This window comes from Triplophysa rosa, linkage group LG6 (assembly GCF_024868665.1).
Source record: "Triplophysa rosa linkage group LG6, Trosa_1v2, whole genome shotgun sequence".
Taxonomy (NCBI): domain Eukaryota; kingdom Metazoa; phylum Chordata; class Actinopteri; order Cypriniformes; family Nemacheilidae; genus Triplophysa; species Triplophysa rosa.
Window position 1 is genome coordinate 5,021,048 of NC_079895.1, and position 72,089 is coordinate 5,093,136.

The following is a 72,089-nucleotide window of genomic DNA, read 5'->3' on the forward strand; positions in this document are numbered from 1 at the left end:
GTTTTTCTAGGTAAACGCAACAAGTTAAATGTAGAAAAACAATTATATACAGTAAATATTAAGAAATTATGAAAAAGCTGTTTTTTCTTAATGCTTCTTGTAAAATATTAGTTAGGTTAATTGTTTCTTTTTAAGCAATTTTGTATATATTGAAGTGTTTGGGGTCAAAATGACCCCACACATTAAAAGTGTTGCTAAAAATTGAACATAATAGGAGGGTTAATAAACTTTTCTGATATATTTACTGGAATGACTGACTATAAGCACAAATAAAGTGTTTGTGATAGTCAAATTTGCCAATTGCAAACTGTGAAGCATTTGAGATATGATAGCTCATACAATCATGCATCTCATGCGGGACAATGGTCTGAAACAAGATCACACTCTTCACATTCTGGCACATGGATTATTTTGATACGCATTTTTTAAAGATGACGAAAACAGGCAAGGTTTAAGATATCGTGGGAAGATAAGGATAAGGGAAATTTTACACGTACACTGTAAAAAGAGGATATGAGCAACTTCTACCTAAAATGACACATAATCACTTGCGCTGGTATAACAAACAATGATTCATGTTAAATTACACTTTGACTTATTTTATTAGATTACATTTTAACACAGGATACACAGGTTTAGGTTGTATTAACTTCTAAAGAGGATTATATGTCGGGGTTTTTTTTTTAAGTTATTTATGTGCTTTTCATTTGAATGCAATTCAACTCAAAATCTAAAAGGCTAAGCGTTTAGAATAATAGAAAAAGAGGAATGATATCAAGAGATGAAGAGATCAATGTTAAACTGAAGAAAGTGCTTAAAGCACAAGAATACAAAGAAGGCTAGAATACTGTATATATTCCAAGAGAAGAGAAAACGTTTTACAACCTCACACATTATAGCTGAATAAAATGCTGAATAAATCCTTCATGCTCCATTTCCAAAAGATTGTCTTTGGACCTTACTGTAAAATGATTAGGATTGTGCTCCTTGTGTCCTTGTGGATTTATTTGTCTAGGCTTCCATTTAATAGATGTTGTATTACTTCCTCTAAAAGTGATTCACCGTATCCAATAAGATAAAAACAGACCATCTATTCAAAGGGCCAAGCACAAGCAGTGAGTCACTAAAGAGCACAAGTCTAGTTCCTGTAAGTGTCATGGCAAAACCACAATACAAATTTAATAGGCTTTTACTCTGTATTGTAAGATCAAATTTACAAATACATTTCCATTGGCAAGCTTGGTATACAATTTTTTTGACCAAACTGCGATTAACTGAACAAGCATGCTCTGTGCTCTTTCAGTGTCAATTTGACTTAATATCATCCTAATTGTCATTCTTTGAAGCAATGCAAACTCATGCTTCTGTACCAATTGTGGTCGCTAAAGAATAAAGTAATTTCCCAGGCTGATGAAACACCAGCAAATGATTGCAGGACAGCAAAACGTATTGTAGTTATTGTTTGATGTTTTCTTTCAAGCCTCAGATGATATCCAAAAGATATCAAAGTGGAAATCAAGTAAGTAGCAAATATTAGATTTATCAAAATATATGGGAACAGGCATGAACCGGTTAGAAATAATAACTAATGAATCATCTGTAAACTACCACAAAAGGAATAATTTCAGCTTGAACTTGACCGAATCAAAGACTTTTTTGTTCGTGTAAAATGAAAAAAGAAACACCTGCTGAATTTACGCAGAATAAAAGTGTAACTATAGCCTTCTAATTTATAGAAATGTCTAGTCTAAAAAATCTAAACAACACAAAATATAAAATACACTTATAGCTATTTAATACATGTTTTATATTTATTTATGTTTTATATGAAATACACATAATTCATAAATTACACTAAACATACAATTACTTAAATTATGAGTTACAATAGGACAAATAATCTAAAGTTAAACAAAAACAATGCTTCCTGTACTAAAAATAAAAAATATGCACAATGAAAGCTTACCATGGTAAAACCATGGTTAATTCTCGTATGAAATGCAAGCAAACATTGAGCTTATAAAAGTGATTTATGCCCACCCCTCCCCTTTACGATGAAGGTGTTTGAGTGGTAAAGCCATTCATTACGTACTGAGTAAGAACCCTTCAGCATTACTACTAGCGGTCTCCCGGAAGTGCGTGACACTGTAGTCAATGAATAGTTGCTGAAGTCTGCACACTAAACTTAACTCGCTTCTCCAAGTGTGTGATTGGAATGGCTCCATTACTGGACTCGTCGTGTACCGCGCTGCTTCTCCTGCATCTTATCGGAGTGTGTTTCACAAATTTTGCAACCGGTGAGTTACAACATTTCTCCGTGTTTATTATTGTAAAGATATATTCTCAAAGGTGGGATAGGCTACGTATGCAGTACTTCTATATGATGTGCTAATGTCATTTAAAACGGTTTGAGAAGAGACAACTGACCTGCGCTGTTTCCACTGGGTGATTTATAATGGACAACGAAAGGAAAAGAGAGTTGCGCGTGTGAAAAAGTATTTGCGGTCATAAGTTGAAAACTAACCCCCCCCTAAACGACCACTATCTATTGTTGTCATGAGAGTTGCTTGAAGTCAAATGGCACAATATTAACTTTTTTAACAAGTGTTCAACAGTTCATACGAATCAACGGAATTCATACGATAACTACGACGGACTTTGAACTAGAGGACGCGTCATGAAATTATTTGCTCGAACCTGTGACAAACATTTTACATTTACAAATAATAATTTGTGTTTCTGAAGGCTTATAGCCTACTAGATATTTTGCTGGTTTTCACCACTTGGCATTCAAACGTAAGTTACGTAAGTTACAGTGTGAATAAATCCAAAACAAACGTACGATTTTACTCTTGTCAACAAGGCGGGGTGTTTTTACGATATCAAGGTTTCCTGATAGCTCGGGAGGTAAAACTTTTGGATTGATGTGATTTGGGAGCATAGAAAAACATTGCACATTGTCTGCTGTTATAAAATACACAGCCCACATCTCCTTTTAAATAGGCTAATGAAATAATAAGCACTCTAACTTATTGCTATTAGCTATATTGTCACTATCTATCGTGTCTACATTTAATCCATTATTAAATCATAATATTCATTGAATGGAACACAATAAGGGTCAAACAAACCGAGGCGACGATTAAGTAGCCTATGTCATTTTTTTAATGAAAGGCTAAAACATTTAGTTGGAGTTTAGCCTATGTATTTATCACACGCGTGCAAACAGCACAGTGCTACTGTCAAGTTAAAACAAATAGTGCATTCGTATTAGCATATCAATGTCTTTTGCGGTAAAGTGTGTATTCGTCATATGGTTAGTATTTACAAAAAAAATACGTGTTACATACCCTAACGCACCAGCAGTGGCGGAGATTTGTATATATGGGGTGGCCAGGGGGTGGCCAAGGCTACTTAAGGGGGTCCAAACAGACCATGACAGAAAATTAATGTGTAACCCTGACCTGATATCGAATTTTCATAAATAAATTTTAGGATTGCTGATTAGATAATTTACTTCTCAGAGTTCCTCAATCTGTGTCACAAATGTTGCCTATACAAAACAATTGCACAATGTAATGTAATTCTAAATGGATGATGAAATGGATTATAAAATATAAATGATGAAAATGTTGAAAGCATAGTTTAACCCTGATAACTCGTTAAATTTAAACAGAAACAAAGCAGCAGAAGTATCATTAAACTGAGGTGGATCAGAGCAGCATGTCAGATCAGATGTTATATATATAAAACATATACTCATTCCATTGGACTGCAAGATGAAAACAAAATCATTGATGCTGATTTTTGCCCTTGATGTTGTATTCTTGTTTTGATTATTACTTTCAGATATTAGAATACATGAAAACGTTTTACACTCTACAAAACAAGCTGAGAAGCGTTTATGAATGATTTTATTGCTGTTTTTGCGCTTTTATCATAGTGCACAATGATTCTCTAAGGAACATGAAAATCAAAAGGTTCAAACAGGAGACATAGGAACAACCAAAGAACGTTCAACATCCATAAAACACTCAATGGCTTCAGGTTATACATGAAAGAGTCCGAATGCTCTACATGATGAATCTCTTTTTTACAACGTATCTGTACGGGGTTGTATATGATAAACAATGTGAGCGTGGCGCATTTCAACACAACTCTTCTTCACCGGTGAATCATCTAAACGCCTCTGATTGGCCAGTATATTCATACGATGAACTGTGATTTGCTGTAATGCTCAAAGCTGTAGCGGAGCAAAATGTAACGCTGTCATGGACATACGTTCATTTTCACCTAATCTTAAAGGACTCATCGTATGAGCACTTTCAACAAGTTGGTATGATTTATTAGGGTCTTCATGAAATGTCTGGAACATATTTTGCTTAAAAACACTCAATGGCTGTGTAAACAAAATTCATCAAAACAAACTTACTGGGATCTTGTTTTTCACGTTTTCTGGGTTGCTAGATGGACCGGGGACCCGACTATAGCACTTAAACAGAGAATATTTTTGATTTTCATCCGATGACTCCTTTAAAAAAAAAAAAAACCTAATAAAAAGAAATCTCAGATATGCGCCGTACAATCATTCGCACAACAACTTTTCCCCATTCTAAACAGAGTAAAGATAGCGGTAAACGCTGCCTAGAAGTGACTCGCTTGACTTTCGTGTGGTGACGGCATGTGCAAGTGAACTGAACGTCAAAATAAAAGCTACGTTCAACAAGAGGTGAAATCAGATGTCAATCAACAGAAGTAGCGAATACAATATTGGAGTGGCACCCAATTGGATGTCAGGGGTGTTCAGTGCCACCCTGGATCCCCCTCTGGCTCCGCCGCTGCGCACCTGCCGACTTTTGAGGTGAGAGTTTTCACTGTAGTTGAAAGAAATCCATCCAACGCCATTCTCATTGCTAGAAACGCTGGAGCTTTACGCATGCGAGTTTCTTCGCGTCACTGTCCAACGAGTCACATCGAGAGTGTGACACATGACCTCAGAAAAGAATTTTGTTCTTTTATTTGTTTTGGCTGCAGTCCATATATTGTAAACTTTTAGTCTTGCTTAACTGCACCGATCAATATGCTGGCTCTCTATCCTCCATAAATCTCTGTAACGTTCGCTTCACTGAATGCTTGGAGGTCACAATCTTAAGCCAACATTCTGCTGTTATGATGAAAGGATTATTTTAATTAAATGATCTTTACAAATAGATCGGCGCATGTATGGGTACAATGAAATATTAATAGAGCAGCGTTCTTGATGTGGTAATGTTTTAAAATATGAAGCAAATAGTGTCAAGCTGGCAGACTGTTGCGTCTCATTTTAAAAGATTTGCATCTTTGCTTTGAAGACCACAGTAAAATTAAACACAGTATATAAATTGAACACCGTTAGATTTTTTAAATAAATTGTAATCACTGTATTGCTAATTCATCTAAACAATTATTAGTTCCGTAGTTTATAATTTCTTAAAAAAATAAATTATAATATTTCCCATCCAGTTCAGGGAAAAAATAAAAAGCTTCATCATCAGTCATCTCTATACTTTTGTCTTTGTTGTTGTCATCTGGCACAGGGTATATGTCTCACTTCGACCTCATGTGAAGGGTACTCTCAAATATGCTGTTTTTTGTTTCGTGACTGTCCTGTGAATGTGAGACGTCAGACTCATAGATGTCTTTTCTAAGATTAATGGGCCTGTGCTGTAGTACCAGCTTTGAAGCTCAACTCCGCTTTCACCAGATGCGACCTCCGTTTTCAAGATGTTGCAGTGCTGAGGTCAGGTTGTTGATATGGCTTGACGGGTTATGAACCAGTGATATTTTAGTAACCTTTTCCCTGAGGAAACTTGTAATGAATTCTTGTTATGCCAATTACATAACTGGCAGTATAAAAAATGTATATGAAAATGAATATAAAAATATATAACTAAAAATTAACAGGGTTTTAAAGGGATGGTTCACCCAAAAAAGACAATTCTGTCATCATTTACTCACCCTCAGATGTTTTTTTTTGGGGTGAACTATCCCTTAAAAGTGTAATGTATTTTAAAGAGACAAAGTTATTGTTCGGATTGACCTTTACTAGCTTTTGTTCATGTAGATTAAAATGTACTAAAACCATCAGACAACTATAGGCTAACAAATAATACACAATCCTGAGTTTTTTCTGGGTTAAACATACGACTGTTAGTCATGAGTCATTAGAGGAAAGCATGTCTCAGCCGATAGCTTTATCATTTTCCTGAGTTCTGACCCTTTTTCCAGACAAATGGCTTATTTGAACTTTCCCCGTTTATTGAAACACTTCACAGAATTGCAAAAGCTCCTCCCTTGGGGCTTTTTGAATGGTCTGTGAAAGTGAATGTGAAACGGGAGGTCAGGAAAAACCGTGTACTCATGATTGGATGGCAACAGAGACTGATATTGCTTTTGCCATTCCAAGCAAGACTGATGTCATATTATTAAATACAGTCTGATATGATTGAAAATGTAGAACATCCCTGTAGAGACTTTATATTAAATGTAACAGGCATGGACGGTCATATTAACTTATTTAGAAAATGGCACAGAAGGACTGTAACTAGCATATGTGTACCAGTGGGTGCTCGTCCTCCGTAGCCCCCCACACCTGCCTCACACAACACAACTTGCTGCCTCAATAAGAATTATAACAGGTTTAACATTAAAGGTCTCCAAATCCATAGTGACAGATTGCGATATGGCAAATTTGATCTTTTAAATGAGATCTGAGACCTTTTTTTAACATGCTCATTGCTCAAGCAATTGTGTTTCTCACAAAAATAGAATGCTGACATATCTTGTGCATATCTTGTTCATCCATATGACTCTGTATTTTAAGTCTTCTGAAGCCACTGCACTGTACAATAACTTTGTGTAAAGAAAATAAGTTGCTAAAATTGCCTCTTGTGCCAGAGGTCTCAGATCTCATTTAAAAGATCAAATTTGCCATATCGCAATCTGTCACTATGGATTTGGAGACCTTTAATGTTAAACCTGTTATAATTCTTATTGAGGCAGCAAGTTTTGAGCGTTTGAATGAGTATACATGAGATTTGGTGAAAAAAAATCAGACATTAAAAACAAAAACCTTTTTAGTGTTCCATGGTAGATAAAAAGTGATATGGGCGAAGAACAACATGCACACGAGTAAATAATGACCGATTTTAACCCTAAAGGTTTATCTTTGTTAGTTTATACAAAGTAAGGATTTAGTGATACAGACTTAAGTCACTCGAGTGATGTTTCCTCGTGAGATGGTGTTGCTCAAACACAGGCAGGTATATATGACTTTAGCGTAACTACTGAAGGTCAATATCTTTGTGTGGATTGTAGAAAGCAGGGTGAGATTAAACCCACAGATCAGCAAGACTCATCAAGTTATTGTGTATAAAAGTATCACGGTGACTCTTCGTGAGATGACATCATTAGTTTGCCTTCATTACAAACCAGCTAAGCAGCACGGTTGAGTCAAGGCAAGCTCTGACATTGTTTTTCGTCTCCTTGTCAGATCCTAGAGGAAATTTATTTTGAGCTAAGATCACATATCAAGACTAACTTATTGCAAATGCCCGCCGGACTGTTAACGTTACTCATGAGATACAGCACGGTTGAATGGTCTTAACATTGGATAGCATGCATGCACACAGCAGAATAAAGTCAAGATACTGTATAAATCATCTCATGTGGGTTGTCTTATTATCTTTTACAATTGGAGATTGGTCAGTCTTTATACAGTTGAATAAAAAACAATTCTGGGATAACAGTTTTTTGATGCCTTAATTTTTTCCATGCGTTATGTATGTAGTTTGCAGAATACTATTTTCTTCCTTGATGAAGTCAGCTAATCACTTCTGCAGGCTTTAAACAGATATGGAGGATAATGTGTAATTGCTAAAGTTTTCCTCTCATTTCCTTTTACTGTATTGACTGGTTTAGACTGTATAGGAAGCGTTCTCAAAATCTAGATTCATACAGTGTACATGAAAATATTAAGGCAAGTCAGTTTAGTTTAAGGCCATTGAGCAATGTCCCTAGGCAGCTATTTGTTATGTAGGTAAAGAGCATGCTAATACAGCTGCTATTTAGTTGAAAAGGTTTCTAAAAATCTTCAACATATTTGTGCATGCATCTTTCAGATCAATAAAACGAGGCACTACTTTTACCAATAAGCTTATTGACTGTTTTAAATGGAAGGTGGTCAATCTCCATAGGAAGAGTTCATTTGCAAAAACAGATGACTTAGTTTTTTAAGATTTTCAAAAATCATGTGTTTTTTATTGTGCGTTTCAATTAATATCAATCAAATTCTAGTAGGGTTGTTTTGATTAAGTAATAATGACAAAAGAAATAACAGAATAAAACACAATACAAAAAAATGATAACATACTATTTTGTATATTAATGTTATCTGTTTTGGCAAATAAACTCTTCATATAACATCGATATAAAAAAAATGTTTTTAAACCATATTGCATGTATTAAGAATCATATACTTCTACTATGCAATATTTTCACATCGTTTCACATACTCTTTGTCAAGAGTTTGATCTGATGCATGACATCCACATGCATTAATGCTGTGTTCACACCAAATTCTAAACATTGTGTTCCTTGCTCTTTATTACTCGCGGGAATAGTTCGTTAGTTTCGCGCAAGTGACGTGAAAAACATTGCGCGACGGGGAATGTCTTTACGTTTTCGGACATGTAAAACCGTAGGTTCAATGAGCTCTTCTCGCGAATTTCTCGCTTGAGTGGAAATTTTTCAACTTGCGCTGAAGATGCAGTTGACGCGAGTTCGCATCTTTGCACTGACTTTGTATGTAATTTACTCAGTTTTGCCGCTGGGTTTTTCTCAAATGTAATCTAATGTATGTCATTCAAGAGAAAGAGTGCATTGGATTATTTTCTTATTCATGTGAAGTTATTTGGCTGTGCATCAATTTTTTCAATGCATTATGCAGACATACGGTTGTTTCCTTAATGTACATGTGGGTCAGTTGAGGGTCAAGGTCCTGCATTCTGTTGCATTCTAATGTAATCTTTAGTCAAATATACCTTTTTACGTTAAGTTTTTATAAGTTATAAGGCCGCTAAACAAACTGATGTAATTGCCCTTCATTTCGTCTGTCTGAAACTGATGGTTTCTGTGAGATCAATAGTCTCAATTTCCCAATTTAAGTATACACACTTACTGCACGGAGAGATAGAAAGAAGCCTTCACCTTAGGCGATTAACCTGCTATTCCATAAATAGTTATCTCAAACTGAGAGTTTACAGCATCCCCTGTGATGCCTGAGGTTATTTTTCCCCTTCAGCCTAACGTCCACATCAGGAGCTCCATATGGTTGAGGAGACCGATGGCCCCACACTTATTTAAAGAGCCAGAAACCTCTCGTGCAGTCACCCGTGGCCTGAGGATGATTAATTGGGGTGTATGGGATTATCTTGTGCAGTGGGCTCTGATCTGCAGACCTCAGATAATTGCATGAGGTAACAGCGAGGCGGATTTTCTGTCCCACAAGAGATTCATGGCATCCGTCGTTACAGGGTTTTACTAGGTCACCCGTTGTTGTTATCGCTGAAGTGTGGTAGAATAAACAAGTTCTGATGTATCAGGGATTTTGGGGAGTTGTGAATAAACAGACCATTGCAGGAACAGGGGATTGTGCAGACAGAGATGATCTACAATCCCAGGCCTAGAGCTATGGAAGGAGTCTATAGACCTCACAACAACTTGAGACTTAACTAGGTAACAGGTCAGTGCACTTTACCGCAAGACCAACAAACAGACGTATAGTTTTCATAAAACAGCAATTAACAGATTTGATTGCTTGATTGTTGTGTAATGCAATGATGAAATGTTTATCATCAAGATCAACTGGACAACTCCCCTGCCTTGCCTTGCCTTGCCTTGCCTTGCCTTGCCTTGCCTTTTCCTTACAGTTTGACGTCAACAACCAAATCATTCAACCAAGTTCACATCATCTTCACAAACATGCTGACAAGCGAGCTATAAATGAGTTAATATAATAGAGTGATTTGAAATATACACACTGTCAACATCCTCTAAAAATGAGACACAATTGTAAAAAAAAGTCATGTCTATATACACACGTTTCGACACTGTAAAAAATGTCACATGTTTCAACTTAAAAACTTTAGTTCAAAATATACATTTAATTTGATAAATTATATTAAACTGATTTAAAAAGTCTAGTTATATTTAAAATAACTTCAGTTTATAAGACATGCAAGATACCACTAGACTTTTTAAAGGAATAGTTCCCATTTTTTGGGTAAACTTCTGGTAACTTCTGAACTTTTAAGTTGTATTTTACAGTGCATGTGCACTTTTTATTGACATAATGATTGTTATACTGTACAAACTGCAGTTTAGGCAGCAACAACATAAACAAATGTTATATGGCCCCCAAACTTAACTTCTGGTAGACCTCCGCAAAGAATCAATAACTGTTGAGTAGTTTTAATTTAATACAATTAAATATTAGCATAAATTAATATGAATGTAAATAAAATAAAAAATAAACAGTTCTATTATAACCAAACACAGACTGATAGTTAACTTAGGGACAGGCGCGTGCCTGCCATCATTTAGTTTGATTTGTAGGCTGGAGGTTAAAAGGCTTACTGAACACCATTAATCTTTCATGAGTGGTTGAGATGAACTATTTAAAGGGTAATCAACTAATTTCTGTAACCCAAGACAGATTTGCAGAATGGTTGCGGACATGAAAGGTGTTCAATATTCACTGCATAGTTTTCAAAGTCTATATTCTGAATTTTGTTGATTATTATCTTATCTTTCTTAGGGCTTTTGTACATCAGTGTACATATACACTATACAGTAGGCATGGCCAAAGGCCAAAGTGACTGTATGCCCATGGACTCTGGACCTGATCTGGTGCTCATTGAATCAGATAAATGCAAACATGATTCAGACTTGTAGAATCACAACCTGTGGCTCTGAGTCAAATCATTTTATTCACGCCATTGTTTTCTATGTCAACTGCCTAACGCACCCATCTGTAGCTTTATTATTAATATTACTTCTGACAAACAAAAGAAGAGGACAGTTTCTTATATGCCACGCGATGAACACTGACTCACCGGTTACTAATTTATAGATGTTAAATACTTCACTCATCGTTATGTTGTGCCATTGTGTAATAGTTCAGATCTGTTAGCGGTATTAATCCCTGCAATTTTACTCAGGTAACTAAAAAACAAACCTTAGGAAAACATGACATGCTGACAGCAGTGAAGATATTAAAATGCATCCCAACCGTTCTTCTCTTTTACGAGACTGAGTGTTCCTGAATGTTCTCTTCTTTTAAGATACTAGCTGAATTCCAGCTTGTGATAAAATCAACACCTACTGTTCTTGACAGGTATATAAACAAGCCAGGACTGAGCCTCGGCATGGGGCAACCTGCCCGAGTTCTGCATTAGCAATGACTTTGGCCCATCACCAGTTTTGGTTGTTCTGAACGGAATCCAAATTGAGGCTGAAGCCAAGCACGGCAAAACATTCCAGCTCGGCTACGAGAGGAGCTGGCCAATGAAATTTTAGCACACAGATGTGTTTTTTCAATCAGTCCTTTCCGTTTCAGACATTACCTTTTTGGAAGTCTCCAGGTCCAACTATTGGCTTGAATAAACGTTTATTTTTATACTCTAGAACTGTGCGTTTAATGAACGGTGTATTTGCATGGTTGGCTAGACAACCACATAATGTTTGGTGTTAAAAAGTAAATAAGCATTCTGCAATTACGGCTTATGCCATTAATGTAATTATCTTTTTTAGAATATTTTCATGTTTAGCTGGAGTAAAAATTTTTTTTTTTAAATACCTGATGGTTTTGGATGCCAGTATAGACGGTTTCATCTTAACAGCGTAAACAAACATTACTGCGCATGCGCACTTTTGTGACCCCCCCCAACTTAACTTCCAGTACGCATTCACAAACAATAGAGTGCCTGTAGATTATTTCTGATAACAATCAAAAGAAACCGAGAAGAACCGTTACTTGGCTAAACTTGTCTCTCCTGTATTTTGAATTTAGACTCCGATACCAAGCTCAACCGCTAGATGTCAATGTACCACAAGGTTTGTTTAAATGCGACCAAATACAGGACCCATTCAACAAATTGTTTACTTAATAAAGTGAACATACAGCAAAATTCAACAAATCGTTTATTTAATACAATTATTATACAGTAAAATAATAATACAAATTAATATTAACATAAATTATAAGTCAAATATAAATAGTTATATTATTACACACTAGCCAAACACAAACCGGATCAGTCGTGCGCGTTTGAAACAGTCTATAAAGCTGGACATCACCGCTGTCCTTCTGAAACCTTGTATGTCCAAATTCACAGTTTTTAAGAAATGGAACAAAAACATTGAACTTGTTCAATGATTGCATACTGTGTTGTCAAAGTTGACAAGCATTTTTTAATACTTTTTATTGATTAGATATTTGAAAAACCCAGTGACATACATAAATGGTACTAATAATAATAGAAAAAATTAAAAGCACAAAATATGGAGATACAAGGTTTCAGAAGGACAGCAGTGACGTATTCCGTTGATGGAAAAGTCCCAAATGGAATGGCTTTGGTTTCTAAATAGCGACGTCATTAAATGGTGAACAAACGGAGACTTCGCTTCTTCGGCTTCCAAATGATGTCTTAAACTCTGCGTAGATGTTTTCAAGACCAATGTATCTAAGGAGAGGGTACATTTTTTGGAAACATATTTGAGACAGAGCTGATATTTGAAACATAACTAAGAACTCCATCTCTCATCTCATCCATCTCCAAATATCATGAGCTAAAGCAATTGACAGGTACTCTCTGTTTGTTGTGATGTTTATAAAAAGACAAATGGTTGTTATTTGGTCAAAGAAACAGATCTTACTTTATAAAAGCAAAGACAAAGCTCGGGGTGTTACCTAGATAGTTTAGTTATGTTTCTTTAAAATATCAAACTTGCCTCTGATGTTTCTCCTAAAAGTGTACACAAAATAATTCAATTGCTAACATACAGTAAAATGGTAAACATATAAGGTCAATGTACATAGATAGCTCAGATCTTTTCTGTGTTGGGAAATGTGAGCACACTCTGAGACTCCAAGAAACTTTGCTGAAGATAGCGTGTTTCTCAGGAGAGAGATCTGAGAAACAGGACTCTGTTGTCTCCATTGCTCACCATTTAATTCCGACGAAGCAACGAAGATATTAATCTCCTGTGACTTTTCTTTCTAATGGGATGGCAAACAATAACATAGCAGTTAAATAAAGACGTACGTTATGGGGCACGGATTAATGTTTTCCGCTTCAGCACACGGTAAAATGTGTCCAGAGGAAGAAATGAGAATGTGGAAAAGTACATCAGAGCTCTCTCCAACCCAAGGGCGGTAGTGAGAGAGACGTGTGGAGAGCAGTGGTGAGATGAACATCAGGATGTGAAAGGATAAAGGATCCTGCCGCCAACAGGATGTTGTCACTCAAACCCAAGACCATCTGTTACTTCATTTTTGGCGCTGTAGATTCAATACTTGTGTGAACCACTGAGAGTTGACTTTACATGGTGTGTTTTTAAAGGAACAGTTCGCCTAGAAATATCGTTATAAAAACGTTACTCAGCCACTTGCCGGTCAAAGACATTTCCTCCATGCAAGTAAAAAAGTTTAACAGAAGTTTTCTATACAATGAAGTGAACGTTGACCAAGGGGAGTCAAGCTCTAGAAATAAAAAAAAAATGGTGCATATGACTCATGCTACATTCCAAGATAGCTTTGGGTTAAAAATAAACAAAATTCAGTTATTGAGCAAGTACATAAAAATACCTTACTCTGAGCTTGAAATAATGATTTAGGATTTGAGCTGTCAGGTACGATTTAGTGAGCAATTTCAGTTTGACATCATTTGACTTCAACTTGCATAAAGTGTCTACAGTAAACTGCAATTTTATGTTTCAACCAGAGATGGCGATAGAGAGGCAAAAGATAAGGATTACCTTTTGTCCAATCTCATGTCATAACATGTTTTGTCATGTGCACAATCAAGGTTATTTTAGTTTACTAAAATTAAAACTTTGAAAACGTCTCTGTTCATTGAAATCAAATCAAATATTGACCTACAAATTATGGGAAAAACTTAACTAAAGGAAAAATTGAAAGGTTGCATCAGAAATAAATTGAAATAAGTTTAAAGCACTAAAATGATAATAATAAACAAAAACTGAAATAATTAATATTATATAGCGACATAAAAAATAAACAAATAAATTATAAAAGGACAAAAGCATATACCAAAATTGCTAAAACTTAACATAAAAAAATTAACATAAAAACTAAAGATCTAAAAATAAAAGCTAATTTAAAAAAACTAAAATGAAAACTATAATAACTCTGTGCACAATTCACTATATTTGTATGGAAAAGAACAGTGTAAACATTCTGTTTACCGTCTTTTGTCCCCATGAAGAAAAAAAATGCTTTTATAACGTGAGGTTGAGTTAAGAATGATTTTTATTTCCCTATAAGGTTCACTCTTTGGGATTAAGTGCCTACTGGGGAGAAACATTTTTTGTTATTCAAACGGTCACAATTTATATTCAAGAGCATTTTTATCCTTCTTATTGGCTGGAGAGTTCAAGAATGTAGGTGGTTTAGTCTGATTTAACCAAGCGTTATAATACCAGGGGCAAAACTGTGATATCCGTAATATCAACCGACCTTCACTTTAACCATTTTGAAGTATATGCGAGGCAGGCCCGCAGTTCTAGTATTCAGATACAAGAAAGCTCTTTAACGTGAGAACTTGGTTGGTCTATGAATTGTGTGCAGAGCTCAATTATAACGTCTGGCTTCTCTCCATTCTCAGCAGATGGAGTGAGATCTGAACTCCACATTTTCCATCACTCATGTGCCCTGAAGGAAGATGAAGGGCCTTGCAAGGCGATAAAGGACAGATTCTACTTCAACATTGACAAAGGTCGCTGTGAGGGCTTTGAATATGGAGGCTGTCAAGGCAATGCTAACAATTTCGAGACTCTGGAGGAATGTGAGCAAATGTGTGTTGTGAAAGGTAAGGCCATTCATGTCATGTTTACCTTACTAGTGCCTTCAAAGCAAATAAGCAGATGGTCAACAAACGAAAAAAAAACATTTTCAAAAATAACCTGATTGGATGGTCATTGGTCTTAAAGGGCTTTCTTTTTTTCTGCAGAACACAAAAGAAGATATTTTCAAGAATGTTGGTAACATAAAACCTCAGGTCCCCATTGACTTGCATTGGTTTTGTGTTCATACAGTAGAAGTGTATGGGGACTAACAGTTTTTGTTTACCAATATTCTTCAAAATACATTCTTTGTGTTTTGAAGAAGAAAGAAAGTCATACAGGTTTAAAATGACCAAAGGGTGAGTAAATGATGACGGAAATTTCATTTTGGGGTGATACAATATTCCATCACAAAATTGAATTTTACCAGGTGGCTAATTCATATTCAGTACGATCTGCATTCTGCCCTGGTGACAGTATAGGAGTGAGCCTCATTCTTTGTTTTTTCTAGTAATTGTACATTTTCATACAATTCACACATGTGCGAACTCATACGTAATTCATATATGTTTTCTAGTGAGATCAGGTTGTCCACCCAGCTTACAAACAGCATTCCTGATAAGCGTATCTTGGGTTCAATAAAATAAAGATGACTAATATAGACTTAAGAAATAGGGTATGACGGGCTGTGCTCTTCCTCACAGCTAAAGCAATGAATAGTGGAGTATATATACAGTATTTACAGCCTTGCATCAGGTTACTACTACATTATCCGGTTATATTCTGATTAAAGTAGAAAACATAAAACGTAGCAGAAACATATTGTTTTTTGTCAAATGTTTACGTGTAGACAGTAATGCCATCCGCATTTCACCCAAGTGCACACTTGAGTGGGTGAGTAGGAAATAGTCATCACTATAAAATGGAATTTGCCCAACATCATCAATGCTTTAGTGACCAGTCAGAATCCTGGAAAGGAACTATGTGATAATTTTGTAATCATAGATATAATGTGCATTCTATTATAACATATAGTTTTATGAGCATGTAAACAGTTTACTATGAGGGAGTTCCCAGCTGCTTATAAACAGGTCATAAAAACAATCATGTAATACATGGGTTTGGTGTAGGGATGCAATTATTGTCTGTTTATGGCACAGTTTAGACTCAGAAAGTCTCATAATTGTAACTTAAACTACAACCCTGTAGTACAAAGAAAGAAAGAAAGAAAGAAAGAGGATGCATGTATGGATTGATGGATGGATGACATATGGAAACTGTTGCATGGAAAACACATGGAAAGTAAAAATGAATTGGAACAACTTGTCTGGAGAGATGAAAGACACCATTCGAACAACCTTATTTCAATGAAAACGAAGGACGCTTGTCTCTTCCCCATTAAAAAAAAAAAGAGGACAAATGTGCAGTTCACAGTAAAGTCAGGCCATGTTGGCTTATTTACAGCACTTTGGTTGGGTGAGGCATATCTCATTACGGTTTCCAGCAGGGGTCTTTGCGATTCGGACAGGCCCCTGCAACGCCTGAACTCTGCTGCCTCCTGTGAGAGGTCACCACCATAATCAACACAAAACACACTCCAGCATGTGACGGCTAAACAAGCTTCGCTCTCTTCACATCCACAGAGTGGCAAAAACAGACACTTTGCAGCTTTTTTTGGACAAACACCTCCAAGGACACGAGCACTCAAAAATGAACATGAAGCACTGCCAGAGATCCCCTGTGGAGAATGACTGCTGTGTTTGGATTTTCTTGGTCTGCTTTCTTCACCACATGCTATATTCAATATTGCCAAATGAATTACTAAATTCTGTGGTCATCAATTTCTCCTGATCCAGAACGCTTGTAACATAACAAATAAATGGGCCAAGACTTTTGAATTTTTACGGTGCTGAAAAAAGATGAGGTTCTGAGAGAGTCGTTGCACATAATAAAATCACTGCAAAAACAAAATGAAGGATATTTGTCTCCATCTAGTGATTCAAATGGTTAATGCACTTTAAATGTGCTTTGTCTTCATAAATGTGAGACAAGTAGGCAAATAGACAGAAAAGTGCAAGAGAAATTTTTATAATGATTTGCCCTATCGGACACTAAACCACATCTCAGCTCAACTGATAAAGCATTGCATTAAAAATGCAGTTCCCAGTGAACACGCATATCTTCATATTTCATCATTTTTATTTTTTGCGTTATATTATATTTATTTTTCGATTATAAATCGTTATTACTAGTTCCCTTTATGTTTGTCACTGGGTGTTGCACATATCTAACCAATAAAACATTACAAAGTGCTTGTCAACTTTGACAACACAGCATTTAATTATTTAAAAAGTACAGTGTTTTTTTTCCCATTCTGAAAAGCAGCGAATTTAAACATCCAAGTTTTCAGAAGGACAGCTCCGGTATAGTGATAAAATGTACAGTATACATTCGATTCACTGCAAGTCATTTTGTATTAAAGCGTCTGTCAAATGTGTCTTCCAAAAATGCGTAAATGTGACCTTTTTCCTTTTCGTAGATGCACTCTGTCTTCACTTCTTTATGTTAGACGTTGTTGTTTTTGATTAAATGTCTTTTAATAAAGCAATTAGCTCTTTTTGCTTTAAGGCGAGACTACTATTCACACAGCCGCCATATGTCATCATTCCCATTCTTTTCTCCTCCACACATTTCACATGCTCAGGTCAGATGTGAAAATCTCATCCTGCCTGATCTGTCTTCAACAAGATTTTTGGCTTGTTCACAGTGTTTACCCGTCCTTAATCGCATTTGAGTTGCTTTTGAGCAGTAGAATCAGCTGGCTTCATTCTGCGTGTGATCAGGTTAGCTCTGCTCATCAGCATCTCTAAACCTAATTTATGAGAAAGAAACAAAAATAAACACACTGATGATTTCTGACAACGGATTGGATGAGAGTTGCCTTTCTCCATGATGGATAGCCACTTCTGTGAACTATTTTAATTAGCAGGGCCCATAAATAAATTCTGCATTACCGAGCAAAATGTGGATACAAACTAATTGATTTTTGTAATTTGTGGAGCCTTGGAACCCAACCATTCATTTATCAACAGGATATGTTCTCTATAGGTGGAGTTGAACTATATCAATCACCTCAGCCTCTGTGTGGCGGATTTGTTAACTGGAGGGGTGATGTAAGCCATTGCTTTACTAATCAATTGCGATATTTGTCTAGTTTATTTATGTAATACTCAATACCTGTATTAATATTTCATAGTCTCTATGTTGTGCAAATGTGTCTTTATGTAATTCATCTTGCATCAAAAGTAATAGAGGCATTTATCGTGTGATAATTTATTATTTAAAATTTCATTGACCAGTTTCACACTTTATTATTTTAAAGGGATGTCAGCTGTTTTAATAATTTCACACACACATCCAACCTGCCAAGGGTATATGTCAATATAAACTCAATGTCAACCAACTCAGTTGTAGACAGACAGCATTTCAGGTTTTTTCTAAGTCTAAGGTTCCCCTCGTGATATCAGGATACCTATATTACTGAAATCACAGACACATTTCTGTCAGACATTTTATGCATGGCACTGCATAAACAAAGAACTTTCCCAGGCGTTACAGTCAATAAGGTCACATGCGATTCATGGTTTGTTCCATCTTCTCTCTTGTTTCTTAGAGAATAAGAGTCCATGCCACCTGGAGGATGAGCCGGGGCCGTGCCGGGGTCTGGTGCCACGCTATTATTTTGACAGCAAGAGTCAGGAATGCCGACTTTTCTTTTATGGTGGTTGCTTTGGGAATGCCAACAACTTCAAGACCATCAAAGAATGCCAGGCCAGATGTCATTGTATGTACCAGCACAAAAGCATCTCTCTCATCTAGTTTTTGTACAAGCTCAGTGATTAAACTCATTTGCATGACAAAGATATTAGCCCCTAGGTTTTCTGAGCTCTCGATAACCTTCATTACAAAGAATAATTAACAGAAAAAAATAAATTCAGCCTGGCCCAGTCCTTAGGGGAATAAAAATGAGATTGAGTAAATGATAACAGACGTTTTGATAAACTACAATACCTGTAGTTTATCTGTACAGTGAACACAGGCAAGCATATACTGGGATATAGATATCAATATCTTTAGGCAAGATATCTGTAGACAACAGGTATTATATTTTATTATGTTCTTACTTCTCTTTAGCTGACTCAAAACACGAGGACCTGAATGCTCCATCAAAGCCAGTGGAAGAAGCCAAACCTGATGTAGAAGTCATCGTTAAACATGGTGAGATAGAACACACAACCAACTTATTGACATCTAATAAAAACAAAAAGAATTACTGGCATGAATCTTTTTTCTTTGACCTTTCATTAATATCTAGTCATATTTTGTTAATATTGTTTATTTACGGTGTTGTTTTATTACCTGTATATATGCATGCTGCATCTCACCACTCAAGCAAATGTTATTGATGACACTGGTGCACCTTTGTTCTTGTGAAGACTTATTTTTGAAAGTCAGTCAGAAAACATGCCCTTAGTCATCTCCGTTGACTTTTTTGTTTGAAATATTGTTGTATTATTATTCACTCTGTTATGCATTTGGTTATTTTAGATGATGCGCCTTTGAATGTTTCACATTTGCCCCTGCAGAAAGAGTCACGAGTAGCCGCACTGGAAACAGGTAAGACCAGATTGGATATTCATATTTGATTTAATACTCGCATTTGCAAAATGAATTAATTTAAGTTTCTGTATTGGAATACAAAAACTCTTCTACTTTGCTGTATTTACATGGTTATCAAGTGTTAATTGGAACTGTTCATGTTAACCTTCATTTGCCTCTTTAACCACAGCGCTTAATAAAACGAGTATGGCGTTAAGCGATACATTGAGTGAATTGCTCCATGTTTAAAATAAATGATTGCATCCATTGTCAACATGATTTAATTTAACAGATTTATCATTTATAATTGACTTCTGGGGTTAAACATAATTGCAGATGAATTATAGTAATTGCTTTATGAATTAAAAGGAATTACACAGTTGGATAAGAAATGTTTGCAGATATCTAATGCAAAGACATTCGTTTTTAAGGGTGACTTAAGTGTCCAAAATACTTTTTGTCACTGCATGTCATTATCCCATAAACTTACTGTATGTCCTAGCAAAATAACTAGCTGTAAGTTCATTAATGTTACATCACATCTGACAAGCAGAATGTATCCAAACATCTTTTGTTTTAATGTTAAACAGCATACTTGTTGCCTTAAGATAAAACATAATAAAACAAAAAATAGAATAAAACAAAATCTATTAGTTCTGCAATAGCAGAAATCAATTGACAATATGATGTTTGCTTGGATACATATTTGTTATTTAATACAATGAGTTGTTTGATACTGCTGTAGGACATTACTGCCATCTAGTGGCTCAAATTCATCTTGTATTATTATATTTCAGAGTTTATTCCTCCTCCCATCTGCATGAGTCCTATTGACAGGGGGGATTGTGATGGATCAGAGCGGAGATTTGTCTACAATCCCAGGACTGGGAGATGCCAGATGTTTCGCTACAGTGGCTGTGGAGGCAACAAAAACAACTTTGTGCTTAAGAGACACTGCATAAAGATGTGCACGAAAGGTGAGTTACTTCTAACACTTGAACACTTCTTAAATTCTAAGTAATAATAATAAAGAATGTTTTAAACTTTTGTATTGTTTCAGTGTCAGTTTGCATTTACTGTCAATCTTTCTTTTAGATCGCAGACGGAGACAGCAGATACGAATAAAAACACGGAACTCCAACATCTTATACCATTCTGTCTAAGATGTACATTACTCATGATACTGCTATGACAGCATCTGCTATGAGGCAGATGTACATACATTACTCATGATACTGCTATGACAGCATCTGCTATGAGGCAGGACATAATTGAGAGCTCATCTGGGTATCATACCCTGAGAGGGGGTCATTGGATGTAACAGATATCAAATCACAAAACTTTCAACACTGCGCTTCAGAAACAGTTGTGTCAGCCATATTGTTGACTCATACATTTTGTAATGCATTTATGAATTTTAACCTGGGTTTTAAATATAGACATTGTATTTTATGTGCAAAACACAAGATTTTTTACCCTATCTATTTTATTGTTTCCTGGGGATAAAAAGACGAATTACCTGTCATTATAGATTACATATGTAGTTTGTTTTTGCCATCTGTTGGCCTATTTAACACTGTTGACTATTTATAGCTGTTATTAATATTCGCTAAGGATTCTAAACTCTTCTTTCTGTAATTATTTTTTATTGTTCTCAATGTTCAGAACTACTAATCCTTCGACTGTGTATTTACATTAGTACAAACATTTTCTTTATACTTGTATTGGTATTGTGCTATAAATTTGTACAGCAATAAACCACAGTGTATTGTGTTTTAAGATATCCCAACATAATCAAAAATAACAAAAGTCAACTTCAAAACGTACATGTTATGATATCATTGATGCAATATTACAACTTCTAGTTTCTTTAGGTTTCAAGTAATATAATTGTTAATCGGTCCAAAACAACTTTGCCTATTAAGGCACTGCATGGAAATGTACATAATATGTGAGTTACAGATTTGGCTGTTTGAGACATTAATACTGTACATTGTACATAAACCGTTTCACTTATTATTACATAAACACTAAAACAAAATACAACGTTTTTGTAGTACACGACAAGTATAAAAAACCACAAGGTGGAGCTGTTGTGCTTTAGATTCTTTGGGGACCCCTACCACTAACGTTAGCGCTTTTAAATACACTATGATTAATTAAGAGTTAAATAAGTAAACAATACTGCTATAAAAGTGTTTTACAAACGTAAAAACAAGTTACAAATAAAAAACACTACAAGGAAAAGCGCCAGTATGCCATTTGAGCGCATTTGAGGCGGGGATACCAGTGACGCAACAGGAAGCTACTACAGTAACAAAGTCCCTTCAAGAAAAGTCTCCGCACTCAGCGGCCATATTTGCAATACATTAGGGCAGTTATTTCAGTCAGACAAGACCCTATCTGCTTAAATGGGGAAAGCCCAAAATCGTTTGCAAAGGTCACAATAAAACAATATATTTCCAACCAACAATTAAATCGGACACAAAGCTCAAACTGCGCAAATCAAATACTTTCCAGGTTACTCCAGCTACTAAGCGTGCGCAAAGTTTGCTTACAACTCTGTACAGAGCCTCTCCTCAAATTAACATCTCTAGAGAATCGATGGTCTTTAATCACTGCCGATTGTTGTTTTTTTACTGAGAGGTGGGACTTCCTTCGCAACAAAAGCCGGGTGCATTGCCCTTTTTCACATTCGTAGTAATAGAACTGTGGCCTCTTGTAAATATCGATAGTCTTTACTACAGTAAAGATATGTGTAGAAGCTGACAGCCGTCGTCATTCACGCGCTTCTGCTGCACTCTGTCAACCAGCGCACTCGTATTTGTTACATTCTGATGGAAAGTAATGAGCGTTTGTTTTCTTGAATATTGAGGAGGAGCGCTCGTTTCTGCCTGAACATCTCCAGATCCCACCTTGGATTTAAAATACAGGTAAAATGATTGAAATTACTGTTACAGACTGCTGAATTGTATACAGGAATACGGTCGGAATATAGCCTATATGGCAAGTCATTGAGAATTCATGTCATGGATTAATAATTGAAATTTTGTTTAACGACGTTTCAGGCTTATTGTAAATGTGTGCATTAACCTAGATATGAACAGCTATTTATTTGTTTATTTCTCTACGGAGTTAATCGTGGAATGTCAAAACGGGCAGTCTGGCTCTTTTATTGTTGTAATTTTTGTTGTATTGTTGAAGTATTTGTATGCATGTTAAATATTTAAGTGGTCGTAATTAGACTGGACCTACAACACAGAAGCCTCTGAAAATATAGTACATTATTAAATAACTACAAGTTATTCATTTATATAGAAGTATGTTAATATGATCTATAGAGATCTTTTTTATTTTGCACATGAAAGGTTAAGACAAGAAAAAAGAGGCAAGTCATAACATATCACATAATTGTTTTGATGTTTGGATATCAAATAAGTCAAACTATAAACCTATTCTATATGTACTATTAACTCAAAATGATTTTTTTATTAACTCTAAAGATGGACACATTTTCAAGCCATTATTCCCCGTACTAATTTATTCAATACAGTAAAACCACCTGCGCCAGGAACCCAGCAGATAATATAAAATATCATGATGTAACTAGAAATACCAAGACTGTTGACACTTTCTTACTGACAGAAGGATCCTGACAACCTCTCTAAAGAGAAATAAACTGTGATGATGAATAGCCAACAGTCAGGCTTGAAATTAGTGTGAATTTTTGGCTTCCTGGTTACATAAGCAATGCTGTAGAGTTGTTGGGGGATGGATTACTAAAATGATATTTTTTTGATTCTGCTGACATGGCTATGAAACAAAAACTCATCCTCTCTATTTGACACCCATTGCTACCTTCATGAGATCTTTCTTTTATGGAGAATGCTGCCTTCTTCATCTCAAATCATTAGTGGAACTTGAGCATCACTATTGCTCATAGGGTTAAAGGGACAGTTCACCCAAAAATGAAAATTCTGTCATGTATTACCCACTCTCTAGTTGTTCCAGACCTGTATACAGTTCTTTGTTTGGTTAAACACACAGAAAGATATTTGGACGAATGCTTGTAACCAAACAGTTTTTGGACCCCATTAACTACCATAGTAGGAAAAATTACATTGGTAGTCAAAAGTGCCACAGAACTGCTGTCCTGCATTCCTTAAAATACCTTTTTTTGTGCAAAAGAACAAAAGTAATTTCTATGGTAGTCAATGGGTTCCAAGAACTGTTTGGTTACTTATAAGCATTCTTCCAAATATCTTTCTTGTGTTCATCAGAACAAAGAAATGTATACAGATTTGGAACAACTTGTAGGGTTGTTTTATTTTTGGGTGAACTATCGCTTTAAGGGGCGGTTTCACAGACAGGGATTAGTTTAAGTCTCAGGACTAAGTTAAATTAGGATATTTAAATGGTTTTTAAAAATGTACTTTACAAAAAACATTACTGATGTGCATCTTGAGACAGCACAGTCGCACTGATATATTTTGAGAAATGTCAATGCAAGTTGTTTTCGATCAAGACACCTCTAACATTTTAGTTAGTCTGGAACTTTAAGCCCTGTCTGGGAAACTGCCCCTAAGAGTTTGAACAAATCTCTATCCTGAAGTATTTAACTCTGTAACTCATTCTGCAACATTGGCGCTACGGAAATTAACGGCACCTCAAATCTGGTGGCTTGTTGAGGGGGCAGTGCTTCTTAGCTCATATTTTTCAAATAGGGACACACAAAATTTAAACCTACTGGATATTAAAACCACTGAAAAGTCTATTTTCTATAGACTTGGACATATTGCAGCCATCCAGCCATGCCCTTAAAACCGCCCAGAATATGCTTTGGTGGCCACCGTCGCTAGACCCCTTTTACTGGGGCACGTGCCCCAGTGTAAATCTGCTGTGCCCCAGTATAAATCTCAAGTTTAAGTTTTAATAATTTATTTGTCAGTGTAATCATTTACATTGATAACAGCGGCAAAAACGGGTCTATATGCAACGTAGTAACCTAATTCACTCTTGTAAAAGCAAAGCAGTTGCGCACTTTAACCGGTCCGAAAACACAAACTCGTGCTGTATTTTCTCGCGGAAATCTGTCATGTGTCTCCTTCTTTCCAACAACTGCAGAGCACGCGCAGTGCGCACACAGGCGCGTAAGGGTGTCGACACGCAACTGATGTAGGCCATGAAAAAATGACGAAACTAAAGTAAGTTTCTAAATAATATCGATCATCTTTTGGCCCCTGCAGATGGACATCAGAAATTGTTTGTTCAAAGCAGGGAAATTGAAGCAGGAGATGATGAGTTTGTGGGAGGTAAGACTTGATAAACAAACTACTGTACATCCCAGGCAGTCAGGTCTCAGACATTAACGTTAGAGGAAAATGTCTCAGGAAAACCTTTGTCAAGTCTGTAAAATTGCAATGTTGCTTAGAAAAACATTTGTGTTCTGTACTTGCAGAAATGAAATTAATATTTAATTTACTAGCTCTATTTTAGGACATTATATAAAAAGTTGGCAGTGAATATGACTGAGATAACTCTGTGCTATTATAGGCAGTTCAGTTGAATGCAGTACAGTTGGTTAAAAAATGAAACAACTTTGTTTGGACTTGGCTGTGAAACCAGAAAATATAAAAATAAAATATGCTCTTTAAGGTAGTTGGAGCCATAAAATGACTGGTTTCTTGAAATACTGTAATTGTAAATTTTTGAAAAGATGTAATTATTTATTGTTATCCTTGTGTAATGAATGCAGATGTGCAAGAAAAAAATCTCTCTGCTTTCATTATTTCCATACAGTGCATGCAACCATGTTAATAAAGTTTATGTTAAGTATTTTGAAGATACTTCAATATTTTTGAATACATAATGTTTACCTTCCCCAGCATTGTTGCACTGTAGGAATATTGGTTTAAGCAAGGGAAGTTGGCATAGTGCATTGTGTTGCATATACTTCTTGCAGCAGGTTTTTAAGAAAAAAAGTAATGGGGGGCCTGTGCCCAAGTAGACCTTTAGGTCTAGCAACTCCCCTGGTGGCCACCCTGGCACCCCAGTTTTGCGTGGGCAAGCACCAATACTACATTTTAATCATAAAATCTCTTTTACATCTTTTTTTGTTTTAAAATCTAAGCAGCATTTACATAAATTATCATACTTTATGAAGAATAGCGCTGGAGTGTGAAAGGTTTGTTGTACAGATTCAGCTGCATAAGCTTAAAAAATTTAAGTGTCTTACTAGTGACTGTTCATCTCTAGGGAGGCTAACATGCAAACAAACTTAATTAAAGAGAATTTGTTATTTGCATTCCGAAGATCCAAAAATTCACTACATAAAACAAGTTTGAAAGTGAATGGATTATTATGTTTATAAAGGGAGTAATGCATTTAGCCGTGAGAGCATTTCATATTGATCTCAGTGCAGAGCCCAAAGCATGTGTTTGTCAAGGTTGAGTGGTGCATTCATTGAAGGTTTAATGTCAGTGAAACAAAGCTGTGTTTCTGCCCTGGCGACATTGCATTGAGTTAGCGTGCCATCACCATGGCTTACCTCCGTCACGGAAATGCAGAAGTAAACAATGCCAGAATGCTTCAGTGTAAATATAGGTATCTGCATCCTGTCCTCGGTGGAAACGCAAAGCACTTTTATCTCTCTGAGCAATTTGCTTGTAGTCCCATTTGTTGGCTTGATAAAATATACACACGCTGCTTGAAGTGCATGCAAATGCAAAATAATCTGTGAGCGTTTGAGAAATGTTATCTACATATCCAGTGTACGATTGTAAGAGAGACCATAATATGTAATGCATTTTATATTACAAGCAATGTTATAGTTCATGATTAGATGCTTTGCATTAATGATAAAATATGATTATGTTGCTTCACTGCAGGGTTTCAGAATCTTGTTTCAGCCATTAAACTGGAGTCAGGCTAATGGGGCAATTACATTTCCTCACTTTTAGATTCATTACATTTCATAAGCGTTGATGTGTGGCAAGCCGATTTATTGTAACATGCTATATAAAGGTTTTCCTATTTGAAACCCTTCTAGAACTCGAGTGCTCAAAGTAAAACTTTATGGAAGAAGCGTGTAGTATACAGAGCAGGTGATATTAGATCAATCGTCTAGGAGGATATTTAGTCGTTTTGGAATGATCTGCATCAGCTGATAAGTATAATATTTACAGTAGTCATTAGGGCTGTCACGATTATGAAGTGTGGCTGATGATTATTTGTCAAATAATTGCGATATTGCGTTTGTCTTTTTTTAGGGCTTTGACATCATTACAATAAATTGTCATACAATTTGTCATAGATATGTTGTGCTTCATTCACTGTCACAAATAATAGTAATTATTTAATATGATCTTTTGTAAATTGTCACCTGCAAGATTAATACACTTAAAGGGATAGTTCACCCAAAAATCTTTTTCAATACCATTTATGTGGTTGAAAACCTGTATGACTCTTTCTTCAGTGGAGCACAAAAGAAGATCAAAGCCTATTTTGAGAAAGGTCTCAGTGGATTTGTGTTCACACAATGGAAGTCAATGGGGGCTAATGTTGTTTGGTTATCAACGTTCTTCAAAATATCTTCTTTTGTGTTCTGCAGAAAAAAAGTAAGTCATACAGGTTTGAAATGACATGATCGTGAGTAAACGATGACAGAATCCTCATTTTTGGGTGAACTATCCATTTAAGTTTTCAAAATAATCAATAAACCGTATTTGCAATTGCATGAAAAATAGCAAAGACTCAATATAAATATTACAGTAATTTATTCAATTAAGAAATATGTTTTAGAAATGAAAAAAGTCAAATAACCAAAGCATTCATTTTTCAAATGTGTGTACAGTAGAGGCCAAAAGTCTTTCCATTTTGATTTAGCTTTAATTTAGACCCGGAATTCCCTTGCTTTATACAAGAGCTCAGATTTTGTGGAGTCTATGCAATGATGTGCATTCTGTACATAAATTTCATGTGCATTTTCATTTCTGCCTTTTAATATTATATTCTGATAAAACTGCATTAAAATAGAAACATGCAAAAATACATTTCTCAGTTTTAACGTGACACCCTGCTCTCTAGACATCAACAGATATTAAAAACCCATATCAACAGGACCCTTTACACAGGCTTACCTACAGTACAACAGCCGTGTGTGAACATCCCTATAGATGTCGACTGCCATATTGTCCTGCCATGTGATTAATCAGGACTATAAATGTAGCTGACGACAGAGAGAATGGGACTGTATTTAGAAAAAGGGACCATGGAGTTGAAGGACTTGTTGGACAGTGGAAACACTGAGTTTTAGAAGGCATGTTCCATGCTGATATATACTGAACAAACTGCCGTGGCTTTAAGATTTATTGGCTTCTGCCACCATTCGAAGAGAGAGGGGGCTCCTGGGAATTTATGTGCATGATTCTATGCCCACCCACTTCCAAGTGGGTCATTCTTTGGTTATCATATGTCTGCCAAACGCTTCCTTTAAAGTGAGATTTGATATATCACAGAATGCTTTAGGAGCACAAAATGGAACTATATCTTCCTCTTCTAATTTTAATGCTTAGCCACCCCCCAACCCGCCCCCGTCATTTTCTGCTTGCTGAACGTTTGATCCGTGTTGCATAACTCATTGGACCGCAGCTCTGCACGATGTCTTTCTCCTATGAGAAGCCAGCAGTTCAAGTTCAGGACTCTTCACATGCTTTCTCTGGTCCTGAAGGGTAAAGGCTGGACGATTAAAAATAGGCTTGAATTTGATCAGGCTTCTAGTTTTATTTGGCTCCAAGGAATTCTAAGAGCGCAGACCGGTGGCCTGTGGAGTTGAGTTCTGTTGTGATCGTGGGTTTATGGTCTGCAGGGGAAGTGGTCTCAAGCACAGAACTTGCCGTCTGTACTCTGCAGGATGTTTTTGGAGAGGTTTTAAGACACAATGTTTCCCGAGTGTCCCCCTTCAGCTGTCTAGTTTTAAAGGAATAGCTCGTCCCAAAAAAAGTAATTATTTTCTCATCCTCATGCGGTTACAATGTGATTTACAATTCTTACCATACAATGGAAGTGGATGGTGACCAGGACAAAAAGCACCCTTTCATGTAATCCATATGACTTCTGATAGCAAACAGTAGTTTATGCTTTTATGGCTTGTACTTTTCAGAGCTTGGTCATCTTTTTCTTTAATTCTATGGAAAAACTGTAGATCAGGGTCTCACAGTAGGATAAAGTATGATGCACAATGTCCTTTGGCTGTTGCGGTAGGCTAAATCAGGGGTTCCCAAAGTAGGGGTCGCAAGATGATTTTCCAGAAATCATTTTTTTTTTTATTAGGAATAGCGTATTTAATCAATAAGTGTAACAAAATATATAAAAATATTAGTTTAGTTAAAAATAAAACCATGCAAATAAAAAGCCATCAGCCTTTCAGGAATTTCCTCCCCCTCGATCATGACCCCTGAGGTGATTACGTCACATTAACCAACCGCATTAGGTTAGGTGCAGCAATTCCCATATGTGCAGGCAGATTATGTTCCACGCTTTAAGTTTAGGATATTTTTGTTTGTCGAAATGAAACTTTGGTTAATATCGATCAAAGACAACACAGGCAGGCCAGCGGAGAAGAGCTGCAGTCAGAAAGGCCATCGTCCTCAGGTACGAAAAGAGCCAGGCATTTGCATAAAGAGGACATCCATCAGCACTCGAATCAGTTTGATGAAATTTGACCATCTGTAGTAATATTTTCATGGTCTATGTATAACAACAAGTAAAGAAATGAGTAAATAACTATAAAGTCATATTATGTTAGACTTTGTTCTTTTGTGTTGTCATAATGCGCGTGTTTGGATAGACCTAATAAGTGCATGTGCGTAGTCGCAATGTTTGTATACTTTAACCATCTCCGAGGATAGTGGGGGTCTCGAGTCCCTGGCACTGTTATTTTGTGGATCGCGGGCTGAAAAGTTTGAGATCGCCTGGGCTAAATGACAGTTTAGTCCAGTTAATGTCAATGGGTTATTTTGGTATTGCAACTAAACTTACATTTTATTAATACAAGGCAAGCAAAATAAAAACTGCTAAAAGATGTGTATTTTCCCAATATTTACATAAAAAAATAGAAAGATATAATCTACTTGAGATAGATCAACCCTGTCCAGATGGGTCCTGGGAACCTGCTACCATACTGTAAATATCTCTTTCCTTGTTTCATGAAAGAAGAAATCGTACATGTTTGCAAAGATCTTTAATACATTGCATATGTATTTACACATGTTTGGTAAAGTTTCCGAGCAGAGGTAGATAGCAGACAATGTTAATGTTTGTTGCTGGGTGCAGAATCACAAGAGGGTAGTGGTTATGTTTCTGTGGTTTGAGAAACTCCTAACTGACTCCCATGTTTGTAGATGTGCTTAAGAAAAGTCATGTGAAAGGACAGGAGATGTTATTAACAATCTGGATCATTTAAACAAGTTTGTTCCTGCAGATGATTTCAATTCAGAATATGTATTTTTTATTTAAATCTTCACAGCATTGCAAAAGTTTTATCTTGTTTCCAGGCATCTGTGGTGCATGCTTTGAGTAATACATTTCCTTTAAACAGTGAAAACTTTTTGTTCAGAAGATGTTCTTTGCAACATATTTTAAATGAACACTAACGCCCGTTTCACACCGCACACGTAAGCAGAGCGTATTTTTTCCGGCGCACATGTTAACAGATGAGAACATTAATACTGCACGTGTAAGCAGCGCATGCTCGCGGAGCAGAAGCGGCGCGTAAAGCCGCAAGTATGGTCCGGCCGCCCGCATGACGTAATTTTTGTCATCAGGAGGGTCTGTGAATGACGAGACTCAGCGCTGCCCTCTGACGGTCTGGTAGAGCACGCATACTCATTTGTATTGCGCATTTGTAGAACTCGGACGTTCGTGATGAGTACGCTCAAGAAGCTGTGACGCGTTTGTCGGACACGGACGTGGAAAGTCAAGTATACCCGCGGCTTAAGCAGCAGTGCAGCGATCATTTCGGCGCCGATTTTTGCTGTGCTGCTCACACTCAATTAAAGCGTCAGTGCATTCTTTATGGACAAAATCCACATGGATTGACAGGAAAAAGTAACAATTTTACCTTTAAAGCATGTAAGTGTTTTCAACAGTCGCCATGACTTTCAAAAACACTTTTGCCAGGAATTTTTTGGCCAAAACCACAAAAGCACATTTAAAGGATTTGTAATAGAAGTATATCTTAAATGTTATGCTTATATTGCATATGAATCAGTGGAAAACAATCGCATTACGCTGTCAGTGTAGCCTACTGTCTGAACCCCATTGTCATCATAACCTTCTGAAAAAAACAGATAAAACTACATAGACATCATGTAACATGCTTATATTGCGTATGTGTGAGAGAAAAGCGATCGCATCTCAGGTCAGTCCCTCTCTCTTTTGGTGAGTTCATCCTTAAGCGACTTCGCATCCTTCAAAGCACGATGGCTTTTTATTTATAACTTGTACTACGTGGATCTAAAAGAGCATGAAACAGGCAGATATAAATCATAGTTATGCAATCTACTTAAAAAGCGCTTTGACGAAGTTCTGGAAGATATTTTGCTCACTGATGTAATTAAAATAACGTAATGCGAAATAAAATTGCATTGTTGCACTGTGGTACCCAGGCAGCGCGGTGCACGGTGCATGCGCTGCCGGTGTGAAAGGACAATGGATACACGCTGTCAACTCTCTCCCTGCACGCTGCTCCCGCTCCACCTACAATGTGTGAAACGGCCGTAACACTTTTAAGCTAAAAAACAGCTAAATATCTACTCTGAATTTCCAAAATGTTCTTTTAATATAAAATGTAATAATCATCATCACGTGTGTCTATATTCAGATAATTTCATCTCAAGTGACTGCAAATCTAAAACATTTTATTCATTCCTGGGTAAATTTGAGCTTTTATAATAACAAAAACATTTATTTAGCCTGCAAGTGTTTATGTGGCTTTATTTTTAAATATGTATTTTGGTAACTGTATATGATTGGATCGGCCTCAATGTTTTATTTGTGTTCTCGGACAGAGCATGTGTATCTGTTTGTATCAGCAGCCATAGCGGAGGATCATAATGGTTACCCCCCGGGGTATTGCGTGTTCAGCTGTACTAGCTGGGGCAGGAGAGGGTACTTCAGATCAGATTGCTTAACATTAACACCAGCACATTTGTCCAGGTAGTTAGTTGCTAGGTTTCATAACAGCAATTTGGTGACCCGATTTACCATTTATGATGAAATGGCAAGCTACATTGTGCCTTCTTTCTCACCACAGTAGATTTCATTCTAAATAATAATAAAATAAAAAAAATAAAAAAAATGTATGGTACTACTTTATAGACTATTTAAATGTTTATCTAGGTTAAGTCTAAGAGTTTGTGTTTCAATGGATGCTTTTCACAACTTGTTTTGTAATATCTTGCAGTAGTCTAGACAAACCTGACGTTCAACTTTACACAATCCCTTTGTAACTGTTACTGCTGCAGCTGCTATTGTTCAAAGTATTATTGTCATAATGTGACATTGAAATGACCGTATACTGTATAGAAGTGCTCATGTGTCTGCCGTGCCTTTTATTACTGCTGGTGTTTTGCAGATTAAATATGGGTCACGGTCTGTTCAGAGTTGCAGACAACGGGGAAAAACCTTTGCAAAATGCAAGAATAAAATGCATTTAAAGCTGTCATCCAAAACTTTTGCCACATGTTTGAAACCTAAAATTGCAAGTTAATTTCTGTAATTACCTATATAAGTATGTGACATTTCACACAAAATCTGACCTGACAGCTTGGTTTATAAATAATTAGTATGAGCATTGTGAATCATTGTAATGTAAGGAGACAGTTTTGAACCAAGATTTGAATGTATTTGCTCCGATATTTGTTCATTTTTAACCAAAAAAAGTTACAGATTGCCGTAAAATAAGCGTAAAGCCATGCATGTATTGGGCTTTCCATCTTTTAAAAGAAAAGATAAAGTGCTTTCCTTATCTTTTGGTGTTGACTAATGTCAAATGTGTCAGTATCTTGCCACCTTTTGCATCTCTAACTCAGTTGAAGCTTGCCAGTATTTTGAAACAAGTTGAATGACATGCATTTATCCTCAACCATGAACAAAATTCTGTCAAAAATAACATAACATAAAAGATTATGGTAAATCTGCATATTTATGCATGTTAAAGATCGGGTAACATGCTATTTCATGCATTCTGACTTGAACGTGCATACACTGTTGAACGTGTGCTGGCTTCTCATGCTTAACATGGTCAACTTGTTAAAAAACGAGTTGGACGTATGACGTAGTATTTCTGTGCTTGATACACTCCCCCAGCACTACAACTTGTTTCGGAAAGTTTTTCATAAGTCTCCTATTCCCTTTATTGGGCAATTCTCCCGGAAAAGCACGCTCATGGCAAGGCGAAAGAAATAGCCCGCCCACGCGGCAACCAACGAGCGATAGGAAGACCCACTTATCAAGATTGGCTGTGCTGTGGGCCTGCAGCTCGTTACTCTTGCGATAGTGAGAGAAGTTGTGTGTTTGTTTGTTCACGGCACTTCAGTGATGGATGTTATATAAAAGGTGGATATAAAGCTGAATTTGGAGATCGTTTGAAACTGATAGATGGCGCGGTCCCAGTGCTAAAAGATGCCGGACATGAACTGCACGCGGAAAGTCAAACTAGACATATGTCTGTGTTTTGTTGGCAGTCGGCGTGTACGTGCATAATGTAAAAAACATGAAGGAATCAATGCGATGATGTATTGTGTGCTCGTGCTGTAGATCTGTCCCCCTGCCTGCCTCCAGCAGCTCGTCTTTTTCCAGAAATAATCGTACAGCTGTATCTGTCTTTTATAAATCTGAAGATACAACGTATGCAATACTACTGTATAGATACTCAAGATTAATATGAGATTGGCAGAAACTGCGTGTTCCCCGATCTTTAATGTTTGAGTAATAAGGCTGTTTTTGTTTACTTCTTTAAGATAAACAACACTTTCACTATGTTGTGTCATCACCATATGTCGGGCTCTTACAAAGCCAACATAGCATTGGCAGGTAATCTCAGAAAAAGTCAATTCAATATTAACCATCCACCCACTCCAACTTTTACACAACCTGCCAGGACTATGCCACACGTTCCCGAGCAGCTTTCTCTCTAACAGCAAGTTAACAGCACCAGATGTGTTATTCAGCATCTGCATGACTTGACTATGATTTGCTTCGTAAAGCTCAACATCTGCTTGTGCCCAGGGCTAGCTGTGAGCCACTGTTAGCAGTATCTCATGTTTGACTAATGCACATCCACTGCGACCAACATAGGCTGCGTTTACATTTGTCATTAACATGCGACCTGTATCTGGATGTTGTCCACAAACACATTGAAAAGTGTAAACGCGCTTCAGTCCTGATCCAGAAGCAGTCGAGGACACATTGTGATCGGATCTCAGTGTAATGTAAAAGCAATCCAGACAGTTTATCTACACTTACCGGTACAACCTTAAAAAAAAAACCCACCCGCTATTATTATTTTCACTCCTCTGTCGGAAGCCTGTCAGAGTAAACCGGCTGCGGAGCAGATGACAAAAACAGCGGAGAGTTTGCTCTTGCTCCCGAACGTTGCACAGTCATTCATTTTGTGTAAAAATTGTGCCATTTCCCCACGAAGTGGACGTGGATACTGTACAGTTTATTATTATTTGCAACCTACATATGATGTCAAAACGCACAAGCTGATTTACTTGACCACTTTAGCTGTACCATCACATATTTTTGACTGTTCAAGCTGCCATGATCGCGTTTTACTCACACACACAGCTACTCCGACGGTGTTTTTAAATGCATCATTTGTTTATTCATGTTAAAGACTGGAATAGCAACATTATACCAGCTTATTTCTAAAATATGTGTGTGTGTATATACTGTATACTGTGTCATCAACGCTACTTTTCCAGCTGCCCCAGTGCTGCGCAGCTGGAAAAGGAGTGCTGAATGAAAATGTAAATGAATCACGAAACGTGCGAAAGCGAACCCATGACCTTGGCGTTGCTAGCGCCATGCTCTAACCACTGAGCTACAGGAAAGTTCACAGGCGAAATATGATGTAAACAATGGAATATATATCAATATTTCACAGATTTTACGCTCTCGTGGACAAAAAAACGCCATTGGATGTATTCCACTACTTGCCGGTTTTCATTAACGTTTACACAACTGCGACTGATAGGATTCGACTCGCGATCGTTATATCAAAACAAAGGTATGAAGTCCCATTTTTTATTCTGCATGTTGTTATTTGCACTTCTGTCACAAATAACTATATTACTGTTGCGGAAGCATCTGTATCCCAAAACGGAGACCATATACCCACAGTAAACCCTTATACCTTTCAAACGATGTAGTTTGTGAATCTTGCTAATATTTTTAGACCGCAATATACAGTATATAGTCATTGTAAACAATGTTAAAGAAAGTGATGTTGACAAGCGTAAACGCTCTGTGTCCTGATTGTCTGAAGATCCTATCTGCTTGTTCGGATCACAGAGATCGCATGTTAATGACAAATATAAACGCAGCCATAGAGGCAGAAACCACATGAGTGAAACTGGGTTTTGATGCAGCGACAAAACAAAGGGGTGGAAATGGTGTGTAGGGAGTGAAACGCACCTGTGGCTTTAGGGCTGTTGTGTGAATCAGGTGGCAGGTTACAGCTGGGAATATCTGGTGCAAAGGCACCTGTTTTCTTTTATCATTTCTAGATAAACTAGGTGGCTTTATTCTGGAATTAGTTTGCAGGGTTTTGTGAAAATACTCAAGGGTCACAAGAAAGAATGTGTTGCATTTATGAGATTAAATGACTTACATTTATGCATTTAGAGCAGTCATTCTTACAATATGCAATGAGTTGCTAAAATATTTAAAGGACCAATGTATGAAATTTAGCGACATCTAGTGGTGAGGTTGCGAATTGCAGTGAGTCCATTTAGGGCTACTGTAGAAACATGGTGAATTTGTAGATAGATTGTCTCATTCTAACATAACGCTTCATTATGTAAGGTCTTTATACACCTCTGAAGATATAGTTATGTATGTTATATTGCATTTCTGTCAATAGATCATCCTAAAATGACATATTGGCCCTTTAAATATTAAAAAATACTCTATATTAGAATTTTAGAAGCTACAATAAGAATACTCTTTTCTAGTCAATGTTGAAATTCCTTAGGCAAAAAAAACTGTCATTAATGACTCACTCTCAAGTTTTTACATGATACACAAAAGAAGAAGAGTGAATGTACCCACAAGTCATGCAAAATATTTTGAGTGCTCATCTTGTGTGCTCAATTCCAGTGTTTACGTTTGCATTTACCATTGAACTGAGATTAATTATTCTATGTAATATTACACAAGTATATAGGAAATTTTTATATTCACATTTATGCAACTGGCTTGTTGTTGAGCGATAGGATTAATCGCCGCAGATCACATTGTGGGAATTCTGAGCGAGTTGGTGTTATTCTGGAAATAGGAAAAGGTCATTGTGATGGCTTTGGAGGAACTTGGACGGCAAGTAAACAGTAAACTGTAGGATGTTAACAAGCTCGAACTGCATTCAAAACAATAGCACAGATAAGCTGAAACTACCCACTGCCAAACGTTTCTTTGCAATTCTAGACATGTTGCTTAAATTCATACATCACTTTTGAATATATTGTCTTGGTTATAGTATCAATAACATTGATTTATTTAAGTTGGGTTAAAGGTCCAATGATTCAGGGCTTTAGACTGCGACTAAATGGTCGCATTTTGCGAAAAGACGGGCCCAAAAACACTCACTGATATTAAGGAATTGTGTTCTCTTATATGAGTTTTTCACAACAAATAAAGGAAGAACGTAGCTTTAAGAAAGATGTGCTTTAAATATGGTACAGCACAGCTTTCCTGTAGCTCAGTGGTAAGAGCATTGCGGGGATAATGCAATGTATGTCGCTTTGGATAAAGGCGTCTGCCAAATGCATAGAAATATTAAATAAAAAACACATTTTAATGAAGTTTTAGTGATTCTTTTTTCTTACCTCACCCCACGACTGGTGCTACCAAATTAAGGGCTGGTTACACCAAACTTGGTAGCACCAGTGCCACCTCTCTCAAATGTTAGTCTAGAGCACTGCAATGTGTAATTTTTGGTGGATCTATTGACAGAAATGCAATTCAATACACTGTAAATAACTATGTCTTCAGAGGAGTATAAAGACCTTTCATAATGAAGCGTTATGTTTTCTTTACCTTAGAATGATCTATTTCTATCTACATACACCGCGGGTCCCCTTATATGGAATTCACCATGTTGTTTCTACAATTGCCCTAAACAGACAAACAGCTCTACAGAGCGCGTTTCATAAATACATTATCTCCTTCGGCAAAGAAGCGAAAACGTGACGATATCTTTGTCCGGTGAGAGCCGCCATATAGTCCTTCGAAAGGGAGGGGGTGGAGTGAGCCAGAGGCTGCAATTTGCAACCTCACCACTAGATGCCGCTAAAATCTCAACATGGCACCTTTAAATTCTACTCTATTTTCCCCCTCATAAATATATATGGGTAACACTTTACAATAAGATTACATTTGTCAACATTAGTAAATACATTAGCCGACATGAACTTGCAATGAACAATATAGTTCTTAAGCATTTATTCATTTTTGTTCATGTTGGTTAATACAAGTGTTCATGATAGAACAGACAGATTTGAGAAAAATGTATTTGTAAATGCTGAAATGAACATGAACTAAGATTAATAAATGCTGTAAAGTATTGTTCAATGTTGCCGCTGATGCATTAACTAATCTTGACAAATACAACCTTATTGTAAAGTGTTACCAATGCAATATATATAAACAGATCTTCTGAGTGGTCAAGATATCTATGACATACTGTATGGTCTTGTTAATAATCACACATCAGTCTGTAGTTTTATAACCTGATGAGGTATTGAACAAAATTACAAAGTGACTGTCTTGTCCATCGATTTCAAAACACAAGCGACAGAGTTTGCAGTGCACAGTCATCTGTAGAGAAGGAAACTCTATCCTTTCTATTCATTAATAATGGCTCCAACCTACTGCAAATAATAGTATGAGATATTTTATGAGTAAACGTGCACCCCCGCACACTCCGCTTCACAATATACATTTTATTAGTACTGTAGGTGTGATCCCTTGGATCGACCCCATGACCTTTGAGTTGCTAACCAACGCAATGCTCTACCAACTGAGTTACATGATTTCAGTTTTTGAGAAAAACAACACAGAGATCTTTTTTTAAGTTGAACTTGAGACAGAAAAGCAGCAACTGAACATTAAGCATCAAATATCTTAAGACGAACTACGATTGCGTCAAGTTTTGCCTTCAGTCTGAACACATTGCTTGTCGCAGGAAACCCTTAAGACACGGTGTGATGCGTGTGTACAAAAACCAACTTAAATGGTATAAAACCATGTACAAAACATAAAAATAGCACAATTGAAATGCGATCTATCCCCCAACCCCTTGAGCACTCAAGTACTGAAAATGACCAAAATGACCATCCATAATTTCCTCTATGCTCATATAGAAAAGCTGTATCAGCAAGATGAAACTGCTGTTTGTTCGAGTAGTGCAGATACCAGAACATCAAATAGCTCAGCTATCAATAGAAGACGGATCGGCCTGAAGAACACTTCGCAAACACTCACTGTAACCTGCATGTTTATTCCCTCGAATGGAAAAGTAAACAGTTTTATTCAGCTCGACGGTCAATGACGCAGCAGCAAGCAGATCCTTCAGTGGTCATGAAGATCTGCCATTTTGTGTGTAACAGTACAACGGTTTCTCCCTGTCTGTTTCTAATTTGCAATGAACCCCCAACAAGAGTGTGATATGAACAGACCTGAATGTACGCCAGACCCTCCTTGTGAGCAGCCGAGGGATGTTATTTTTGGAGATCCAGAATGATTTTTAGGAGTTTTAGTTTTTATGATGAGATGTGACGTTAAGATCACTTCCTCTGGGGAAGCTATAAAATCTGGGTGAAAGTGTGCATGTGACCTGACTCATGAAATATAAAAATATTCATTCTGCATGGGTCAGTGAAATATCTGGAATATTTATGATATACGTATATGGAATCATAATATAAACTTGAACAATGACAAATATCTTTGAGCATTTTAATACCCATGCATTTTCTGACCTGTTATATCTTTTATTTTTAATTAAAAAAAAAATTTTTTTAAATAAAACTTTAAAGACGGCATGAAATGAAAATGGAAAAATCATATTTTTTATGTACTATTGTAGTGTTTTTTATAAGTGGCTTATCCATTTTTTTTATTCATGTGCCCTCATAATCTTAAATTAAAAACGTTGACCTCCTCTCCCCTTGAAACGACTTCACTTCCTGTCACGAGGAAGGCCACAAGGGCGGAGCTTTCTTCATAGGAGGGTGCCGATGATTGCATTCAAACCTGCCTCCCTTTTGTTAGTGACTGCCATCTTCCAACGATCCAGTCAGTTCTCGATGTGAGAAATCAAGACCAGCCCTACATTTTCTCTCATTTCAGAAGCTGTTTCACTCGTATAAACGTCACGATACGGAAAAAAATACGATCGCTACTTCCGTTTCATGCCGACTTTAAGCCATTTTTTATCAAATGCATAAATATCAAGATATATTTGTCGCTGATGGAATGTGTTATGATCAGTGCTTACAAGATCCCAAATAACCACTGGGAATCATGCATTTCTTTTGTCCTAAAATATTATGCATATGTGTCTTGATTTTTATGCAACAGTCTAGAAATTAAACAATAACCTACGGTATTGCTTTTGTAAATAGTACACCAGGAGCCCTGTGTAGTGTGCAGTGTTTTATTGACTTCAACTTCCTTGCAGATCAATACAGGATCATTGGAAATGTCAAAGAAGATGATAAGTAGCTTTTGGATGATTTGTCTGTTGCTGCTGGGGTCTGTCACAGAGGTGAAAAAAATCACATTATAGACATCTATGATATTACTGTCGCTTTAAAATATTAAGCTTAAAATATCTCCGAGCACTTTTTTTATTTAAATGCATTTGTGAGCAGTTTTAAAATGATAGATTTTAATGATAAGCAGGTCCTGTTTTAATCCTATTTTAGATTACAGTAGATTTATTAAAATGTAAGGAAATGTAAATTTTTATAAATTTTACAAAAAGACACGATTTTCTTAATACGCATGTTGTGTGTAGCTCATTGTTCTAGCCAGTCCTGAATTGAACGATAGCCAGCAGCAGCATCCTAACAACGTGTACCATGAACTGACTGTGACCAGAAACAAGATTGTGACTGCACAATTCGAATGCTATCAGAAGATCATGAATGACAACAGTCCAAACGGAAGAGGTAAACACCTTATTTTAGAATATTAGCATTGACAGGATGGCCCAGCAGGGTCAACATCTTTTGTTGGTTTTAACACAGATGATCACCATAACCTAGCCCTTAAACTACAGGAATAAAATAGAATGGTGTACGAAAACCTAACCCAAAATCTTAAAGTTGTGGAAAACATCAGGGTTATTCCAAGTAATCGTTTAAATGCACCTAAAACATTAGTTTAGTTAAACATTTAATTTGTTTAAAAATGAATATAAAATAGTAGTTTTTTTATTTTTTTGTTATTTTAACCGTTTTAAGCGTTTTTGCAGATAAATGCAAAAAAACAGTATTTTCATTTGGAAGAAATGTTGTCAAAATTTTACAGAATGAAACAAAAATGATGAAACGTGATGAAACCAATGATTTGAATATTTAGTTGTCTCTTAATATTTACCGTGGCTGTATTTGTTTTCTCAAATAATTATATTTTTACTAGGGCTGTCAAATGATTAATCGCATACAGAATAAAAGTTCGTGTTTACATAATATATGTCTGTGTTCTGTGCATATTTATTTTGTATTTATAAACACATACACATACATGTATACATATTTAAGAAACATTTACATGTATTTATTTATATTTATCAATAATTGAAATTATATATAAATGTTTATTTTTTATTTTTCTTAAATATATGTATGTATGTGTATGTGTTTATAAATACAAAATTGATATGCACAGTACACAGACATATACAGTATTATGTAAACACAAACATTTATTCTGGATCTGATTAATTGCGATTAATCGTTTGACAGCCCTAATTTTTACATTACAATATTTTTTTTATGCAATATTCAAATATAATTTACATTTTAAATGACAAAAAATGCATGTTGTGACTCTATGCGGCTTTCAGCAAAGCTTAGTTTGGGCGGTCCGACATAGCAACACTGGCTTAACCAATGGGATAAGTTTAGATTAAAGCAACCTGTTTGACCTAAAAACAGAAGACACAGAAACAAGACAGACCTTTGGGGATAAAAGCATTATTTTTGCAGTTCTGTTTGATACCACTAGTCACAATGACAGCAGCTTTATGGTAGGTCATATGAGCTTTGTGTCTGCTTTTTACCTCAAGCACAATGTGTCATGTTCCATGGCTAAAATAATAATTAAAACCTAGCAAGATTTTTAATATCCCTTGACATATATTAAAACAACTGTGGCATTATTTTTTATCACCCTGTGTTATTAGTATAGCAAGAACACAGAATGCCTCAGGTAACTCATATTCGTTGGGTTAAGAGGAATGTTTCTCAATATAAAATGGTCCTGTTGGCTGACAGGAGAGAGCAATTAAATTTTTTTTTAGGGCTGCCAAACGATTAATCGTGATTAATCGCATCCAGAATAAAAGTTTGCCTTTACCTAATATATGTCGGTGTACTGTGAATAATAATTTTGTATTTATGAACACATACACATAAATGCATATTTTTAAGAAAAATATTAAATATAACAATTAATAAACATTGATATAGAATTTCAGTTATTATAAATACATTTAAATATTTCCTAAATATATATACAAGTAAGTGTATGTTTTTGTGTTTATGAATAAAAAAATAATATGCACAGTACACAGACATATATTATGTGAACACAAACTTTTATTCTGGATGCGATTAATCGCGATTAATCGTTTGACAGCCCTAGTTTTTTTTAAATTTTGTTTCCTTTAGCTACCCCGGTGTGCAACAGGACATGGGATGGATGGTTGTGTTGGGACGACACAGATGCCGGGATCACCTCTGAGCAACACTGTCCGGATTATTTCATGGACTTTGACCCTACAGGTGAATATTAGGTTCTGTTGTCCTTTATAATGTTAAACCTGACACCTTTCCACTCATGTGACTCTTCTCATTTTTTCACCACTCCACTGTGCTTTACTGTCAAAACATGTGAACAACTGAAAGATAAATGCTTTTGCTACTTTGATGAAAGAAAATGTCTCTGGCCTGGAGGACGTTAAGTTGGTGTGAATGTGGCTTGAATATTAAGTTTTCTCTCACCACGGGCTAAAGTGATGAGAGAAAAGCCTTCTCGTAGAAGTGCATGAAACAGAATCCTAATGAAATTGATTTTGTGGTAAAGGCATTCATCACTGTAATCATTTATAACAGCTCTGTTGGAAAGTGTTTAAAAATGAAATATTTAATAAGAGTACAAGACCATTAGCCATTTGGTGTAATTCAGTATGAATTATTTCTTATATACATGCACAGAAAAGGTTCAGAATTAGACACATGTGTGCATGCATGGTTACTAGTAATTTATACCCGCTATTTGTTTCCTACGCAGAAACGGTCACTAAAACCTGCACAGAAAGTGGCCAGTGGTTCTTGCATCCCGCGAGCAACCGCACATGGACAAATTACACCCGATGTAATATGCACACTAATGAAGGACGAAGGGTATGAATACAAACACTGCAGTCGCTGGAGATAAAGAGTAACACAAATCCAAATGGGCCTGTGCTATGAATATCCCATGATTCTATTGTCTATTGTCTTGCAGACCGCAATGAACTTGTTCTACTTGGCATTAATAGGTCACGGACTCTCCCTAACATCTTTGTTTATCTCACTTGTCATATTCTTCCATTTTAAGTAAGTGCAAATATCTTTTCAGCTATTGTATTCGTCGCTCATTTTTTTCATCTGTAAAACAATTGTTTTTGGTCGCTTTCTTTTCTTGCGCCCATAGGAGTTTGAGCTGCCAGAGAATAACCCTGCACAAAAACCTCTTCTTTTCCTTTGTGTTAAACTCTGTCATCACTATCATTTGGTTAACGGCAGTGGCAAACAATCAAGAGCTAGTCCAACAAAATCCAGTGAGTAGATTGTGTTGACAGTGACAGGGACGGTTCACTCAATTTTTATATTAATAATAACAACAACAGGGGGAATAAAAAATGGTTGTACAGTTTCTTTCAATTAAAGGCGTGATGTTTTAATTATCTTTATGTTCATGTTGCTTTTGTTTAGGTCAGCTGTAAAGTGTCACAGTTCATCCATCTGTACATCTTCGGATGCAACTACTTCTGGATGCTGTGTGAGGGGATTTACCTGCACACGCTCATCGTCGTGGCCGTGTTTGCCGAAAAACAGCACTTAATGTGGTACAACCTTCTCGGATGGGGTGAGTTTCTTGTTAAACACATGCATTTTTTATAAGCATTGTAATATTTGTACACTGTCAGAAAAATTGTTACAAATGGTGCATATTAGGACCATTTTTTCATTCAATTCGGCTTAATACACTTTGAATCTTTTAGCAAATGAAACGAGGGGACATTTTTTAATTCATACAAGCCACGCTTAAAGTCACCATGAAATCAAACAGGAAAATTCTAAGTGTTTTACACAGTGTTGCAGTGATTATAATAAATGATTAATCCGTGCACATTATTTTAATTTGCACTTGTAATCTTTAATCAAAAAACATTAAGCCCCCTCTCAACTCTTCACCACATGACGTAAACAACAGAAAATAGGTAGGACTATACTGAGTGTCCAATGGCCAGGCATTTTAGCCCTCCCCTCCAGGCCCAACTTACAATAAACCAATCAAAAAGGGAAGGGCAAAATAAAGTCCCTACATCTTTTTCTAATATCAGATGCCGTTTCACTCACACATACGTCACGTTACGGAAAAGTAGTAAATTGCAATTTACGTTTCATGGTGACTTTAACCATTTAAATTGGATTATTTATATGATGTATTTTAAACAAATGACAGACATAAAATGACTATGGGCAAACAAAATGGCCTAATATCATATATCCTCGTATATAATATAAAAAATAAAATTCTGCCATCATTTACTCACCCTCATGACATTCCAAACCTGTATGATTATCTTTCTTCTGCAAAACACAAAAGATGATATTTTGAAGAATGAACCGAACTATGCCGGTACCTATTGACTTGCATTGGTTTTGTGTCCATACAATAGAACTGCATGGGTACCACCGTTGCTGGTTACCAACATTCTTCAAAACATGTTTTTGTATGTGTGTGTTTTGCGCAAGAAAGAAAGTCATATAGTTTTAAAAGGAAAGAGGGTAAGTAAATAATGACAGAATTTTCATTTTGGGGTGAACTATCCCTTTAACCAACAGCCGGTGTGTGTCTTAATCTCAATCATTTTTTCTTTTTATTAATAGGTTTTCCACTTCTACCAGCTACAATACATGCTGTAGCCAGAAGTTATTACTACGATGATAAGTGGGTATACTTTACCATGTGTAGATTAAACGTATAACTGTTAGCATGACAACGGTTTTGTGTTTTCACTTATACTCTAAACTATTCTCAAAAACACATAAATCCTTTTTGTTAGGATGGTTACCTTTATCCACATTAATTAAAGTAGTCATTGTTTTAAAACTCAAGCGTTTGGCTAATCCTCTTCTAATCCACAGTTGTTGGATCAGCTCAAATACTTCTCTGCTATACATTATTCATGGCCCTATCTGTGCAGCACTGTTGGTAAGACATCCTATTTTTGCTTCAAGTAAATGTTTGTGCAAATTACTTTCAGAAGTTTGGGGTATTTGCCAATCGGAGGTTACTTTGCCTCACTAGAACGATCTCAATGTGTACCCCTACATCAAACAGAATACTGGCACGCTGCAGCAGTTTAAATAACTCTTCTCCGACATCTGCCCGCCAGCTGGATGCTTTGTTTTGGCTTGTGCTTGCCTTTCATCTTAACCTGTCTTTTCAGGTGAATTTGTTCTTCCTGCTGAACATCGTACGGGTCCTCATCACCAAGCTGAAAGTAACGCATCAGGCAGAATCAAGTCTGTATATGAAAGCTGTGCGGGCCACCCTTATTCTGGTGCCACTTCTGGGCATTCAGTATGTTCTCCTGCCATACAAACCTAGTGAACGTGTTTTTGCAGAAATCTACGACTACATCATGCACATCCTAATGCATTATCAGGTAAGAGTATGTAAAAAGTAAAAGCGGTTTACTTCATTTGTACTGTTCTTTTGTTTTTGTTTATTCTATTCTTTATTTTGTTCTTTATTATTGAGTTTACTTGACTGTTTGCTTGTTTAGCAACTACTGGAGAACTTCAATCAATATTTAATTGATTTGAATTAATTTGAGGTTTAGTATAATATATATAAAATATTATTAAATAATATTTTAAAGTAACATTAGAAATAATAATATTAAACATATTAAAATATTTTAAAATATTAAAATAAAAAAATGATCATTGAAAAAAATCGAAACATATTTCTTAATGTTATAGATTTTTTTTAATCGAAATTATTTCAGGATTTTCTTCTGGTAATTTGTTCAGGTAACATTATTATTTTGTTTTATTCTCTGAATTAGAGACAGCATTTCTCCCAAATGCCAAATAAAAAATACAATACAATAAAAAAGTTTATATTCCTTTGGAAAGAACACAACACTCAAGTTTTGACTTGTATTTAAGAAGTGTTTGCAATAATATTGTGTTTACAATTATATTAACAATAATATACAATAATAATATAAGATGGAATAACCCCTTTTAACCACAGCTTTCATGTGTCTTGGCATGCGCTCAGTTTGCTTTTGTTCGAATTTAACAAACACTTGAATGAAATGACCACAATACACGTAGAAATGCTGATTAAAGACACATTTGGAATGGTCTCTTAATTTTTTCAAGAGCCGTTCCTAGCACTATGCTCTCCTTAAAAATTTCACAAGCTACAGAGTGCTCATACTTTTGGTATCGTGACAACCCCAGTAGATGTTGAGCAGGAGGGAAATAATCATTTGTAGTGTGTTGTACTGTAAGTAAAACTGCAGAAGTGAGAAGCTTTGGACAACTGGTGCAGCCACGACTAGCTGAATCGGCACAATGAAAAATGCAACAAACAAGCTTGTCATCCCATATGATTCCTCATGCACATCAAGAACGCCTGCTGCCGAAAACGCATCAAACACGAGAGAAAACCACACTCAACACCAGCCCCAAAATAAATATGTTAAGTTTAGATATACAGTAGGACATTTATAGTTAACCATTGTGTTGACGTACTATAACAGATTATCTGATTTTGTTTTGAAGGGACTGCTGGTGGCCACAATCTTCTGCTTTTTCAACGGCGAGGTAAGAGTTCAGCCAACCGAAATGACATTCTTCCTGTTTATGTTCAAGGAATTCCAGAGATCAGACAATATCCTTTTCCCTGAGAGCAAAGATCTGAGATTTTTAACATGGCGTATTGGCTTTTACCTAAAACTGTACTGCAATGACAAGCCTGACACGGAGGAAACTTGTTCAGTTCAGAAGCACTGCGATAATGAGGCATGCGATCGCTTTCTTTACATAACATTACCAGTTCAGCGGTTAATACGGTCCCTGCATGTGCCTGCAATGGCCTTGCTGATCTCTAGAGTGACATTTACATACCATCATTATCCACCTTTCTTTTCTCCGTTTTTTTTTTTTTGATGCGTTTTATTTTTGTGTCTGTTCCTGTGTGACTTAATATTCATAAAAGCTTGTGTTTTTAAATATGCACAGATCGTCTGTGATCTGTGAATTGTTTGTGAACTCATTGCAGATGTATTTGCATCTCTCATACTTTTGCAGCACTGTTATTCAATATGTGAAAGGGAGGAAAAAATACAGAGCAGGACGACGTGATTTGTGTACGGTTGCTAGGCAACAGTGCATATTGGTGCATTAATATAGAGTTCAATTGATGTGCGGTCACAGGTGTGCCTATAACATTTGTTTTAAAGCAGCTTACAGTTACATCCAAACATAATTTACAGTCAAAACCTTTCGTTTTTTGTTGGTTTTACTGCTTGAGTTTTTTTGTTTTCAAAGTGATAGTTCACCCAAAACAATCTGTCTTCATTTACTCTCTCTTGTCATTTCAAACCTGTATGACTTTCCTTCTTCTCCAGAGCACAAAAGAAGATATTTTGAAGATGGAGATGTTGGTAACCGAACAATGGCGGTACCCATTCACTTCTATTGTATAGACACAAAACCTATGCAAGTCAATGGGTACTGCTGTTCAAAATATCTTCTTTCGTGTTCTTCAAAAGAGAGAAAGTCATACAGGTTTGAAATGACAAAAGGGTGAGTAAATAATGACAGAATTTTCAGTTTTGGGTAAACTATCACTTTAACTCGAGTGTTACATAATAAAACTGTGAATGCAGTGATGCCAGACTTGGATTTGTTAGGAATAATTTAAACTTTTGATTTATGCCAATCACGTTCCAAATAAAGAGAAAAAAAATCAAGTGTGTATTTAAATGCATAATACAAGTAACAATGTTATAATGACGGGCATATATGCATGCGTTATGAGGCTTATTTATGAAAATGAACTCAAAGTAACTTAAACCACGAAGATCATATTGCACGTCTTGAATTATTTAGTGTGCATGGTCAGTTATGTCATTTGTGCTTACTCAGGAGCTAATCTGTCCAAACCTTTCCCAGGTACAAGCAGTTTTGAGAAGATATTGGAATCAGTATCGCATTCAGTTTGGAAGCACCATCACACACTCTGATGCGATGAGATCCGCCTCATACACCGCATCCTCCATCACAGAGGTACAGGGATGCTACAGCATCGATGGCCAATCAGAACACTTGAACGGCAAAAACTGCCATGATATCGACAACATCCCAGAACCAGACAATCCCTTCGCCTGATGCCACTGATTGCGGCTCCGTGCCGTTCAAAAACTGCTGATATCTGACAGCTATCACATGGCTGACTTTGACCCTTTACCCATAATTCACAGTGCTCTCTGAAGGGTGAAGGCGACGGACACATTTCTTCTAGTATTTACACTGAAAAACATTTTGCTACCTTTAAGTAATGTTATTAAACGGACAGACGCTATTGGCCTAATCTTTGTACCACACAGTACTTTCGTTTGCTTTACTACTGTGTGCGGTAGAAATACATGTTAATATTTTAATCTGTTTTTTTTTAGATATTGGCCCGGTTTCACAGACGAGACTTAGCTTAAGCAAGGACTATACCTTACAGTGTTTCCCCTACCATTACCTTAGGGGGGGCACCCCGCCCCTCCAACAGCACCTCCCGTCCCCCTTGAAGGTCAAGTTAATTCAATTTTTTACAGTATGTAGCGTTAGATCACAAGAGAAGTCATTTAAGGTTACATTTCCTATATACAGTAACATGTCTATACCGCGTTCTCGTATTAAACAAACTAAATAGCATTATGTTAATAATGTGAACGCCTTACAGTATGAAAACATGCTTATCGGTTTAAAATATATTTATCAACATTTTATCTAATTTATATGCATACTTTTTTCACAATGAGATTTATACAGCAAATTCCAAGCCTTTAGTGTTCATTTATTTGTTGACTTCATATTCTTCACCAGCGTCACAAGTGCATGTTATTTACTTTAATGAAATAAGGTACAATATTACACTAGCTAGAGTACAATACTCAGCCGTCTCTCTCATAACATGGGGTATGAAAGATATTGCCTTCTTGTATCAGTGACATTGATTCAAAAGCAATCTGTCACACTTTAAATACATTTTGAAGAGCCTCATTTATAAAATGTTGCGTAGAAACCATCCTAAATTTGATTTTACGATAATTTCTCAAAGTTCGTACGTGTGATTCCTAGAACGAACGTACGCACAGAAAACCTGCAGCACTCGGACAAGCAAAAGTGCGTACGTCTGCTCAGACCCTGACGTGGCACTAATCACTTTTCCACGTCAAATACTGTTTTAATAAATATGAACGTTGCCGTGTATTTTTGCGTACGCACGCTTTACGATAAAATCTGTGCGTATACGCATGTTTTATAAATGAGGCCCCAGATCTTTCACTTTTAAAGTTGCTTATACGTAATTCAACTTCTAACCCAAACTGCCTAAATGACTTACATTCCGTATGATTTGGAAAATGGGGCCTGTGTTTATTTTCTCTACTTGGTTTGGACAATACACATTATTATACTGCCTAATATGCAACTTTTGTCCAAAAACATGCTTATTTAGATTTTGCATAGATTTTGTTTGTACTATGTAAATATTATATTCTTCGCTTTGAATATTTTGTAGAGGTGTGCGTTGCTTTGGCCTCGCTTTGCATTGTTTATTTCTTCCATTCTGAACAACAGAGATGTAACCTTACTCTGGTTTCAAAACAAACCATTTCAAATTACAAACCGTAGGACTTCACAGTATGTACACAAATGCCAATCAAACATCAAACATGTATTGTTCTATCAGGTTCCTCAATGCAACCGAAACGTCTTGGTTACGGATGTAACCTCGGTTTCCTGATGGAGGGAACGAGACGTTGTGTCGAACCGACAGAATGGGGTTTGTCTTGAGAACCTATCATCTTCTGAGTATTTAGAAAAGGCCAATGAAAATTGGCGAATGAAATTTGCATGCCGGGCTCCTCCCCGGATGTCCGGGTATAAGAGGGAAGCCGGCGTGCTCATTCATTCACCTTTGGTCTGAGGAGCCTAAAGCATCCTCCCCCGACCGCTGGGGTGGGCGGCCAGTGTTGTGGCATGAGGGACACAACGTCTCGTTCCCTCCATCAGGGAACCGAGGTTACATCCGTAACCAAGACGTTCCCTTTCTGTCGGTCTCTCGACGTTGTGTCGAACCGACAGAATGGGGTTCCTATGGAAAACGCCACAGCACTGAGCCGCGTCACAATCTCTGCGGAGCGACGTTGACTGGCCTGGGCGAGTCAGACGAACACGCTAACGCGAAATTATGACCTTCCAGTGAGAGGAAGGGGGACCCATAGCTTTCCACAAAAAGTTGGGAAGCCCCCTAACGCCGGCCGTCACGGGCGGAGGCCTAATTCTCTAAATGGCGAGAAGCCGCCCGGCACCGTACGGGTCACTGGGTAAGCATTATTCCCGCTGGGGAAAAAACGCTGCAGAGGCCACTACCTACCGTAGGGAGGAATTAGTGGAGACACCACATGGTCTCACCAACAGGGGAGACCTCATGGGAGGAATGTGCGGACTGCAGGAGTTAACCGCAAGGTGGGAGTCCACCTGGGGAGGTCATGGGTTGCCAAGGTGGGAACCATACATGAGGATACATCAGACGGAACAGCCCACGGAGGGGGTGTTACCACGTCTGGAGCACTAGGTCCGGTTAGAGCTATGTGGGAGATAACTCAACTGTTCCCCGGCCTAAGGGGGCAGGGCTGCTCTGCCCAGCCTGTCCCCTGGAAGGGTGCTTAGTGATGGATGGAATTCCTGTTCTTTACCCGAGGGGAAAGAAGTGAGGCTGGATCGCCACTGCTCCCCCCGTAGGGGGAAGGGCTTCCGCAGGCGTATGCCCTACCGGCTGCCGGTCCCACACCTTGCCAGGATGCGGGCTGACACCGGTTCCGCGTGTAGGTATTAGAACCTCACGGAGTTGTTAGGCATAGCTCAACCCGCAGCTCTGCAGATGTCTGGCAGAGAGGCGCCCTGAGCCAGCCACGAGGGGTGAGCCTCACCCCCAACGGGCAGGGGCGAAGAGATCGGTATGCCCTAACGAGGGCAACTCCACCTGGGGGACAACAACGTATCCTCCAGCTGTCTCAACCTCGAGGGAAGAGAGGGTGACTGAACTTTGTTTGACGTAAAACGTGCCGGAAAGGGGCGTTCCAGGTCTTACCAAGTTCCTCATGCACTTCCGGTAAACACGGCACTGGGGGCGGGCGCGGCTCGGAGCCGCGCTCAAACCCGAGGCGCCATGTAACCAGCCGCGAGCGCCGGGAAAGGCAGTGCGGGCACTGCAACCCAACGCTCACGGCGGCCCGGGAAAGCATGGCTGACATCTCAACGTCCGTTTCTTCCTGGGCTCGACCCCCCGAGGGAGGGAGCCCGTGGAATCGTCGGAGTCGGATGGCAGTACTTCACCCCCCGATGCTGCAAGAGACCTCTCATCATCACGCATCGTGTCCGAATACGTGATTGAGGAATAAGACGGCGGACCGTCTCCTGGGGAATGGACAGATTAGCGAGATGAGGTGTGAACGGTCCGTGAGCCAGTGGCTGGTGGATTATCGCTCACAGTCTTCATATCACCCTCGCTGCTTGCCGTAGCGGACGGCAGGGCCATAGTCCTGCCGCCACGGAACGGGGAGCAAACGAGGTGGTGGCTGAGTCCCGTAGGAGCACAGCCATCCGTGACGCAACGTCTGAATCGTCACCGCCCGCAGTGCGGGCAGGACGTATCCACAACGTCTGCCCCAGCGTACTGGAAGCAGGCATTGTGTCCGTCCCCCTCCTCGATGAGTGTGTTGCACCCATGAGAACAGCGGGACAAGCCACGCTGGAGAAATTTGCTCTTTTAGAAAAGGAAATTTGCTCGAACACCTCCGGAACTGCCGAGACGCCCAGGGGAGAGTCACTGCAGGAAGGGACCGTCCGCTGTCCACGTCGTAGATTCCAGCAGAAAGAATGATCACCAAGATCGTAGAGAAGCTCATCAGATGCGTAGGCTCTGAAGAACAAAAGGTGAATGAATGAGCACGCCGGCTTCCCTCTTATACCCGGACATCCGGGGAGGAGCCCGGCATGCAAATTTCATTCGCCAATTTTCATTGGCCTTTTCTAAATACTCAGAAGATGATAGGTTCTCAAGACAAACCCCATTCTGTCGGTTCGACACAACGTCGAGAGACCGACAGAAAGGGAACCAACGTTTCTTCTTCAATATCTGTTGTCTTTTCATCAATGTGTTCCGTTCGCTGTTTCTCTGTGCTCGTAATGCATCATACAGTACCCTTGTGTTTTTTGTTGTGTTGTTTGTGATATTTTGAGTGTTTTAGTGAAAACACTCACTGCAGGACAGTTTTACGTGCGTCACCGTATGTTGCGAATATTATGCATTCTTCTGATCTGATATTTAAGGTGAACTTTGCTAAAGTTGGTTTCAGAATGTTAAATCTGTATTATGTATTGTAACCATAACCAACCACTACAAACATTCTTATCTGTAAGAATGTGATGTATTTTGTCCTCCTGAGGTGTATTTGTCTGACATTTATCATATAAAATGTGGGCAGTGTTGCCATCATGTGTATCACGTTATTTTGTAAATACAGATGATCAATTTCAAGTGTCTTATTTGCATCATAATGTGCATTTCACGGACATCATCAGGATGGAGACATAAATGTTATTGTAACTATAAAAGCATAAATTGGACTATTAAAAGCATAAAGTTGCATATTATCCAAACCATCTGCCCGAATGACGTCTATTCCCAAAGTTTGTCATGGAGACACTATTGAAACCATGCCTTTCGGTTTCAGATGTATTAAATTGTGTTTTATATGATGATGAGAGATGCTTAAGAATACAGACTCGCATACTTCAGGAACAAGACTGGCAGCCTAACCAATGGCAGCTTAAATGCAACATTTCAATTACACAACACAATATCTCCCTTTTTGTCTATTTAAAGATCAGGCGGTCTTGACTGACAAGTCTCATCTTCAGATCACAAAATGTTCTTTAGCACAGAAACGGTCAAAAATGGAGTGCATGTTAATACACAAACGGTAAAGTGATGACAGAATATGTATAGTTACCTCCCGAGGCAAACGTGACTTCTGTTGACAAGTGTATTTAATGCCATAAAGTGATGTGAATTAGAAATAAGTGGAGGCATGCCAGAAGGATTGTTGCTGCCAGAAGGAAGCTTATACATGCTTGTGATGATTGACAAGACTGAATGATTGCGTGTAACTGCGATTACTTTCAAAATGTGGGATACAGCATGTGACAGTAACACTAACAGGTCTATACACAGCAAATCCACACTTCTTTATTTGACCTTTTTTAACAATGCTGATTTTGCTGTGTAGTTGCTTCAGTGGGAATTTTTTGAGAAAATTCAAATGAGGTTAGTACCGCATGTCCGCAGACTATTTATGGGAACTAAGGGGCATCGTGCTGGGAGTGAAGACTAAAAAAGGAAGTACTGGCCACCAGATGTTTCCTCTGTCATGCCACAGTTCAGAATTTAATGCGAAACATATGCTGTCCAACATCTTAGACAGCATAATATACAGCCTGGTCTCATTGTTCAAGTTTACAAGCACAAAACGTACGTTTTTTTACGTTATTGCTGATATTGAAACGTTAAATTTGGACGTATGAGAACGTGTAAAACGTAAAAATGTCTACGTATTTTTTAGCTAAAAAACGTAAAATATTTACAAACCTTTTATATCATTAATATATTTGTATCAGTGTGTTTTTATAATTGTATCGATAAGCGATTTATATTGTAAGACCCGTTAACCTACACCCAAACCTAAACCTACCCATTTTATAGCGAATAGATATAAAATGCAATAGACCGAAATAAGCAGGAAAATGACAATTTTAGTAACAATATAGCATTAAAAATATATTTTATAGTTGCAAATCCTACTCCTACCTCTAAACCTAACCATAAGTATTTCTTTAAAATATGTACAGTATAAAGAAAAACATGACAGACAAGATAAGTGTAATCACAATCATTTATTTATTTCAAAAACACCTAAAGTAGTCCAAATGAGAAATTCTCATGAGATCACGTAATATAAGTGAGGCAACTGCAGAGAGCATTTTGATGTAACGTCAGGGGCGTAGCTACATGGTGGCCACGGCTACCCCTGAATGATGGATGGCCACCTATCTGGCCACCTCTGTTGTGCAAAGCAGTTTTAAGATGTGTGTCGAGTTTACGGAGTGCGTATGCACTGAAAGTAACGCAAGAACATTACTCTCGCATTAATATGATGTCATACGCTGACGCACTGACGCAAACAGTCTGAGCGCTATAGCTGAACAGCTGCTAACCGCTTCGTGACATTATACTGTCTGTGTACCATGGAAGTTCATCACGAGCAGAAGGATCAGGTGAGTAAAATCAGTCTGGTTTAACTGGATTTCATTCATTTATTACATTTTCGCGAAAGTTTAAGTTGGGGTACTGCAATGTTTATTTTCTGTAAAAAAAATGCTAACTTACTGCAAATGATAGCTAGCAAGTTATTTTAAAATAATGTTAGCACATGAAAGCATTGCAATTAAATTGTTTACTTTACGTACAGTGAGGGAAATAAGTATTTGATCCCCTGCTGACAAATGAAGGGTCTATAATTTTTATGGTGGGTTTATTTTAACTGATAGACACAGAATATTAAAAAAATCAGGGGAAAAAAATGTTATATAAAGGTTATAAATTGATTTGCATTTCAGTCAGTGAAATAAGTATTTGATCCCCGAGCAAAACATAACTTTGTACTTTGTGGAGAAACCCTTGTTGGCAAGCATAGAGGTCAGACATTTCTGATAGTTGGTCACCAGGTTTGCACATGTGTCCGGATACATTTAGTCCACTCCTCTGTCAATCTTTAAGGTTTCTTGGCTGTCGCTCAGCAAATTGGAGTTTTAGCCTCCTTCACAGAGGTTCTATAGGACTAGGGTCTAGAGACTGGCTAGGACATTTAATGTGCTTCTCCTTAAGCCACTATTTGGTTGTCTTGGCAATATGTTTTGCGTCTTTGTCATGTTAAAGGCTCATCCATGACCCATCTTCAGTGACCTAGTTAAGGGGAGGAGGTTCTCGTCCAAGATTTTACGGTACATGGGCCCGTCCCTCAGCCCCTCAATGCGGTGAAGTCATCCTGTATACCTGTAGCAGAGAAAAAGCCCTAAAGCAGAATGTTTCCAACACTGTGCTTCTCTGTAGAAATGATGTTATTGGGCTCATAGTCAGCATTTCTCTCCCTCCAAACACAGGAGTCCATTTTGGTCTCACAGCAGTGCCAGCACTTTCGCCAAAGCCTTTTCTGAATCATTTTTATGTTCATTGTCAAACTTAAGACGAGCCAGGCGGGCCTTCTTGGGCAGGAGGACCTTGCGGGTGCTTCAGGATTTCAGTCTACTGTGGCATAGCGTGTTACCAATGTGTTACCAATGTTTTGCTTGCTAACTGTGTTCCCAACTGTCTTGAAATCATTAACAGGCTTCTTCCGTGTAGTTCTGGGCTGATCTTTAACATTTCTCATGATCATCTTTGCCCCATTGGGGAAATCTTGCAGGGAGCTCCAGAACAAGGGCATTTGATAGTTATTTTGTATATCTTCTATTTCCAAATAATCACACCAACAGTTGTCTCCTTCTCACCAAGCTTCTGTCTGTAGCCTATTCAAGGTTTGTGCAGGTCTCCAATCTTGTCGCTGACATCCTTTAAAACCTATTTGGTCTGGACCATGGTGTTGGAGAGGTTGAACTGGAAGATACAGATTCTGTTGGCAGGCATCTTTTATATACATAACACGCTGATTTAGGAGTACTTTCTTAAAGTGACAGGACTAATCTGTGGTCCATATAGGCACATAATCAATCTGTGGAGCCAGAATTCTTGCTAGTTGGTAGGGGATCAAATACTTATTTCACTGACAGAAATGCAAATCAATTTATAACCTTTATATAACATTGTTTTTCCCCTGATTTTTTTTAATATTCTGTGTCTATCAGTTAAAATAAACCCACCATAAAAATGATAGACCCTTCATTTGTTTGTAAGTAGGCACACTTACAAAATCAGCAGGGGATCAAATACTTATTTCCCTCACTGTATGTGTAATGAAGAATTGGTGAAAATTACAGTAGAAGTTAAAGAATTTCTGTCTGTAAGGATTTTTTGGTCACCCTAATAAAATCACTGGGTCTTACCTGGCCACCTCTAAAAAAAAGTTCTGGCTACACCCCTGATGTAACGTTACGCTGTCTATAAAACATCTGAATGGAAAACGATTTCAGTGACTCACTGAGTCACACATGGGATCATAAACGTTCATCTGGAATGTTTTCTTGCCCATTTTCCTTTAGCATGAACACTGAGAAGAGTAACAGACCAGATAAAAAAGAAAACAGAAAGAGTAAGAGATCATTTAAACATATTTGTTCAGATTTTTGTTTAAGAGTTTTTACTTTTTCTTATTCCCTTTTTTGTTTTATTGGTAAGGTTTAACTTGTGACAAACTGAGATGATAAAATATATATTTAACTCCCATTGAGACAAACCAATCAATCAACTTGATTGATTGATTGATCAATACAGTGATGACGCTTGCTTTGAACAAAATGTCTCTTTTAAGTAGAGAAAAATCTGTAAAATCCATGCTATACCAATAACATACCAATAAAGTGAAGAAAAAAGCCTCTTGGTGAAAGCAGTATAGATTTTTTCATTCTTAGTAAACTTCCACAACAAGTAAGAATGTGAATTAATTGGTGAAACATGAGCAGATGCCAGCTTGTATTGACTTCAAAACGTGTTCATTGGTTGATTTTCCTCAGTATAAATATATCTTCAAAATCGTACAGTTTTGCCAAACAATTAAGTCAAACTTCTGTATTGGTCTATTCAATTGCATCAAGGTTATGACTCAAACTAGAACTATTAACAGATTTCTGTTCTGTTCTGTTCTGTTCTGCCTAAATATTATTTAAGAAACTTACACTTAACAAAAATTAGAAATGTTAACTTGGGAATAAATTAAAAAGCACATAACAAAATTGCTAAAAACTGTAATAACTCTCAAATTCATATAAAATAGAAACATAACATATATAACAGTTAAGGATTTGACAAGCAATTTGTCAATTACATTACTAAAGGGAAAGCAAAGCGATTCAGTATAAAAGTGTAGTAAACTTTTAAAAATAAAGGTAATTCACGATGCCATAGAAGAAACTTTTATGTCTAAATGGTTCCATAAAGAACCTTTAACATCCAAAGAACCTTTGTTTTACGAAAGGTTCTTGGTGGTGAAAAAGGTTCTTCAGATTATAACAAGAAAGAGATGGTTCTTTAAAGAACCTTTTTGACTAAATGGTTCTTTGTGGAACCAAAACGTATTCTTATATGGCATCGCTGTGAAGAACCTTTAAGCACCTTTATTTTGAAGACTATATGGTGTCATAGGAAAAGGTTGAAAATGAAGATGATGCATTAGTGATGCAGGTGAACTATCAGACCAAAGCTCCCGACAAACTAAAGATAAGCATTCGTTCATCTGCCCACATGAATGTTTTTCACCAATGTTTCACTGAATTTCACTGCACTTTCAACAGCAGTCTGTGCCTTAAACAAACAGTGTTCATCTGTATGCAGAGAGATGTGCCAGGAATGAAGAGACAGGTGAATGAGAAAAGACCCAACAACACCAAAAAAGTGTTGTAAGACGACTGATCTGATTATCTTTCACTAGGTGAAAATACCGTATACTGTACATATATTTGGTAACACTTTACATTAAGGTACCCTTTATAAAGTATTTATGAATGTGTTCATTAATTATTAATAAGTTATTTACAAATGCATTATGAAGCAGTTAAAACTGCATGAATAAAAAGAGGGATTCTAACTCACATGTTATAAATGCTTAATAAATGTATTTATTCATTATTTACAGTATTTGACTCGAAAGCAGATTCATTATTATCTTGATGTTGTTTAAAATATAGGCTGTCAGACTGGACACTGTAGGGTGTTATGTTGTTTTTCTTATACCTGCTCACTATTTGGCAGGTATTTCGTTAGAATCGCCCTTTTTATTCATGCAGTTATAACTGCTTTATAATGGATTTGTAAATAACTTATTAATCATTAATGAACACATTCATAAATGCTTCATAAAGGGTACCTTAATGTAAAGTTTTACCATATATTTATATACTGTGTATATACTGTAAGTTCTCCTAACAAAAAATATGGTTGATATGGATCTTGTCCATATTTTACCCATTGGCAACCATGCAACATACCTGCATTTTTGTAGAGTATAAAATGGGTGCAATACCTTTGTTTCGGTAAAATATACACATCTACCTGTCCACTCTTCAAACACAATATATATTCTGAGTCTGAGATAGATTAACTTTAATTCCATTCTCTTAACAGGGTTGCTTGCTCTTATCATTTAATCAATTGAATTGAACACTATGGATATTAATACGTTTCAGATCAGTACACAATAAAGATAATGCAATATGGTTAACATCGATTACAAGACCCATGTTTCAAGATTACTGCTATAAATGACCTAAATAGCAGACAGGCCACACTAATGGGATATAACACAGGGTAGGGGTTGCTTGAGGCCAAAGTCACCTGAATTTAGCTTCAAAATGTGATGAAAACATGCTTCACACCAACGCACAGATAGGTGAGACACACTTTCTCTCTTCCTTTCACACCTTGAGAAAGACATCGCTGAGAAGAAAACAAATACAAATCTTGCTCTTCTGTGTGTTCATCAACATAATTCATACGGGGCCAAATCATTGTTTTGTTTAAATAATTGCACATTTGCTTAAAATTATCATGACTGATCATTCTGTCAATGCAGTAAGCATAATGACAATGCACAGGCAAATTAAACTCGCATGTTAGTAGCGTTATATAAAAATAAACACATTAAATGATTGTGTTGGGACATTAAGAGCAATTAAGAGTAAACAAGATAACCTCAACTGAGTAAACATACCATACGAGACACCAGAATGAATTAGACAAATTTAGTTTAAATACATATCAAAGAACCTAAAGGCACATTTATGAGAACATCCTTGAGCAGGAAATTGCAATTTTGTAGCTCAAACTGCACTTTTGAACTCTGAACTAACCATAAACCTGATAACACGTGATCTTAAGCTAAATATACGACTTCATGAGAAACTGTGTCATTTGAATACATCAGGTGCATGAGAAAACCAGCCATCGAATCGAGCAATGACCGAGGACAACCAAAAACCTTACAGAGGGTCAGATCTCAAATCTGGATTCTGTTTTCATCACAACATTTTGTGACTTCTGTTTAAAAATGATTTGTATTTTGTCTAAGAGGAGAATGTATAACGGCAAACAATTCAAACCTGTATAAATGATTCAGAGACACTTAAAATGACAATATGTTTGTCTTCAAAGTCACACAGTGGGGTCTTGAACCCAAGAGACCTGGATAAAACAAAGTGGCTCCGGACACTAAGGCGCCAAACATGTGTTTGTTTTATCTTATCAATCCTTGTCTTTGATAGCACAGGAAATAGATGGGGTGGGGTTCATTACCCAATGAAAACAGATCCCTAAGACTATAGAGATAACACCCAACTATCCCCAGGAATGCTACTAAGATTTAGAAGGAGTTGACTGTTTACTTGCACTATTTCCAGTTATCAATAAAGTAAACAAGTAATTTGAAAAAAAGGACAAACAACTCTCATAAACACTGTTTTCAAGAGAATAAGAAACTGGTACAGTCGATTATATAGCATATGATATACGGTATGTATACAGTGATATATGATCATCTGCTCAGTTTCAACAATATAAATGCATAAATTGAAGAATCCAGAAGTAAAAATGTTTTATTGTGTGACACTAATACTTTAAAAAACAATGTACACCTTTGTGTCCGGAGCTTGTAATTTTCGGATCCACACTAATTCATCCCTTTTAACAGCTTGACGGATGAAATACTGTATATAAGGAGTTGCACTGCAATTTCATCACTGACGTCAAGAGACATGAAAATGCGTCACACAAGGACAGCGCACATAATTAAACCCCAGCCATTTTCAGAATGACTCTGTCACACAGGCTGAAACTGAGATTTGATTTACTTTTGCCCTGTTTGCACCTCTAGTTTTGTCCTAAAGTAATAAACACGCTTCGTGCTGTTGTCAGATGTTTGACCTATGCATTCTGAGAAATGGTGCCTCTGTCTCACACTTCCCACGAGAGTTCATAATGGACACAACAAGGACAGGTGCTGTTATTTGAGAGCCCGGGGTCTATGGGCCACAGCTGTGAAGGAGAGCCCGGCGAACATGCCATGCCTCTGGGAACATCCTGCTGGAGCGGTTGGGTGCAGCTTGAGCCAAATTAAACTCAGACAGACAAAATGTTAGTGCAGGATATTGCAGATCTCATACATTTAAAGTTTTCGTGTCGAGTCACTTATATATAATGTCACAATGCCTTTCAAACTGTTATATGCAAATGCTATTGACGGTTATTAGAAAGAGGTTATACTGCACTGTATAACAATGATAAATAGAAAGAAAGAAAGATAAATGAATGAATGCACTTTCATGCTACCTAATGCATTAAAGAAACTTGACATATACAATTTATACTGATACGCTGGAACATTAAATATAAAAAATTGAAATCAACCAAAATAAAAAATATTAGGCCTATTTTAGTTCATATAAAAAATATTATTTCTCTATAAAGCATTAAAGAATGTTGAAATATACAACGGATACCGACACATTTTAACATTAATTATAAAAAATTAACCAATAAAATAAAATAAATTTTAAATTGATTCCAATTTTGTTAACATTTTATTAAGGTAAAATACCATTGACAAAATTTAATCTAATTTAAAATAACCAAGATAAATATTATTTTTTATTTAAAGTATTGTTCATTGTTAGCTTAAAATATACACCCTTATTGTGAATGGTCTGGAAAAAGGAGAATCACCATATATTCATGCTCGCAAATGCAAATGCTCATGAAATCTTGCAGAAGTAATACTTAGTATCCGAAGTTCAATTTAGACGTAATATACTTTTGAGCTGGACATTTTTGGAAACAAAACTAGGACCATTCAGCTGTCAACTTTACATGGAAAGTTTCATCACAAGAGTCAACATGCGTCAGCCATCATGATGATCATGGTTATGATTGCTGGGGTTTGACCTCTCGTAGAGACAGGTGTATCATATTTGACACTCTTAAATTGGAAGTGAGAATGCAGGAATAAAGCCAGGACATAGCTTTCGGTGTATGTAACCAGAGCGCTTCCTACTGTATATGTGCACTTCAGTGATACCCTTTGTGCAGACATTGCATTGTAATGCCCAAATGCATTTTCAAGGTTGGTAGGAAACCACAGGAGGAACCCTCATCTGTACTGTCTTTGAAAGTGGCACCATGGCATCTTATATAGAAACGAACACTTAGGCTTTCTGCAAAAAAAGGACACTAGCATAGATTACATTAAAAACCACCTTGAAAATATATTTTAAAAAAGAGTCTCATCAGAGATTAATCAGCACTGCACACTGTAGTTCTACAGTAAAGTGGTTACAAACTCATTGCAATGGATTAGATCAAATAAATAATTAAAAGCAACTGGTTTAAAAGAACAACATGTTCATGAATCGGTTATCACTAGCTCAAACTGCAAACCACCAAATGGATTACAACAAAACATGGCAAAAAATCAGATTTTTGCTGCCTGTCTGAACAAAGCCATGAATTTATTGCTTAGACTCTAAAGCACATCGATGTCTGAATGCTGAGCTGAGAAACAGAATCCCTGTGGGGAACCTTGCGTAACAGAGATGTCAGTATATCCAGTACATTTGAGTGCTCTCTCTCTCTCATCATTCTAAACTGTGAGTAAAACACAAGTTTAAATAGATCTGCTAGATTAGTACAAACTCTCACCCACACAATGGCCAGATATCTGTAACCTGTGATGTATTGCACGTATAACAGTGTGTATTGGTAAACAATATTTGTGAGGACATGCAAACGTTTAAAAACAGACCCATCGTGAGAAAATTGTGTTCGGTTTCTGGCACCTCAGTACCTGCAGTACCCATTATTCTGCTTATGTGTAAAATCGTTCCACACCGTACTGCCATTTCTGTGTCATTCCAACGTATAATTTATAAATAAACGTTTGCATTCTATTTGTTTCAGATTTTCACATTTTTCTTCTTTACTACGGAAAACTATGCTTTAAAAACGTAAGGAATTAAAAACTGCTTAAAGGACAGAATTCTGTCATCGTTTACTCAGCTTCGAGTAGTTCCAAATCGGTATAAATGTCTTTGTTCTGATGAACACAGAGAAAGAAATATGAAAGAACGCTTGTAACCAAACAGTAACCAAAAGAAGATATTTTGAAGAATATAGGAAAGCAAACAGTTCTGGGGCGCTTTTGACTATCATTATCATTTTTCCTACTATGGTAGTCAATGGTGTTCAAGAACTGTTTGGTTACAAGCATTGTTCCAAATATCTTTCTCAGTAAATGAACAGAATTTTTCTTTTTGGGTGAACTGTTCCTTTAAAAACTAAGGGAGACTTCACATGGGTATTTGAAACCAACAAATATTGACATCTGACCTAATATGGTGAAAACATCAGGAAAAACCTAAGGTTGACATTTGCATGAAATTGCCCAAATGTGATTTATCTTGCAGCTGGTTGGATTTGTGCAAGCCTTTATGTAGGAAATGAATGGGGAAAATACTTTCAAACCAAAACCTGACTGAAAAAGTGGGCAGTTGTTGTTGTTCTCTTTTGCCAGTTATACAATAGCTCAGCATCTGCTAAGAACAAGCCGGTAAATGTAACACAGAAGGAGAGCTGACAGTCTATTTGTTTAAATATTGGCCATGTTGTCAACCCTAATGACTTGCATTAAACATTTTGCTTGTTTGATTGAAGAACTCTTATTTTACTGGTACCTAAGGAACAATTTAAAAGCATCCTTTCCCATTCCATTGATCAGACTTCGGTTGTCTCTGCACACTCTTGTCGAAGACAAAACACCCCTGAATAACATACATTAACATTCTTTAACAAGGTATTGTATCCAAAGAAACCTTTGTTTTCTTTCAAAGAGCCTGTTTCACATAAGGAGATCCATATCGAGAAGAGGAAATTTCTGTCCATCTCAGTCTGTAGCTAAAAGGGAACAGGCAACGCATAGCTTTCCTGTGATTGTGTAAAACCACCAAAGATCTTTTCCACCTCATTTGTGATGATTGAGGTTTTCAGAAACAACCACCACAGCAGGTCCCTATTTAGCACTCTACACATAAAACAAAAAAAGAAGGTTATATAGTGTACTGTATATCCTTCAGAAGCCTCTGAAAAGATTTTTTAGATGAAGTGTGCTCTTGCAATAACAAGAAAATCTAAATCTAAACAAGACAAATCTAATGGGACCCGTTGCCTGGATATATTTTGATAAACTGTCTGGTAAGCAAAATACAGGAAACGTACACAAGTTGAATTAATGTTTTTATAGATCACATCATACTCCTTGGGGTCCAGCAATAAGTAAAGCACACAGCCGTACTCAAGCCAAAAGGAAGTATGGACACATTTAAAAAGCCTCGAGTCCCCATTGGTAAGATAATCATTCCAAGTTGTGTCTTTTAATTTTGCCGTAATTCCTTGTTGTTCATTCGAGCATGCCTTGTGACTTGTGGGAATACACATTATGCATGGGAATGTATATTCCGAGCTATTTACAAAAACACATGAGGATCAGGGTGATCTCATTTCAAAGTAAAATTATGGGAAAATATTTCCCAAAAGTCCATTTTTAATTCATCAAAACATTAAAAATGACATTGTTTTTTAGGATTTATTATGACTACATGAGTAAGATCTGATTTCAGATGACACTTGTGGGGAATATATTTTATGTTTTTTTCATGTGTTGTTTGTGTATTAAACCTGAGGGGTAAAAAAATAGATTTTATGTTCCCTCAGGTGTGATTGGTCTTATTATGCATCAGGAGGTTTAGGACATGCAATGCATTGTGATAAGGATGATTCACTGCAGCAGTGACTAACTGGATTCTAAAACCACTAGAAGCTTCGAGGTGGGACACACGTGGGTTTGGTTTGAAGAGTCTGCCTACGTGAACAACTGCTCTTTACAGTTACATATGTTCATTTGATTTCAAGAACAACCCTTACTGTTATTCTTTCATTCATTCTGTCAAACACGACGAGAACTAAAACATATTTGAGGTGTATTGTTCATACAGTTGTTGGGGTTATAAACAGGGCTGTACAATGCTACGAAAAAATGTACCAGTGTAGCACGTGCGATACAGTTTTGCACGTGTTTTAGACAGAGCGTCTTGTTTGTGTGAAAAATACAGTGTTGGGTGTAACTAGTTACTAAGTCATTAGTTACTGTAATTTAATTACTTTTCCCTTGAAAAAGTAAAGTAAGGGATTACTCTTATTTTTCTGTCATTTAATTACAGTTACTTTTGATGTAATTAAACTAAATACTTTGTGTAATATACAGTATGTGTGTGTAATAGTGGAATTGACATCAAAATTCAGAGGCTAACTTTAAAATCCTTGCTTTAATGTATAATTCTCACATTTGTAATACTTTGGTCAGTTAATAATACTACTTTATGTAGTTTAATATTATTTATTTGAATGAATTAAAAGAGCCCTTTCATATCCTTGAATCACTTAACTATTCAAGGTTGATATAGGATATAGAAAGTAATTAGTAATAAGTAACTAAATACGTTTTGGAGAGAGTAATTTGTACAGTAATCTAATTACACTATTGAATATGTAATTAGTAACTAGTAATTAATTACTTTTTCAGAGTAACTTACCCAACACTGGAAAAATAATATATAAAAAACACCATTGTATCTGCAAAAGGAGGAATTTTACTGCAATTTACCATTGTAAATAATATAATAGTATACTACAGTATGTGGACAAATATATAATTATTGTATAGTAAAATAATGGAAAACACAGAACTCAGAAAAATTAAAACAGAAAAAACTTGGGAAATAAATTATATGGCCCTAATTAACCCAAGTGTAACATTAATGTCCTTCGTCCGTTACCTGCCTATTTATGTCATAAACTACACATAAATATTTTTTGTTTATATTGTTTTCTAATATAACAGACGTTTTATACTTGTGCTACAACTGTTTGGCCTGTGCTACAAAACTTTAAACCTCTGTAGCATCAATGCTATGTGCAAAAAAAGTTAACATACAGCCCTGGTTATAAAACCGAATTTGTTATTGACTGTACATAACATTAGAAAATGGTAAACAGTTTATATAACCGACTAAATGATTACGTATAAAAACGCACGACCTTTGGTGCTTTTAGTTATGCCTTTCTGATGACAAAGCTGTTTCGACACAAAGTAGAGAAGCCACTTGTAAATCCTACTGCTTTGTCACATCACCGTGTTCACCTTTATTTTAACTCTCCTCATCATATCCCGTCCAATTAGAATAATCTCTTTAAATGTCAACATCGTAGCTTTGAAAGCACAATATTTACAAATTACACAAATACCATAACAATAACACAGGACCATCACACTAGATCCCACAACATGAGCACAAAGAAATCCTTTTTCGTCCATCTACAATGATGAAAAGAAAGTGTGTACATAGCGATATCAAGGACTCGGAAGAGGAATGACAGCCGTATTGAGTTGCAGTGTGTATGTGGCCATGGTAACTATAGCTCGTATCAGCATGCGATGATGAGCTTGCTCAAGTATCACATATTTCCATCTTAGTCTGACGCAGATAATGCCTCCCTGTGCGCTCACGCCAGAAAATATATCATGCCAAAGCTCACACTCGGCATGAATGTGGTCTTCGCTAAAGCTGTGTTAATGGGCAAAGAAAGCCAGTAGTAGCCTAAAAGAATTGATGAAGAACGGCATCGCTGATTAACAAGCTCATGTAACTGGGGCAAGATATGGGCTTTTAACACTGTTGAGAGCAAGAAAACAATTCTTTGGTCTAGACTTTAGACTCTGCATTACAGCTGCCCGGGGCCTCTTCCTGACTCTAGACTCTAGAGGAAGACGCCCTGGACAGCTGTAATGCAGTTGGGTGTTGTTGTAGGAGGTGCCACGCATCTAAATTATGCCACAGTGGGGATTCATCGGGCTATAAATTTGAGGCTTTCCATTACAGTGATGTCATCAAACAGGGTCTTGGCAGCTGTGTTTTAAAAAGAAAATGCCAGAGTTAAGAATGATGAAGTGACAGCAACCACGATTAGACAAAAAGCAACTCTGGAGAGGCATGTTTGTTAATCTGTTCAATGAATGTTTAATGGACTTTCTACAATACGCCCTTTGTGTGTTGACGGATTACTGTACTTTCTAAAACTTTTTCTGGCTTAACCTAAACATACATCTTATGAAATGAAGCACTTTGGGTTGTGCTTTGGGAAAAATGTGGCTACGTTTTACACATTTCAGGCTTGTTTCACACAACTCACATCTGTGGCGCCTATACTGAAACGGATATATTTCATTGCCCGTGCAACAATTCACGTAGTGCAAGCGATTTTACAGTACAATTTTGAAGAGATGCACTAATATATCAGATGATCTGGGCTGATAAATCCTGTCAATTAAAAGAGGACAGCGAAATGCAATGTTTAAAGAAAATTAGTTTGATGTTCAATATTAATAGTCATTATATAAATTAATAACTTAAGTTATAAATTAAAAATATGAATTTAAAGGGATACTCCATCCAAAAAATGAAACTTCTGTCATGAATTACTCACCCTCTATTTCAGGGGTGTCCAATGTCGGTCCTGGAGGGCCACTGTCCTAAAGAGTTTAGCTCCAACTTGGCTCAACACACCTGTTTGGAAGTTTCTAGTCTGCTTTGTGAGACCTTGATTAGCTGTTCAGGTGCGTTTGATTAGGGTTGAAGCTAAACTTTGCAGGACACCGGCCCTCCAGGACTGACTTTGGACACCCCTGCTCTATTTGTTCAAACCTGCATACATTTCTTTGTTCTGATTAACACAAAGAAAGATATTTGGAAGAATATTAGCAACTGACAGTTCTGGGGCATCATTCACTACCATAGAAAAAAATAAAATGGTAGTCACAGGTGCTCTACGGTTTGCTTAAATTCCTCAAAATATTTACTTTCGTGTCCAACAGAGCAAAAAAACAACAGTATTTGTCCTACTTCTTACTTTTCCTGGTAGTCAATGATGTCCTAGAACTAGGGCTTGGAAAAAAAATTGATTAATCGTTTTTTAAAATGCTGTTGGTTTGATATCGATTCTCAAAAGCTGTGAATTTTTTTCTTTCATATTTCCGTAAGCACTGAACATTCATTAACATGAATGTTTTATGTTATTTTCTTTTTACAACGGGTGGATGTTACAACAGGGAGCGTATCGTTCATTCATTCTAATCTGATGTTTACTGATCTTTTTTAGAAATATCTATAAGATTTGTATTAAATCTATTATCATTGACTCGAATCGAATCAAATCGAGAGCTTGTGAATCCGAATCGAATCGGAACATCAGAATCGATACCCAGCCCTACCTAGAACAGTCAGTAGCTAACATGGGTGAGTAATTCATGACAGAATTTACCCCTTTAATCTTTAGAATTTAGTTAATGCGAGTTCATATAACCACCATACTATCGGTATCTGCATCGGCAGATATCACTCGAATAATCGGCTTTCGGTATCTGTGGAGAAATTTTGTATCGATGCATCTCTACAATTTTGTTTGTTTAAAAGAAACATTGCAAGCTCCCACAAATTTGCTGTCAAAATGATTGCATAATGGAAATTGTGCAGCTTAAATATTAAGGAGATACGCAGTTCAATCCATGTTTACCAAGTTGCATCTTGATTTCAATAAAAGGTCTTTTTGGACTGGAGGGTAAAGGGCTTGAATTCTGAAGGTTACAGTTTACATGATACTAAAAATAGATTTTTCATATGGGGCCTTTAACAGAACTGTACATTTAAAAAAAGCCTATTTGATTTTAAAACATTCCTTGTTTAGGTATGAGAAACAAAAGGGACCTTTTGGCATCACATACCGAAAATAAGCCACTCAAGAAAACTATGTTTAAAGACTACTGGGAACTAACAAATCCAGGTTCAAAACGCATCAGATACACAGATGCTCACGAAACATGTGCCCTCGGGAGGACTGTGTGATTCAGTGGCAATCACGTGGGAAAAAGAGAGTGCTTAGAGGAATTAACCGACCCAGAAAATCACAGGGGAGGAACATGGAAACTTCCTAAACGACAAGATTTTCACGTCCCAGTTTCTCCTTCATATTCAATTTCAACCCTACTTTTGGGCAAACAGCCAGTTTGCTAAGAACCTAGAGAATAGCAAATGTGTTTTGATTTAAACAAAGAGTTTTAAGTAAATAGCTATGCCCACATGTCCAATGAATAAAAGTCTTAATAGCCACAACACGTACAATGATGTAATACTGAAAATCAAGTGCTAAACATCCCTATGTAAATTAGACATTTTAATAAAACTCCATTTATACAGCAAATAAAGAAGAGTGTCAATAGAAATGTGATATTTAAGCCCATTGCACATTGAGTCCGAAATTTGCGTCCAAAATTTCCGCACGTTAAAAAATAAATACGACCTCACGTTGTGTCAATCACATTTACACATTGCCTCCGATATTTTCGTCCGTCATAAAAAAATTCGGACCGGGTTTGATTTTCTGCGTTTTTTGCATCCGTCAAGCATTCTGAGTGACCTTTTATAACAATTCAGAGACACCGTACAAACGAGAGGCAAATACGAAAAAACGCATACGAAAATTTCGGACTGTATGTGCAAAGATCTTTAGTCTTTTACAGTACTTACTGACAGTAACGACACTGCAGCCAAGATGGCAAACGTGAATCAGACATCAAGCTGTCATTCTGTATTTCCACCTTATTTGTCATTGCATGAGCACCGCACCACACACCACACACTTTAGACTTCACACTGCCTCATGGTCCACCTGGTGCATTGATTTCCCACCTCATTAAATGTACCCTGTATGTTAGAACTTCCTAGCCTGTATTTTGCACTTTGCACTTTACAAGACAATTATTTTGTATTTGGGCGAGCCATAGTTCCCTGTCATAAATCCTATAGTAACATAAAAGCATAAATCTTGTTTAGAACTATAACGTCATTCTATATACATGCCACTAATTGAATTTTAACTGACATCATGGTGATCTGAGCAACAGGGAGGTTCCAGGGGTGCTGAGGTCACACGCATTTATGAGTCAGGTGATTTGTGGGAAGGAGTCTTAAGCGTGTTCTAAATAAAACCCAAATATCCACCATTACCTTTCCGCATTTGCCACAGACCCAATGCGTTGAATGGGCCAATGGGGCCATTGTGACAATTTGCAAGAAAATGTACAATTTCTGAGCTGTCCAATTCATTCCAAGCACTTATATTTGCTTGAAACAAAATAAAGACAAGCAGCCCGCTGGAGAATTCATTGGCTTTATGTCCTCCCCAGACTAGTTTAGAGAAAGGTAATAAATGGTTATGGGGATCCCTTCCTCTGGTGCAGTGCTTCAAGAACAACAGTCAATTTTTCCAAGCCAAACAATATTTATTAACTAATGAAAACAATATAGCAATGCAACAAAATTATTTCTGGAAGAGGGGAGGCCGAGGGTCATGCGTACCAGGGGAAGAAAATGGGCAAACACTCAATTTTACAACTGTATAAGAACAAAGAAAATATATCACTTTCAACAAACAAACAACAACAAGAAATACACTACAGTGTGGTAAGAGCTGCCTCAATCTCATTAAAATACATCAAAAACTCAACAGCTAGAGTTTTCTTAACCACCTCCATATTGTGTGCCTGTTGGACTCCCAAAATATTTAATACTCCCCTTCTCATAAGAATTGGGGTGTGTTGCGCTGATGCCCATTTTTTAAAGGCGAAATATTCAGGGTGAATGCTGTGCACTTTTTAAAATTCAAGAACAACCTGTCAATCTCACATCACACTTTAACGTCATACATCTGAGCCTTCACTATCTGCATTTACAAAAACATCTGAAGAATTTTCAGCTTCCATATGTCGGGAGCAAAACTGGTCCCGTATGACGTTAGAAATGTTAATGCCTGCAGTGTACGGTTATCTGGAGGTTGTGTATTCTCTAGGGTCTGTTTCTACAGTCACACATGAAAATCATCTATACTGCAAATCTACAGCTGCTAGGAAATCTCTTTTTTTTGTAATGGACTTGCTGAGTTCACGCAAGAACAAATGTGACCTTTTTTTGTTAAACTGAAGATGGAAATACTGTCCATAAATTACACAATGAAATTCCTTGGGGAAAGCTACTGTATGGCCTTCAAAGAGACATGACAAGAGAATTAAATAGAACTAATTGTATCGTTTATCTTGGACATGATTTACTTATAATCACAATTCAGAATATTTACTGATGAATAATGACATTTGCAAAATGACAAAAAAAACATAAGAATCTATAGGCATGCTCACATGCACAAAACACTACTGAATATTGAATTTTTTTAAAGGGATTACTCACCCTCAAGTTGTTCCAAACCTGTATGAATATCTTTGTTTGGTTGAACACAAAGAAAGATATTTGGAAGAATGTTATCAACTAAGATTTCTGGGGCACCATTGACTACCATAGTAGGAAAAAATATGTTTTTTTTTGTTCTGTTGAACACAAAAGAAGATATTTTGAAGAATGCAGGAAAACAAACAATTCTCGGACACCTTTGACAACCACTTAAATGTTTTCTACCATGGTAGTCAATGATGCCAGTTGTTAACATTTTTCCAAATATCTTTCTTTGTGTTCAACAGAACAAAGAAATGTATACAAGTTTGGAACAACTTGAGGTTGAGTAATTCATGACAGAATTTCCCGAGCTTAAGCTTTGAAACTCAGGCATGCTGAAAACATTTAAATGACATCAGAAAAATATATATATTTTAAGGGTCTGGGGCTCACAAACGTCCTACAAAAGGAGTCTGGTGCTCACAAAAAGATTTCCTTCTCATCCTTACAGCACAGATCATCTTCACATTCAGTTCATAAAAAAACCGGACTACAATCAAGATCACCATAATTACTCTTATGGTAATAACGGCTCCGCTGATTACAATAATGATTTGTTTCCTATGAAAAATTGAGAAATAAGAGTAAATATTACGAGATCATGTAAATTACATTTCATGCAGTGTGTAATGTTGCTGCATGTGAATGTAAGCAGTCTGCCAAGTTGTAAAGCAGAAGGTGAATGAATAACAAAGTTATTGGCTTGGAAAAAAGGGAGTCGACTCTGAATCACGCAAACGAGTCGTGCACTGTTAGACTTCTCATTGTATTTTTGCGGTAAGTCACTGGCAACACTATACAGCTTAACTGTATATGTACCTTACAGTAATATGACATTGTACAGTATAAAACCCTTACCACAATTTGGCTTCACAGTATTATAACTCTACAGTAACTTTACTGCAATTATAACTTGCTAAATAGTATTGTAAATTGTATTTCATATTATTTTACAATATGTGCCACTAGCAGTACAAAATCTCTATGAATAGTTTACATGAATACTGTTAAATTTTATAAATTCAAATTAAGTGACATAAGTACATGTACAACAATATTTTTATTCAGTACATTATTATTTGTTACATCCATTAATAATGGCTTTTTGAACAATGTAATACAACAATGCCTGATGACAACCAATGCATGCCAATATTTTGGTTTAAAATCTATGTTAATGAGCCTACAGGCACAAAGCTTACAAGATCCATTCTAGGCTTGTGCCAGTTCAACGCCAGAACAGAGACCGGTTCATTGCTAGACAGATGATCTAAAGAGAAACAAAAAGAAAATGTGTGAGAAATGGTCATGGATTTTCTCTCATTTAAACTGTCGATGAACAGACAGGCTAACAATTTATGCAACCGCATAAAATACAACAATCAAAATATTATTTTATTCTCTTCAAACCACCAACTTTATACAGTTTATACAATTAGTTGGAATATGAACCAAACTTCTGTTATTCTTTAAATCAGTCAAAACATACCACATTTTCTTTCTGTTCATATT

The 72,089-nt window shown here is 36.8% G+C and overlaps 2 protein-coding genes across 2 annotated transcripts; both read left to right on the top strand.

Moving 5' to 3' along the window:
* The first annotated feature begins 2,103 nt into the window (after positions 1-2,103).
* tfpia (tissue factor pathway inhibitor a) lies at positions 2,104-21,555 on the top strand. Its single transcript, XM_057336761.1, has 7 exons — positions 2,104-2,297; positions 14,946-15,149; positions 18,797-18,967; positions 19,318-19,401; positions 19,732-19,800; positions 20,580-20,759; positions 20,878-21,555. The coding sequence occupies exons 1-7, from the start codon at positions 2,216-2,218 to the stop codon at positions 20,943-20,945; spliced, it is 858 nt and encodes a 285-aa protein (XP_057192744.1). The 5' UTR covers positions 2,104-2,215; the 3' UTR covers positions 20,946-21,555.
* Positions 21,556-22,455: 900 nt separating this feature from the next.
* On the top strand, positions 22,456-49,699 carry calcrla (calcitonin receptor-like a). Its single transcript, XM_057336750.1, has 13 exons — positions 22,456-22,715; positions 39,749-39,835; positions 40,088-40,241; positions 41,967-42,080; positions 42,589-42,701; positions 42,805-42,896; positions 42,994-43,120; positions 43,275-43,428; positions 44,457-44,517; positions 44,715-44,781; positions 45,020-45,238; positions 46,371-46,412; positions 47,766-49,699. The coding sequence occupies exons 2-13, from the start codon at positions 39,770-39,772 to the stop codon at positions 47,979-47,981; spliced, it is 1,425 nt and encodes a 474-aa protein (XP_057192733.1). The 5' UTR covers positions 22,456-22,715; positions 39,749-39,769; the 3' UTR covers positions 47,982-49,699.
* The last annotated feature ends 22,390 nt before the right edge of the window (positions 49,700-72,089 follow it).

Bases quoted from the DNA above. Each gene is read 5' to 3' on its own strand.
- tfpia (XM_057336761.1), top strand. From the start codon at position 2,216: ATGGCTCCATTACTGGACTCGTCGTGTACCGCGCTGCTTCTCCTGCAT. The intron at 15,150-18,796 runs GTAAGGCCATTC...CTTGTTTCTTAG, and splicing joins GCAAATGTGTGTTGTGAAAG to AGAATAAGAGTCCATGCCAC. The intron at 18,968-19,317 runs GTATGTACCAGC...ACTTCTCTTTAG, and splicing joins ATGCCAGGCCAGATGTCATT to CTGACTCAAAACACGAGGAC.
- calcrla (XM_057336750.1), top strand. From the start codon at position 39,770: ATGTCAAAGAAGATGATAAGTAGCTTTTGGATGATTTGTCTGTTGCTG. The intron at 39,836-40,087 runs GTGAAAAAAATC...TGTTGTGTGTAG, and splicing joins TGCTGGGGTCTGTCACAGAG to CTCATTGTTCTAGCCAGTCC. The intron at 42,702-42,804 runs GTATGAATACAA...ATTGTCTTGCAG, and splicing joins ACACTAATGAAGGACGAAGG to ACCGCAATGAACTTGTTCTA.